At 38.2% G+C, this 72089-nt stretch overlaps 1 protein-coding gene across 1 annotated transcript; it reads left to right on the forward strand.

The window, feature by feature from the left end:
* Positions 1–47354: 47354 nt before the first annotated feature.
* On the forward strand, positions 47355–55097 carry LOC110685428 (protein kinase PINOID-like). Its single transcript, XM_021861957.1, has 3 exons — positions 47355–48419; positions 53941–54365; positions 54551–55097. The coding sequence occupies exons 1-3, from the start codon at positions 47914–47916 to the stop codon at positions 54946–54948; spliced, it is 1329 nt and encodes a 442-aa protein (XP_021717649.1). The 5' UTR covers positions 47355–47913; the 3' UTR covers positions 54949–55097.
* Positions 55098–72089: the final 16992 nt, after the last annotated feature.

Here is a 72089-nt window from a genome sequence, read left to right on the forward strand (position 1 = left end):
CATTAATATTGGAAGCAATTCAACAATAAATTGTTAGTCAAATCAAATATAAAATGACCTATCATGATACTAGAAATATTAAAATAAAATAAGTAATTAAATTAATTAACTACTCACATTCCGCAAGTTCCTTTAAATTGCTACATCATGAATAAACTGTTAGTAACTTCAATAAAAATATAAAGCAAATGAAAATTAAATTAAATAAATGTAGATTTGATTTGGTCCAAACCCTCAGTTATTTGTACCTTTCACACCTTGGTTTAAGGACGGAACCTCGGGTGTCGTATATACTCCTTAGAATGCTTAAGGGAAGAATGGTGTAATTAGGAATTTAGGTTTAAGTCTTAGAATATGAGAGAAAGAGAAGAGAATAATTTTTGGTGTAAACGAGAGGAAGAGAGAAGGATTTGATGCCCCGAACTGCAGAAAGGAGGGGGTATTTATAGGGAAAATTAGTAGAGGGAACACACGAAACCTTAAAAAGATAAAAACCCTAACAAATAACACCGCAACACGGTGGAGAACACCGTGACACGGTGCCAAGAACCGTCAGACAGTGGAAGGCACCGTCAGACGGGGCACACTCCCGTGACACGGTGGACAATAGTGCGACGCGGGAAATATTTTGTCTACGGGAAGTGAAAACGCGTGAAGGGTTTACGCGGAAAATACACGAGAAAATACAATGACACGGCGCACGTACCATCACACGGCAGTGTCCACCATGGAACGGTACAGTACACCGTGTCATGGTATGGGAAAACGCGGAAATTACACAGAAAAAGCACCGTGGCACGGTGAGAAATACCGTGTCACGGCAGCAAGTACCGTGTCACGGCAACAGGTACCGTGCCACGGTGGAATTTGACACAAAAAAGCCTCTAAAATAGCACCGTGACATGATGTACTGTACCATGTTACGGCACCAGGCACCGTCAAACATGGCACACTCCCGTGACACGGTGCTTTTGCACTGTGCGCGGTGATTCCAGTTTTTTACCCGTTTTTAAAATCATCATATATTTTTATCCATAACTTTGAATAAGACATATAATATTTCATTGAAAATCTTATCAAGTCTACTTTCCAACCCAATTGTAATCAGGTCAAAATGATTTGTAGATTTTAAGATATGGTTATTTTAGTGGAAGGGTGTCGGTTTTAGGCCAAGTTTTGTGTTTTGCTCATATCTTTTTTGTTATATCTTGGAATCGGGCTTATGATATATCATTGGAAAGATTATTTCAAGGCCTATCCAACCGATTAATAATTGGATCAAAATTTTATATCCATAAAATCAGTTTCTCTAAGTTTTGCGATGTAAACACGAAAAATGGATAACAAGTTACGGTTTAGGGAAATGACCTAGGAAATGGATTGGTTTATGAAATGTATTGGATAGAACATGGATTTAAGCACTCCAAAGATTAAATACTCAACTTACCAATAATGGTGTTGAAAGGTGTTCATCATTGGGTTTGGTTTTGGGGAGACATTTTAGGTGTCTACAGAAGCCCCCACTTTGACTGAGTTTGTAGAAACGTCAGTTTTGAAAACAATAGTCAAATTAGTAGATAGGGACGGAGAATGATTTAAGACGTTCTGCGATCCTAAATTACTCTGTATACGGCAGTACCTGCAGAAAAATGTTAGTTCCACATATAAAAGAGTAAAGGAATAGAATGCTTAACTGACACCAGTGTATCGGTGACAAATGAGTTTGGTAGCTTCATATGCTTGAAGGAATCCACCGAATGACGTTTTGTTGAAATACTTTCAATGCCTGAGGAAAGTCGACTGATGAGTTTGGTAGCTTTCTAAGCCTGAAGAAATCTGCCGGATGATACTTTCCATGCTTGAGAACAGTCGATATATGAATTTGGCGGTTTTCTATGCTTGAAGAAACCCACCGATAATACTTTTAATGCTTAAGGAAAGTCGACAGATGATTTTGGCAGCTTTTTATGCTTGAATAAATCCACAGGATAATACTTTCCATGCTTGAGGAAAATCAACAAATGATGAGATTGCAAGTCTCTGTGTATCGAGAACCTTGCGTCATGAAATGATGGTGGTTCGATTGTCCCCGAACGTGGGTTGTAGTTGGTTTGCTTGTCCCCAAAAGTGGGTTGTAGTTGGTTCGCTTGTCCCCGAACGTGGGCTGTAAATGGCTCGCTTGTCCCCGAATGTGGGCTGTAAATGGTTCGCTTGTCTTCAAACGTGGGCTATATAGATGGTCCGTTTGTCCCCGGACATGGGCTGTAAATGGTCTGTTTGTCCCTGGACGTGGGATATTGATGGTCTGCTTGTCCCCGGACGTGGGATGTAATTGAGACCTGCAAAATAAAATTTTCCAAAGGACTCGTATAGACTATGGTTGACTTGACCAACTGACTTGACCAAGTTTGACTTGACACAACATGACATGACATGAGTATGACTTGTGATTGTGTGCGTATAGTTTGAGTGTGTGTGCACAGACACAAGCAGCAAAAAACATTCCGTCATTTTTGTCATGAGATGAGTGGAGGGTACCGTCTTTCTCCCGAAAAAGAAAGACGTGAAAAAAAGTTTTATTTTCGAACTTCCCTCGATGAGAAAATTTTAAAAACGTTTATTAATTTCCCCAAAAGAAAGGTTATGAGAAAGAGAAAGAGTTTTGAACTTCTTCATTGAGCAAGACGAAATGAATTGCATGGATTAAATTGCTTGTCTTGAAAATAACTTATGCATGATGCATGTTCTTAGGCCAGGTGGCTAAGGAGAATTACATCATGTGACACGATAGATGAATGAACTTAGGTCATGGAGCTAAGCATCATATATGGTGTAAAGAAACGATCTTGAACGTCACTTAGGTCTTGAAGCTAAGCACGTATATAGATGAAGTGATTATTGCATAATGAACGTTGCTTAGGTCAAGGAGCTAAGAACGATATGCTTTGTATGATTACAATCATTGATATATAAATGTTGCTCAGCACATTATGCGATGCATGAAACAACGAACACTGCTCAGGTCAGGAAGCTAAGCAAGTATACAATGTTTCTTTTAATGAATGTTGTCTTGAAAAATGATGAAGAATGAACAGTGTTGAAAAAATATTTCATGATAAAGGTCTCTTAAAGGGAAGGATGGTTGACATGGATATGGATGTGTGTGTGAAGTGTGTGAATGTGATACTAAGGCTGGCTGCAAGGGTTATGGTGATGGAAATATATATGAGAAGAGCTAAAGATGATGACTCTTTAGGCTGAGTAGGCTAAATGATGTGGGTTCAAGCCCCCAAGTCTAGGTCTAAATAGATAGGGTCATAGGGGTAAGCGTTGAATATTCTTCAATTTGATAATGCATATGAATGTGGTCGCACCTTAATGTGAGGTTGCCTACGTATCCGTTAGGAATCATGCCGAACGTAGCTCTAACCGAACTTTGCAAAAGTGTATGTACACCTCAAAGAGGTCTTTCAAGGGTTGTAATATGGTTAAGTTTATGGTTTAAAGAAGAAAAAGGGTACAAGGCTCAAGACCTGAGGGAATCCCCAAGATGTGTAATTGTGAATTTGAAAATTTTAAATTTTGCAAGTTTATTTTTTATTTTTTATTTTTTTATTTTTTGCTTTTCGTTTTTTTTATTTTTTTATTTATTTTATTCTTTTGAATCAATGATTTGGTCCAAACCCTCAGTTATTTGTACCTTCCACACCTTGGTTTAAGGACGGAACCTCGTGTGTCGTATAAAAGAATGGTGTAATTAAGAATATAGGTTTAAGGCTTAGAATATGAGAGAAAGAGAAGAGAATAATTTTTGGTGTAAACGAGAGGAAGAGAGAAGGATTTGATGCCCCACACTGCCAAGAGGAGGGGGTATTTATGGGGAAAATGAGTAGAGGGAACATACGGCACCCTAAAAAGATAAAAACCCTAAAACATAACACCGCAACACGGCAGAGAACACTGTGACATGGTTCCAGGATCCGTCAGACGGGGAACACTCCCGTGACATGGTGGAAAACAGTGCGACGCGGGAAATATTTGACCTACAAAAAGTGAAAACGCGTGCAAGGTTTACGCGGAAATGACACGAGAAAATTTCGTGACACGCCACATGTATCGTGACACAGAAATGTCCACTGTGGCACGGTACAGTACCGTGTCACGGTATGGGAAAACGTGGAAATTACACGGAAATAGCACCGTGACACAGTGAGAAATACCGTGTCACGGCAGCAGGTACCGTGTCACGGAAACAGGTACCGTGCAACGGTGGAATTTGACACAAAAAAGCCTCTAAAATATCACCATGACACGAGGTATAATACCATGTCATGGCACCAGGCACCGTCAGACAAAGCACACTCCCGTGACACGGTGCTTTTGCACTGTGCGCGGTGATTCCAGTTTTTTACCCGTTTTTAAAATCATCATAACTTTTTAGCCGCAACTTGGAATAAGGCATATAATATTTCATAGGAAATCTTATCAAGTCTACTTTCCAACCCAATTGGAATCAGGTCAAAGTGATTTTTTAGATTTTAAGATATGGTTATTTTAGTGGAAGGGTGTCGATTTTGGGCTGAGTTTAGTGTTTTGCTCATATCTTTTTCGTTATAGCTTGGAATTGGGATTATTATATATGATTGGAAATATTATTTCAAGGCCTATCCAACCAAATAATAATTGGATCAAAATTATATATCCATAAAATCAGTTTCTCTAAGTTTTGCAATGTGGACACGAAAAGTGGATAACAAGTTACATGGTTTAGGGAAATGACCTAGGAAATGGATTGGTTTATGAAATGTATTGGATAGAAAATGGATTTAAGAACTCCAAAGATTAAATACTCAACTCGACCATTAATGATGGTGAAAGGTGTTCATCATCGGGTTTGGTTTTGGGGAGACATTTTAGGTGTCTACAATAACGTTGGTTTTGATTACCATAATTTTGGTTTTGATTTTGGCCACTATAACCTTGATTGTTATAGTTCCCTTGGTTCCTAAACCACCACCTTGGTTATAATTGTCAAAATTACCATGGTTTTGGTATTTCCTATTCCATTGACCCCTTTGGTTATCAAACTTTTGCACATTATTATTGTTTGACACAAAGTTCACATGTTCACTCTCATTATTATCAAAATCATCATTACTCTACGGAAAAGCATGAGGGAAATTACTAGAATCATGATCATATGAACCACACACATCACAAAACAAACAACCACTAGGCATTTACTATAATAAGGAGGGGGATGAGAGTTAGAAGGAGTACCTATCCCCTTAAATTGGGAGGGAAGACTTGGAGCTTGGGAAGAAGAACTCTCCAATTTGTCCTTGATTGCACTTATTTCCTTCCCTAAGTTTTCCATTTGTGAAGAGAGATTGTTAATTGCATTCAATTATCAACCGAGTACACCGAAGAACTACTCTTTCTAGTTCATTCTCTCTCACCATCTTGCCAATCTCTATAATACTTCACAACATCCTCAATGATGTCCACCACTTCTTCTTCCGTCCTATTCATGATGGGACCTCCGGCTCCTCCATCTAGGCATGACTTACCTTGGGGACTTAGGCCTCCATAGAAAATTTGAATAATTTGATAGGTTGGAATCCCGTGGTGAGGACACTCCCTTTGATACTCCTTATACCTCTCCCATGCTTCATAGAGGCTCTCACTTGGCTTTTGTTTGAAACCTTGAATCAAAGCTCTTGCCTCCGCCGTTTTCTTTTGTGGATAGAAACGAGTTTGAAATTACTTTGTAACCTTGTCCCATGTCGTTAGAGAATTTGGCTTAACCTCCTTGTCTAGCCATTCCAAAGCAAGCCTAATGAGAGAAAAGGGAAAGAGCTTGAGGCGAATGAATTCTTGGGAAACTCCGTTCACCTTGATAGTATTGCAGTACTTTTTAAACTCCTTGAGATGATTTAGTGGTCTCTCATGCTTGGCTCCACTAAATTGTCGCCTTTCTATCAAAGTGATCATAGCCAGCCTAATTTCAAAATCATTTGCCGGTGTTGTAGGTGGAGCAATTCCACTCTTAAATCTATATGCTCTGGGAATCCCCAATTCTTTCAATGCCACTCTTGGATTCTCTCCCATTCTTGATTGTTCCTCTTGTTGCGGTTCTTCTTCACTTGAAATGCTAGAGCTAAAAGACCGCCTAGCAACCCTTAGCTTTGTAATAGCCCTCTTGATCTCCGGATCAAATGGCACAAGTGAATGACCACGTGCTCTATGCATACAACTGAAAGGAAATGATTAGTAGCACGGCTACAAGTATAGCCTTGAAGAGGAAAATCTTTTTGTTGTTTTTTTATGATGAAATAGACTCAACAACTATAACAAATCACCAATGTCATTCCCCAGCAACGGCGCCATTTTGACAAGGGTTGGAACTAGGTCGTCATCTAATTCTCCTTAAGTCAAACTAAATTTGTAAACGCTTAACAAACCTTATACGAGTATAGGGCAAGCTAAGGGTCGAACCCAAAGGAATGAATCAAAACCATGTTATAGTCAAACGTTAAGCTAGTTCAAAGAATTGTCAAATGTTGAGCATGGTAACTAGGATAACAAAAATCAAGAATTCAATCAAATTGCTAAACACTAGGGATATAGGTTCCACATGCAAGCTTAACAATCGTGCTAGTTGATAGATCACCCGATTGACTCAAACGTTGCTAAGGACAAACATAAATCGCAATCAAAGGAATTTAAGGGTTATCTCCAATAAACCAAACTAGGGTTCACTACGAATGATTAACAAGGAGAATCGCAATCAAATACAATCAATTAGAGCAATTCCCAAATCAATTGTTTGTTTCATTGGAATTTGCAATGCAATCTAGATTAATCTTATAGGTTGATCGCTCCTAGTCTAATTAATCACATGCACAAATATGTCAACAAATTTAATTGCAACAATCAATCAATCAAGGATCATCAACTAACAATAATCATCAATCAAGCATGCTTCCCCTTCTCCCTAGCAACTAATCTACTCACTAATCATAGTGAAATCTAAAACTAGAACAAATTTAATCTCAAACATATTCATCTCAAGCTAAATAAAAAGGAAATACAATTAATCAACAAATTCTCAAAACTAAATCAAAATGAAATCCAAACATTCAAGCATAAAAGTAAATTGTAATTGAAGTAAATTCAAAGGAAAGAAATCTTACTAACTTTGATTGATATGAATAAGATTCACAAATTTGATTGAAGAAACAATGTTAAATTACAATTCGAATCCAAATATTACAATCTCTACTTTCTCTCTAAATTCTCTCAAGTTTTCTCTCAAAAACTAAGCAAATGAAATAAAATCTAAAAGTTTGCCCTCAAAAGGATTTAGTATATATATGCAAAGAACAAAAGCTGATCGGCAGCGCTTTCTCTTCGAAGACCCCGTGGGCGCGCAGTAATGGGTATGGAACCCATAACTACCTCCGCGGGAAGTCTGGGCAAAACCCGCGCCCGCGGGTACTGTAGCCTGCGCCTGCAGCACAGCGCGCGCTAAAATGCCCTGTTCCTAAAGAAGCAGGGGGTCGCGGTCTATCTGATCCGGAGCGCCCTCTCCAACATCTCCGCGCCCGCGGGTAGGGCGCAGAGAGTTCCTTCCAAAAATCCTCTAAATGTGCACCAAAACCCACGCCCGCGGCTCTGAGAAAAAGAGGAGAGCCCTCTTCGAGCCCTCTCCATGAGACTTGAAGCTCCTTTGCTTGGCTTTTTTTGCTCCTCTTGAATCTTTTGCAAAGCTTAGTCTTTAGGCACCTACAAGAGAAACCAAGGAGAGAAAATAGAAGAGAAAAGGATTAATATAAAAGGAAATTACGAAGAAATGCCCATAAAAGAAAGTAAAACACGAGAGAAGAAGAAATAGAGAAACTAGAGGAGAAATAATCAAAATGGTAAAAGAAAAGCATGAAAAGCATATAGAAAATATCCTAAAACACTACCTTATGAGTGTCATAAATGACACTCATCATCTGGATGTGCTGTGCTAGAACCCAAGGGGCCACCAGTACCAGCAGAAGACGAAGCAGCTTGAGCAGGAGCCTTCTCACATTTCTCTCTTCTTCAGGGCCTCGGCTTCCTTCTCCTCAGCTTCTCTCTTCTTCTGCGCCTCGGCCTCCTTCTCCTTTGCAGCAGCTTCAGCCGCCATCTTGGCCAGCTTGACATTCCAGCAAATAAGAAATTCGCTCTCAGCTGGATGGGCGTTATCCAAGTAGTAGCTATCCTCATTCCAAGCCCATTCTTCAGCTTGGTCCCAGTTTATCTCAGGATTAAGGTGAATAACAAGGCGCCGAGACACATTATAACCAGTGTTATAGCCCACTTCATACTCATCCTGAGTGTAAATCTTGCCCTTCAGCTCTTCCTCAGCTTCAGCCAGCCGCTTCTTAGTACCATCTAGCTGGAGCTAAACCCTGGCAGCCTCATCCGTCAGATATTTCAATTGGTTACGGACAAGGATTGTTGCAGACTAAGCCTGAGAAAGTTCCGTCTCTTTCCCTTTTAGATTGTCACACAATTCTTGCAGTCTTTTCTCTTTAGTCTCAGCAGCAAGATGAGCCTTAGAGAGCTGGTTGTCTCTATCTTCAACAGCCTTGTTCAGTCGGGATGTATCATCCTCTAGCGCCTTGATTCTCTGGTTAAGCTCTGCTTCTCGGCTGGCCATCTGAGAGTCCACTTCGGCTTTAACATTCCGCTCAATATAAAAGGGTCAGGGACCCTATTTGCAACTTCTAGATCCCCAACAGAAGCTCCATAAGTCCAAAACTTTATCCTTTCCAACTCTGATTTGTTAGCAGGGTCCCTAAAGTAGACTAGGGCACTGGGGCGCCACTCATCTAGCACGCACCGAGCCTACGAGGGTAGAGGCATCGTTGGAGCAGTGCCGAACCCCATCTCAGAGGAGTGGAAGGTCTTAAAGGAGCCAGCCGGTGAAGAGGAGGGCATGTAAGTCTTGCATTGTTCAGCTGCCCTTTGCTCTTCGGCAGCATCCCGAAGCTCCTTTCCAGTAAAAATACGTGGAGCCTCGGGTAGGACCTCCACGTCAAGATCATCTTCCTTCACCCCCTCAGCTGTAGACCCTAGCTTGTCAGCCTCAAGCTGAATTTCTGCTGAGAAAGAGGTCGTTGTGTGCCGAGGGGAAAGCACAGTGTCTGGAACCCCCTGAGCTTCAGCAGTTTGCTCAGGGGTCTGCTAGGTAACCTCCTACTCCCCATGAACCTCAGTCTGGGGAGGAGTCTTCTCAATGTCGCCACCTTTGGCGAGAGGAGTCTTTGGAGGAGCATCAGCCCCCTTAGGATCTGGGATTGTATCATCCTTGTTCCGAGGCCTCTTCGGGATTGGCACTTCCCATAATCTCCCAAGGTTGATCATAGTTATCTTTTTGTTCGGCATCAGTCCTTCTTCGTCTGAAGGGACCTCCTCTTCAAGACAAACCTCCTCCTGTTCAGGCTGATCCTCCCCTTTAGGGTAATTTCTCTCCTCTTCCTCCTTGTCCTACTTCAAAAGAGGATAGGGGGGCAAGACAGAGAACCAAAAATTAAAAAAAAAGTAAAAGAATAAAACTGCTGAGTCAAAAAGCTTACCGTGGTCTCCAGCAACCTTGCGTCTTCAGAGTCCTCTCTCGGCTCCTCTGCAGCAGCTGCAAAAGTCCCCTCTCCGCCGTCAAAGGCCTTAGCTACCCAAGACACCTCAGCGGCGATAACAGTAGCTTCAGCTTCTTCAGGGGTTAAGCGAAAGAGCGTGTCCTCTTTTTGCCACCAAGGCTTCTGCTTCAGATACTCAAAAGCCTGGGTAATAACAAAATTCTTCAAGTGAATGTGTAGAGGTTGATCCTTGGAATCGGTGATGGGGGGCTTAATGTTGGTCACAATCCTCCCAGCATTTATCCCGAGCCGCCGGTAGTTCATGATGACGTTCCCTCGTGATAAACTGAGAAAAAGAAAATTAAAGCATAAGTGCAAAGCAAAAAACACACTGAAGTGCTGAAATGAATTTCAAAGGCAACTAAAAGGGTCATCGGCCCTAGCTGAAGGTAATTACTGCCTTTATATTTTCGGCTAAGGCCGACAACAACGAGCATGATCTCTTGAAAGACGTAGTGAGAGTCTGGCAGCCGGGTCTCTGGCACGAACTTCATTCGGCCAGTCCCCCTGGGATTCTCCACTTTCTAGAAATAATTATGCTTCCTGTCATCCTCACCACCAGCTGCCTCAGACCTTAGGTTTTGCATCCTTGGGTTAGGCCATGACAAGTAACGGGGCACGCTGAAAACATTCGGATGCTCAGGGTCCGAAGGGGCCCTAACCCACATCCACTGGCCTCGCCAGTCCTTATCCGAACTATTGTTTGGCCACATTGTTAGGTACCCAGGCAATCTCTCAATTCTCCACCATCCAGGACCGTGCTCACCAAACCTACTCTGGATGTTCGGCACCAGTCGATGTAGCTTCTTAAAACAACGGATGCTCGGATGCAGACGATAGAACAGACACACCCAGAGATAGGTCATCATCCTTCGGATGCTGACAGGCGTCAGCTGGCATAAGGAGATGTTATAATTGCTCAGCACCTCCACAACGAAGGGGTACAGTAGGAACCGAAGCCCATACTGCAATCACTACAAGAAAAAATCTCTTTTCGTAGCGATTATTTCGTAGCGATTGTACATTCGCTACAATATCCAAGTATGTTTGTGAAATAATTAAGGATGTCGTATCATTTTTACAATCGCCATGGTTTTCTCATACAAAATCGATACGGAAAACATAACAATACATATGCACACTATTTTTACACATTTATATAATTTTGAGAAATCGTATCATTTACAATCGCCACTAAATCCTAAAAATCGATACGAAAAGCCTTTTCAACACTAGATATATAAATATTGTTTGACAAAGAATACATAAAATATGTCATAGCTTATTGGTGAAACATTTAATATAAGAGTTTGAAGTTGCATGTTCGAATCTTGTAAAGATCATACACATGTTTTTTTTTTTGAAGAAAATGAGTTAAACATTTATAACGATTGTAATCGCTACAATAATCACCACAATAGGATGTAGTTTTTCGTATCGATTATTGAGGCCAACCTCAGCGATATTGAAAACCACTACTAAAGGCTAAGGCAACGGGGGATATTGTATCGAATGGCCATTCGTTGGGAAAGCTTTTTGTTGCAATTACAATCGATACTAAAGGTTAAAATAATCGCTACGAAAAGGTTATTTTCTTGTAGTGAATTGTCGAGTGTACACCCCCACATAGCTTGGGGGTGGACGATGGATCCTGTCAGTTTGGGCAGGCATTTGGCATCAGTACCTATCATCCTCCAGGATACCATAGAAGATCTCGAGTTGTTCGGCAAAGCAATAAGCTTCGTCGTTCTTCGTTCACCAAGGGTATGGGGGGTACTCCATCAGACCCCAATTATCCTCGTGACTCCCCCATTTAGCAACCATATGGGGTAAGTCCCTCCTTTTTGTCAATCAAAACCCGACATGTCATCCCTCCAAATTGGGTCTAGGGGGCAATTTGTTTAGGTCCAATTTAGTATCAATTGGGCTTGATCCATAAATGATTCAATTACAAGCCCAAGGTCAAAGGTTTAACTCTCCAATCCATGCCAAGTCAAAATCAAGTCAAGGTCCGGTCAACATGGCGAACCCATTTGGCTTTAGGCCCAATCCTCCTATTAAGTAAAGGTATAAAAGCCATCAATTACACCTTCTTACACTCACTCGCATAAGCCTCAAGAAATTAATTTTCTTGCATAGCTTTCTCTCTCTACACATTGTATTGACTTCGGCATCGGAGGGGCCTTCCTCGACACGACCCCCGAGGCCAGTTTACGTGTGTTTGTTGTGCCGAAAATCCTCTGCCTAACATCATTTGGACTGAGCCCAGTCTTCAGCCACCTCAGAAGGACCTTGCCGAAAGTCCCATTGTTTTCACCCGAAACAAGAAGAAATATTGAAATTTTACCTTCATAGTTGGGAGTAGTCAGATCTGCAAATGGATGTCAATAATTTTGATTTCTTTTCAATTGTTTTTGATAAAGAGATAGGATGATGGAGCATTATCATTGATTGAATTTTTTTTCACCATAAAAAAAAGGAGATAAAGATGGTGAAATTGCTTTGGGGAAGATGAAGAGGGGATTATTCATTTTGTATGAGAAAAGCAATGGGCCGAGTATTGTGGTTTTTTCCCCTAAATTATTGATAAACTTAATAGTTAGTACATTGATAACTATTTAAAATGTTTATCCAAAATCTTAAATTACATAAATAAATAAATAAAAAATACTATCAACATGAATTTGTAAATCTTAAAAAACTGATTGTAGTAGTGAATTACAATAATACACTAATATAAGAATAAAGAGATTCTCTTGATAAATTAAATACTTTTAGTGGGATTAATAATTTCTTCAATTTTATATACGTATATGTCAATGGGCTTATTGGTCATAATACATAAGTAAATACCTATAAGCTAATGTTTACCAAATAGTTTTATATAATAAGCTAATACAATCAGTTAGTCAAATCAGTTAATATAATCAGATAGTCAAAATAAGCTAATATAATACAATTAGGTTTAGCCTTCAGCTTTTCACAAAACAAGGACATTATCTAATAGTTTTATGCTTGTGCAATACTCGGGTTGTTTATTGTATATTAAAATAAAAAATTTTATTTAAAATATAGGATTATTTGTAATTGCTACAATAATATTGTAGCCATTGTAGTATTTTAATTTGAACCTTTGAAATTTAGTATTAAATCTTGACCATCCATAGAGTTGACTAAATAATTAATACTGTAGAATGATATATTTGTATACAAAAATAAAAAATTGTTATAAAATTAAAGAGAAATAGGAGAAATTATGGAGAGAATAGATCAGTCTATTTTATTCCATAGAGTGGGGATATATATATATATATACATACAATATAACTAGGGTTTGCTTAGATAACAATAAACCCTAGTTCTAGAACGTTCCGAAATGATAAAGGAGAATAACGGATATCCATACAATATTTCATAACACTCCCCCTTGTATGTCCATTATCGAAGAGTGTGCCTCGTTAAAACCTTATTAGGAAAAACCCTATGGGATAAAAACCTAATGAAGGAAAAAGAGTACAACATTCTTCAGAATACGCTCGAGATGTTGTCTCGTTAAAAACCTTACCGGGAAAACCTAATGTGGGACAAAACCATGGTCAAGGGAAAAAGATTGCAGCGCGTATTTTCTCCCCCTGATGAATACATAGCTTGAGATCTTCTAGTGTCGCAGCAATGAATCCAATATGTTAGATATCTTCTCATATGTAGTATAATATCACTCGTTGATCTTCGATACTCCTAAACTGAAATTGCATCTTCAAGTCTTCACATAAACATGTGAAGTGTCTTCATTTCACCATACATGTGTTTATCTCTAATATCATTATTTCAAATATATGTTTAATAAATTATTCAAAGGATAAACTTATACGGTTATGACTTCTTCTGGAAGTCGTTGATAATAAATATTGATGATCATTATTTGATCAAACATTCATTAATACGAGTAACAATTTGATGACAAAACTTAATATTATTAATATCATTCTTCTCATATAAATTATAATATAACACACGTAATTATATACGCTAATCATGGTTCCTCTAGACCATAAGAGAACATTGTCACGCATAATTGATCCATTGATATTCTTTAGACGTTTCATAATTGACATGATAGCTCTCTTGCAAATACAAATAGTAAATCTCATTAACTCTCATATGCTCAAACTTCAGGTTGAGACGTTAATAATGTTGTCACGTACATAGATTTTCAAGAGTTTGATATTAATTGCAAATTCAAGATATAAACTTTGTAGGGCTAGATATTACAATAGGTCGTATATAAGTTCTTTAGGAACTCTTCTTAATTCATAATGTGCAATTAAATCTGTGTCATCAATAATTTCATCACAATTATAAGCCCATTAGAATATTAATCTCTTTCTAATTTTTCATCAAAGTTGTAAACATACCTTACTATACTTTGAATGAACATTTACATACACCACAGCTATTGTATAAAATTAATGCATGCAATATGAGATATAGAAAATATGATAACATATTAACAAATATACAATGAATAATGCATCTAACAACTTCCTATATATGCAATAAATATCCATTAACTTATGACTCACGCATGCACATGAAAATAAGACTCAAAATGATGCAAGACACTGTACAGTGTGGATTTAAAAATCCATATTTCATTGGACTTCTGGTCTATAATAAATTTTTTATCATTATGTCGACAATAAAATGGACATATATTTCAGATCCCTTATTCACTAGTCCATTCTATCATGTATATGCATATTATTCATTGGTTCCATTGTGTACCGGTATCATAAATTCCTATAACGTATATTTCGCATGTTATTTTACTATGATATCTGATTGCATTTCTCATTGGTACCATCATAACTTTTCTTACATAATAGGCCATCTTTAATAATAATTCAGATATCTATACCACATATTAAGGGTATTTCTCACACTATGGTATTAATATACTATTATTATACTTTAAAATATCAACTGCACTATCTTGCCGTGTATCGCATATTTATATTGTTGGAACCGATCATGCAAACTACACTTCAGGTGCAGTGATTTAAAGTAAATTGGCAAGAACTATTTAATGTATTCACATAATATCATTATCACCATAATCAAAATATACCTTTGTATTCCTTTAAATGGGTCATAACGGTATACAAATCGAATCATAGATGTGCAACATATGTTGATACAAAAGTTGGCATGTAACTTTACAAAGTATCATTAGAGGGATCAACTATTTATAGTATTATAATTTTGCCTACTTACTTCAATTCTTCCTCCTAATTTGGTAAAATATCTCAAATGTTGGGGCAATTCTTCACCAACTTAGAATATAATTTCATGTGCATCAAATTTTTTCTTGTAGGATAATCATATATATTCAACAAACAAAGTTCTATCTCTTCTGGAGAATAATGGAATTTTGTTCTCTTCTAGAGATCAATATTAATAAGGGTGATAAAGTGTACAGTTGTTAATTTCTTATTCTACTCCTTATGTGCTGACATATAATAGACCCAATCAAGAGAATTGTTATACAAATATAAACTTTCTTGTAATTTCACTAGGTGGTGATCTTCGGGATCACTAGAAACATTGATAGTAATACTAGTTACATAAAATTTTCACATAATAACTTGTACGTAGTGAGCTTCTGGTCACCTAATATTTGTCAACATATAAATTATTCTATTGAACTTTTGGTTACCAATTATTCAGAAAAACCAATATATTATCTCCTGAACTTTTCTTTTTACACAAATTATTAAAAATCACAATCTAAATATAGCTCAATCTCAATGTTATGTCTTGACATTCAATTTATTTCATATATTTAACATGAGAGAGCATCAGCACATTATTTCTTTCATATCAAATGAAACTTCAGGTTTTCATAACGGGAATTTATTAAACCCCGGATGGCCTAATTTTTAATTATCACATCCAATAATCACTTTTCCTTTAGTAAGTATTTATATTATGGTCAGTTTTATAATACTGGTGATCACCTTATTAAATATTTTTTATGCATGGTCATGATATAAATACACCAATGTGTTTCTTTCTACAACTGGAAAGACAATTAGCTAATACTCATACTTCGTTAGAGCATTGATTGTAATATTGATACATGCTAATTTTTGTTGGACAACATTTTATACTCTTCTGGAGTACTTTATATAATCATAACCCTCTTTAATGTAATAGAAATGATATCTTTAGGAGATCCATAAAAAATGTTTCACTTACTCATATTTGTAATTGTCAATTATTGCTCATTTCCTCTTCTAAGGATTCTTATCGTTGTAACCCTTTGGATTACCACACTTTAGGTGTGCTAGTCTCAATAGCAACTGATCTTGTCCTTCTAGGACATTAGTTTATATATACATTTATAGCTAGTATATAGGTAATGACATTTATTCATATCCATCTTCAGGATGGTATCATTCTAAATATTTGATTATTATGTGGCCACCTCTATTAAGAAATAAATTATAGATATTTAGGCTAGTGTATGTACCAAACTGACCATCAACATATTTAATTATTCATGTGCAAGGATTACATAAAAGCAATGGAATAAACACTGTCTCCCCCTAATCCTTGCATATGGAGTATACAAATAGTCCAACAATCTTTATATCTCTTGGTCCTTTTAAGCCATAAATTCTTTAGCAATACATGTATCAAATTAAACAAAAAAAAATTATTCTTTTCCTCTTGCCCAATTATATGAATCTTTATATTGAAAATTCTCAAAATTAAAGTATGGGCATAATGAATACAGTTTTTTTTTCAACTACGAAACTCATAATGTCATGCTAAATTTCTTTAACTTAATCACTATTTATTTTTCAAATAGATATTTTTCATATATAATCAAGAAACTATAATGCAAACATACTTGTTATCCTATTAATTCCACAAATTCCTATTCACTTTTGGGAGTGAGTAAATCAAGTAATATATGAATCATCAATTCTCACCTTGAGTTTGGTTTTCATATAGAATATTACACAAAATCTTTTGTATATTCTCTTTATGACATTGTGCTTATAAAACCACATTAGTATTGGGAATGGTAGATAATTTCAGCAACATACTTTACAAATTAATAGTAATTTAAAGGCATATAAGTATCTTCATGTTATTTTGGAGAGTTTTTGACCCTTCATAATTTAAAGAGTTTCAGAACCATATTAAGAAAATTGCCTTCCTAATTATGATTCTTTCTTTTATTTTAATAAAATAGTACTATTTGGTACTTTGCTACACAACATGACTGGTTCACTATGTTCTACCAAAGACAGTATTAACATGATACAATAATCACTTGATTTAATCAAGATAGTTTAGACTCCTAAAGTTAAATATGTAACACAATTAATATCTACATTTACGTACTCCACGACTAATACAAGTTTATTTCTATTGTACTAGAAAACTAGCATATATGCTTTAAATAAGGAGGAAGTTTTTAAGGTAATTATTAAACCTATAAAAGAGAATAATAATGGATACTCTGTTAGGCTTTTAACATTTTGCAACTTCTTCGGCGCATGCAAGGTACCAAATCGTGTTCTTCATGCATATAAGAAGTTTAGACAAACTATTTAATCATTTATTTTGATAAAAGCAAGAATCAGTAACACTATGGGCTTGTTCAAATACGTTGAAATTCAGTTCAGTTCAGTTCAGTTCAGTTCAGCTCAATTGAGCTCAGTTCATCTCAGTTCAGTTTATGTCTAATGATATTGCTAATGATATAAAGCCAAATTTCATTCTTTTAAGCTCTTATTACAACGACGATAATAATAATAATAATAATAATAATAATAATAATAATAATAATAATAATAATAATATTGATACAATTCATTGTTCAAATGGTTCTATTTTTTTTATACACATTTCTACTGTTAAACTCACTGAGAAAATTAGAGTACTACACAACTTAAACTAATTTTCATAATCGGTTAGTTCTTCGTCTTCTTCTTGTCCACCAAGCTCCTCAATTCATTGTTCAAATGGCTCAGTTTCATTTCGTTTCAGCTTTTTTCATTTATTTATTTTTTAAAAAAAAAATTGTTAAAATGGGTTAGATACATGTAATAAAGAGAGTGCAATTGTGACTTTTAAGAAAGGAAGTTTACAGAAACATTAATAATGAAAATTTAAGTTGAACAAATCAACCAATTGACTTCAAACAAGACTACTATTTTCAATATGGTGTATTAAAACAATAAAGAGAGTGTTGGCTCTATTAAGTTTCGGTCCAACCATTTTTTTTAAAAAAAAAAATTTAAACAACAAAGTGTTTTGTGTTCTTTTGTCATAATACTATTTTATTTTTAAATTATATAGTAAATGTGTTTAAAATGTTTTGGGGTTTCATGTTTATAATATATTTTCCATAAATATTATAATTATAAAGTATATATTTTTCATAAATATTTTTATATGTACATATGTATATACACATATGTATAGTAGTAAATAATCAAAGATCACTAATCCGTAGTTAAAAATCACTAATTACTCAGTTATGTTCAGCTCAGCTCAGCTAGCTCAGTCCAGTTCAGCTCAGCTCGGTTTAGTTCAGTTCAGCTGATTTCAGTCAATGAGAACATGCCCTATATACCACAACTTCAACAAGTGGTGCATATCATATTATCATATATACTTTACATTATGGAAAACATGTACATGTATAATAAATCAGAAAATAGTTCAATCTTTTCATAAAAGGTGATGATTTCATGATAAATTTCATACTAATTATTTTAGTAAATACAAAACATTTACCTTTGATGATGATAGGTTTTCCTTATCTCTTAATGGGATAGGAATGATTTCCAAATTGTTAAAAATTATCGTATCATAGCCAATAAAGAAAATAATAATAAATTATTATTTAATCACAATATAATTAGGTAGTATCATAAACTATAACACTGAACATAAAGATTAGCATAGATAGTTAATTTGATCCTAATCCCTCCGTCCCGATTGATAGTCACTTTTGAAGAAAAATTACGGGAATTAAGGAGAATTAAAGAAAGTACATTGAAAAAGTAAATTTACATTGGGTATGCAAAAAAGTATAGAGAGAAAGTAATTAAAGTACATGGGAAAGTGAAATTTACATGAGAAAGTTAAATTTGCACAAATATTTTTGCAAATGTTAGAGAATTTTGGTAAAAAAATAATATTAATGTTACTTGAAATAAGCAAATGTAACTAACATTTTGAGTCACCAAAATGGCAAAAGTGACTATCAATCGAGTACGGAGGGAGTATTATTTATTAACAAAACGATAAAATAACGTAACTGATTTACCGACTTGATAAGCCGGTAGGATTTTGATAAATAAGTCCAACTGATGATCAACAAATATTTCAAAAGCTGTAATGGAATTTGCCGATCATGCTATAAAATTCTATACTAATTCAAAGACACAGTAACCCAAAAAAAAAAGGAATATTGACCAATACAATACAATGCAATACAATTATGCAAATAAAAAAAATTGTGCACATGTGAATAGGATAATCACAAATTCATTATGAAATTGCTCTAATAATCATTCTTAAACAAAATAAAGCGGAAAAAGAATAAATTGCAATAGAAGTAGTATACGTTAATTTAAGTGATATTATCAAATCGATGGAAATAAAATCAAAATTATTCATATTCGCTTGTACATAGAATTATTTGCATAAAGCAATCTGAAGTATATCCGTACCTTTTATTGAGATCTAAATTAAACGATTAGTTGCCTTATCGGCCAAGGTTAATGCTTAATCGACTAAGATTAATTTCCTGGTTATTAGAGTAGATTAACCTAATTCAATTGGGTAGAGCTTTGGTGTTGATAATGTGTTATAAGATTAAAGCAAAAGGGGAGAAATTAGGGAGAGAATAGATCAGTCTATTTTATTCCATAGAGTGGGGATATATATATATACAATATAACTAAGGTTTGTTTTGATAACAATAAACCCTAGTTCTAGAACATTCCGAAATGATAAGAAGGATAATGGATATCCATATAATATTTCATAACAAAAATCAATTCTATTTGAAAAAAAAAATTAGAAATAATAACTGATTGATTACTTCAAAAAAATCCTTAAAGTTTAATTCTAAAACCTTAATTCCATTTATTTTCGTTTGATTCTGAATTTCAACTTCCGTAAGATATATAAGATGTATTTCATATAATATTGGTGTCAGGGTGATATTAGTTTTTTTTTTTTTAAGAGAAAGATGATACTAAATATTTGTTCGTGGAGGACAAAAAAGTATATATATTCCTATCTAGATGATAATACAATGGTAACTATGTTAATGTTCTGCGGTACAAAGTATAATCAATGGAGATTGAGAGTCGCTTGGTAGAGAAAGCCATAAACCGTTTGTATTTGGCAAAACAGGTTAATATCTTTCAACCAAAAAAAAAAAACAGTTATTTTATTTTTTATTCAAAATTTTATCATCAATCAATTAAATGAATAAGATTTATTTTTAAAATTTTAATGGTTGAGATTGAAAATAGTTATTATGGCTACATATTTATTGTAGCCACTAAATAGTCTTCCTTATTTATTTATTTTTTTTTTTATTTTTTTATTTTTTTTAGGGAATGAATAGTCTTCCTTATTATAGACATATATTTGAATACATATTTATTGTAGCCATTGATTAGTCTTCCTTAAATTATACATACATTTGAATATTCTACTCATAGACAGTAACAATTTTATTGTAGATATTTATTGTAGATATTGAATAATCTTCCTTAAAATATATACTCCCTTCGTGTTTTTTTAAATGTTACTCCCTCCGTCCTAAATTACATTCCTATTTGGAAATTTACACGGGAATTAAGGAGGAAAGAATAAGACAAATAACAATAATTAGATAATGCAATGGGAAGTACAAAGATAGATTAGTTATTACTCATGACATGTCATCAATCCTTTGCAAAAAAAAAGGACCAATCACATGCTCCTAATTGAAAATTTTTAACCAATCATATTCATTGTAATTTGGCACAAGGATTATGAGTGAGATTAGGTAAGGATGAGTAAGAAAACATTAAATATAAAACAGAAAAGGATAGTTGATTTACTAAAAAAACTTACCAAAAATAGAAAGGAGGAATATAATTTTGGAATACCAAAAATAGAAAGGAGGAATGTAATTTAGGGACGGAGGGAGTACACTTTTCATTTTCGGCCGTATTTTTTTAGGTGTTACACTTCCTTTTTTGGCAAAGAGCTACATTAAATATTATATCTCTCTCCTTTCATGGTCCCCACCCAAACCCACTATTACTTTTTTATTATATCTTTTCACTCACATTTATTACTTTTCAATAAAATATTAAACTCATTATCTTTCTTTTATAATTTTTTAATAGTCCAACTACCTCACTTACCTCTTATTTTATTTAAATCAATTAAATTGCCTAAATCTATGTGTCGGTCAAACTATAACACTTAAGAAAACATGGGGGAGTATAATATATATATATATATATATATATATATATATATATATATATATATATGTATATATATATATATATATATATATATATATATATGTATATATATATATATATATATATAAAGCTAAACTTTTAGCCAGGCGACGAGACAGCGACACTTGGCGTTTCAACTTTTCGCCAAGTGTCGCGCCACGTAGGATAGAGTTATATAGAATTCTAGGATAAAAAATTAGTTTATAATTCTATTTTCAATCAAATTTCGATAGAATTTTAGGATAAAATTATTAATTTAGAGTTATATTTTCGATAAAGTACCAATATTTCATACGTACAAATTGAATTATTATTTTATTCAAAAAATAATTAGATTATAACTCTCATAAATTATCATATAAATTTATTTTTTTTTGTATCATAATATTTTTCAGAGAGAAGGAATTAGTTCAAAATGCACAACATCCATTATTTATAATATATTCTAATCAATTTAAATAATATATACTTCACAATCTAATATAATTTTATTACTGTGTGTAGACCAGTCATGTGTCAATCGGATCTGGTCACAAGTCATTTCAAACAGGGTCATTATTTAATTTCAGGTTACGGGTTAAGAAATATTTTTCACCAATATTATTATTATTAATCATTACATGTCTACTACATAGTTTAAGTTGTCACAAAAACACATGAATTCCTAACTAATTTTGTATAAACGATATATATTTAAAATTTGACGTATAGATTAAAAAATTTATCTTAAAATTCAATAAATAACCAGGGCATCGCACGGGCACAAAACTAGTATATATATATTTTGAAGCAAAGCCGGGAAATAATATTAATGATCAAAGTCCGCCAAAGTTTGAAAGCTTTGAGGGAATACACTCATACATATACGTTCATTAGCATTACCCGGATCCCATCTAGCAGCATAGTGAGCCACTGTATTTCCCGCCCTTCTAATATGATTACAAGCAAAATAAGAAAAGGAGCTTGACATTTTTTTAATATCATCATATAGGAGATAGATGGTAGCAGCACCCTCCTGCTTGGTTTTTATTGCTCTGACAACATTAATGGCATCCCCTTCTAAAACCACCCTCTCATATCCCATTCGTCTTGCGAGTTCAACACCAAATCGAGCAGTTGCAGCTTCAGCTAGCTCAACAGGCCATATACACCTCGTGTTTTTTACAGCAACCAGAAGCAAAGCACCCTGGTCATCATGTATCACAGCCCCAAGTCTCACCTCGCCATTTGTAGGGACATGAGCGTCGAAGTTCACCTTCACACACCCACTACTAGGAGCACTCCAATTTGCAGACAAAGAGACAGTAGTCGCAGCAACACACCCACCAACCTTTGCATTATAGATGCCATACTCTTCACACATACGCACATATCCTGCTGCCAAACTAACATTGTTCAGAGTATTAGCATTCTCAAAAATCACCTTATTGCTACACGCCCAAGCCGCCCACGCTAAGCAAGAGAAAATAAGAAGCTATTTTTTATCAAATTTACCAGCCACCCACGAAAGCAGCTCTCTAAAAGAATTCTTCGGCGCATCATTTATCAAATTTCTGAAATCACTATGCTGTCAGATGGAAGAAGCGTGCCTGCAGTTAAAAATGGAGTATATAACCGTCTCCCTGTCATCCCCACACACAGGACAAGTATGTGAATTGCGGATATGCCTCGAGTACAGCACATTCATGACTCCTAGTGAGTTCTTGCACGCCCTCCACAAGAAATGGCATAATTTTGGTGGGCCATTCAAACCCCATACTACCTTCCATACATCATTTCCATCCAAGCCATAGTATAAGTTCCAAGCATTTGTACACCCCAACCTTCTTAGCCAATAAGCAGAGCGTATAGTGAATAATCCATTAGAAGTAGGCCACCAAAACCTCCTATCACATACGGCTGCACTAGGGAGTGGAATGTTCAAGATTTTACTGCAATCCTCCACACCAAAATTCGCTTCAACCACCCCAATATCCCAAGACATGGCAGCAAAATCAATTAGATCACTTACTAGCAAATTAGGATCCGAAGTTGCCAACGGTGTAGGAACAAAGTGAGCACCATCTCCAGGCAGCCATGCATCTTCCCATACTTTGATCGAGCTACCATTGCCTACCCTCCATTTAAGACCCTCAAGAAGCAAAGACTTTTCTCCCCAAATCCCTCTCCAAGAATAGCTCGGGTCAAAACCTCTAGCAGCCCCACAAAAATCAGAATTTTTGTAGTACCTAGCTTTCAAAATCTGCTGCAGCAGAGTGTTACCCCCATTACAGAGACGCCACCCTTGTTTCGCAAGCAAAGCTTGATTAAAGCATTTCAATTCTCGAAACCCCATGCCACCCATGGATTTCGGTAGACAAAGAAGTTCCCATCGGTGCCAATGGATTTTCCTTTCCGAACCTCTAGAACCCCACCAAAATCGAGCTAAAATTGCTTGAATTTCATCAATTAACCCTTCCGGGATTTTAAAAATACTCATCATATATGTGGGAATCGATTGCGCAACGGCTTTGATGAGTACCTCTTTCCCCGGGCGGGATAGCAATTTTTCCTTCCACCCCGTTAATTTCTTCCATATGCGCTCCTTTCGACAAGTAAAAACAGCTTTTTTGACCTCCCAATCAAAGTTGGGAGGCCTAAATATTTCTCATGCCTATTCACCTCCCGAACCCCAAGAGTTTCAATAATCTCCCTTCTTCTCTCCGAATCAACACATTTGCTAAATGTCACCTCGATTTTGCTTAAATTGACTTTCTAACTGGAAGCTCTTTCATAAGTACTGATTAAATCAGCAATTTTAGAGCATTCTTGCAACCGCGCTCTAGCAAATAAGATGCTATCGTCCGCAAAGAAAAGGTGTGAAATCCTTGGAGCACCTCTACAGAATCGTACCCCGTGAATTAGTTTCTCATTTGCCGCCTTAGAGATTAGGCTTGAAAAAGCCTCTGCACGGAAACAAATATGGTGAAATAGGATCACCCTGTCGGAGTCCACGAGAAGGTATCAACGAGCCCAAAATTTCACCATTATACTTAAAGGAGAATGAGACACTTGTTAAGCATTTCATGAGTTTTTCCACCCATGCTACTCTGAAACCCATTTGTAACATTACTTTCTCTATGAAGACCCACTCAACTCTATCGTAAGCCTTACTCATATTGAGTTTAAGAGCCACATTGCCATCTCTACCTTCCCCACCCCTCTTCATTGAATGAAAATTTTCAAAAGCAATGAGGGCATTATCAGTGATCAACCTTTTCGGAACAAAAGCACTCTGATTTTCCGAAATAATAGAATTCAAAAAAGGTTTTATTTTATTTGCAAGAGTCTTGGAGATTATCTTATAAAACACATTGCATAAACTAATAGGCCTAAACTCAGTCATACGTTGAGGGGAGTCACATTACGGAATTAAAACAATGCAAGTACGGTTTACCTCCGAGAGATCAATTTCCCCACACCACCAGCTCTTCACGAAATGAATCACATCATTACCCAAAATTCCCCAAAATTTCAGAAAGAAAATGGCACGCATACCATCCGACCCCGGTGCTTTATTTGGGTGCATTTGAAAAAGTGCTTCCTTTATCTCCTCTCCCGTGGGTTCTTTATCAAGACAATCACTCATTTCCTCCGAGACACTCGTATTAATCCCCTCCAAGGCTCTGTCAAAATCATCTGGGGAACTAGTAGCAAAAAGATCACCCAAATACCGAGCTATAATCAAATCCATCTCCACCTTCGAGCTTTTCCACTCATCATACTCATTGTAGAGCCCTTTAATTTTATTCTTTGCTTTCCTTTGGCTAGCCTTATGATGGAAATACTTGGTATTTTTATCCCCATCCCTAAGTTCATTTGCTCTTGCCCTAGAATGCCAATACGACTCCTCAATTCTTCGAAGTTCATCAAGTTCCTGAGCAATGTCATTACACCTTTTCAACCTTGCTGCATTTAAGTGTTTCCCCTGAATCTCTTTTAGGCGAATTTCAGCATCTTTTATCTTCTTTTTTAACGCACCAAAGGTGTTGGCAGACCACGAGGTCAAACCTTCAGCCAACCTTGCAATCCTCGTATGCATAGTGTAAGCGTCATTCGAAGTGCGCCTACGTTAAAAGCATGTGGTGAATATGCTTGGCACTCATAGGAAGTGGGAATTGACATTACGATTAAGGACAACGATTAGGGACAAATAAAGTAGGGAGCCGCCAACAAGTTTTTAAGGAACTTGTAAACCGTTCACGGATCATAAAAGGCAACCACGAATAAGGGACAATGATAGGCAACTACGATTGACCCGTGAAGGTTACACCCCATTCATAATCCATGAGATTGCTAACTCCATATGGTTCGGAACCATGAAAGGAGGATCGGGGATGATGGTACGAAGTGAGTCATGGAGTCACATTCGCCCGTATTGGCCTCTACTCGATTCTTATATTGAAAAGCATTCCTGTGATCTCAAAGGCATACAAACAATAATTCAATTCGCTCCAAACTATTATTAACTAAATTGGTTTAAGATTAATGCACACATAATTCTAAAATTTGGTGATCACTTCAATTAATAATAAGATTAAAAGGAACCTAAACCGGTTGTCCAAATTATCTTATTAGGCGTGATTTTCAATTACATATTCCCTTAAACATGCAATATGGTGATCAATAAAAATAATAGAATCAACATTAATATCAATTTAATCACAATCCCAACAACATAAAATTGTTAGAAAAAATAATAATAATAATAAAAGAGCATGATCCTTACTTTGAATCTGTTTGCTTGCAACTACAAAATAATAAACGAGTTAGTAACTTCAAGGAAATAATAAAACAATAACTAAATTAAATTAAATAAAATAAGGTTGATTTTGGGGCCAAACCCTCAAACGATTCTACCTTTCACGCCTTGGCTTAAGGACAGAACCTCGAGTAAAATATGGACTCCTTCGAGTGCTTGAAGAAGGAATTTTGAAGTGCAAAGGGTAGGCTAATGTTTAGATCAATAGCATAGAAGAGAGAAAATAAGAATAATAAAATTCTGGTTGCCCCGTACATCAGAAATGAGGGGGTATTTATAGGGAAAATGTGCTAAGGGAGCACATGGAACCCTAAAATAATAAAAACCCTAAAAAAGTATCTCGTGACACGGTCAGATTGTACCGTGATACGGTCAGACTGTACCGTCAGACGGTACACTTCCCGTGACACGGTACAGCTTTGGAGTGACGCGGAAAATTTTCAGAATACGGAATGAAAAACGCGTTAAGGGTTTACGCGGAAAAGACACGGAACGTCCCGTGTCACGGCAGACCTCCCGTGTCACGGGAAGTCCCACCGTCAGACGGGAAGGGTTCCCGTGACACGGTCAGACTGTACCGTGACATGGTCACTTCCAGTCCATTTTTCCGTCTAAATTCATTTTTAACCCTAATTTCTTTCGGCTTTTTAAGTTCCGATTGATAATTTCGGGCTTTTTTCTGACTTTTATTATTCGAGCTAAAATAAGAAATTATAAAATAAAAATAAATAAAATTTTTAGGCCAAAAATTAATAATAAAATAAAAAGGTTTGGGCTTAAAATTAATTAATAAGCTTGGGCTAAAATTAAAACTATGCTTTTACTAAACATCAAGACTAATACATGGACCTTTCAAAAGTATGAATTTAGTAAAATACGATTTTTTAAGCACTCTCGGGATTAAATATTAAACCCGACCAATAGTGGCGGTGAAAGGTTATTTATCATTGGGTTTGGTTTTGGGGAGACATTTTTAGGTGTCTACAGAAGCCCCCACTTTGACTGAGTTTGCAGAAACTTCAGTTTCGAAAATGATAGTCAAAGTAGCCGATAGGGACGGAGAATGATTTAAGACGTTCTGCGATCCTAAATCATTCTGTATACGCCGATACCTGCAGAAAAATGTTAATTCCACAGATAAAAGAGTAACGGGATAGAATACGTATTTGGCACCAGTGTGTCGGTGACAAACGAATTTGGCAGCTTCCTAAGCTTGAAGGAATCCACCCGATGAAGTTTGTTGAAATGCTTTCCATGCTTGAGGAAAGCCGACTGAAGAGTTTGGTAGCTTTCTAAGCCTGAAGAAAGCTACCGGATAATACTTTCCATGCCTGAGGAAAGTCGATGAACGAATTTGGTGTCATTCTATGCTTGAAGAATTTCACCAATAATGCTTTCCATGCTTGAGGAAAGCCGACAAAAGAATTTGGCGGTTTTCTATACTTGAAGAAAAATCCACCGATAATGCTTTCCAAGCTTGAGGATAGCCGACTTGGCGGTTTTCTATACTTGAAGAAAAATCCACCGATAACGCTTTCCAAGCTTGAGGAAAGCCGACTTGGCGGTTTTCTATACTTGAAGAAAAATCCACCGATAACGCTTTCCAAGCCTGAGGAAAGCCGACTTGGCGGTTTTCTATACTTGAAGAAAAATCCACCGATAACGCTTTCCAAGCCTGAGGAAAGTCGACTGATGAATATGGTGTCATTCTATGGTTGAAGAATTCCACCGATAATGCCTGCCATGCTTGAGGAAAGCCGACTTGGCGGTTTTCTATACTTGAAGAAAAATCCACCGGATAAGACTTTCCATGCTTGAGGAAAGTCGAAAGATGATGAGATTGCAAGTCTCTGTGTATCGAGAACCTTGCGTCATGTAATGATGGTGGTCCGTTTGTCCCCGGACGTGGGCTATAGATGGTCCGCTTGTCCCCGGACATGGGCTGTAGATAAGACGTGCAAAAATAAATTTGCCAATGGACTCGTATATACTGTGATTGACTTGACCACTAACTTGACCAAGTTTGACTTGATGTGACATGACATGTGTATGACTTGTGAGTGTGTGTGTGTGTGTGTGTGTGTCTATGTGTGTGTGCAGACTCAAGCAAACGAAGATGCAAAAGCAAAAAAATTTCGTCATTTTTTGTCATGAGTGGAGGGTACCGACTTTCTCCCGAAAAAGAAAGATGTGAAAACTGAACTTTTATTTTCGAACTTCCTTCGATGAAAACATGGAAAAAGTTTTTGAACTTCCCCAAAATAAAATAAGGAAAGAAGTTTTGAACCTCCTCCTTGAGCAAGACGAAATGAATCGTATGGATTGAATTGCTTGTCCTGAAAATAATGTATGCATGAGGCATGTTCTTAGGCCAGGAGGCTAAGGACAATTACATCATGTGACACGATAGATGAATGAACTTATGTCATGGAGCTAAGCATCATATATGGAGTAAAGAAGCAATTTTGAACGTCACTTAGGTCTGGAAGCTAAGCACGTATAGTGATAATTGCGTTGCTTAGGCCAAGGAGCTAAGCACGATATGCTTTGTGTTTCGGGGTTTTCTGATGTCCTGCGGGAGAGTTACAATTCCGAGACTGGAACCGGACGCCTGTACCTGCAAAACAAACGGACGCTCCGGATGATTGGAGATCCGCCTCCAACGGTCAAGTTAGTACTTGATTAAGGAGTAATTAATGCGGAAATTAAAGTGATTGGGTCTCTCTAGGTGAGAGTGTTTAATGTGTGTAATCTGCGTTTTTTTAGCGTGTAATCTCCCTTAATGAGGATTAAGGGAGGTATTTATAACCTCGGGAAACGTGTCAATCTAGGTTTAGGTTAACCTTGGGCTGATTGGGCTTCCCTCGGAAGTTGGGCCTAGGTGACCGGTTATCCCAGGTGTCATGGGAAGGACACGTGTCGTGTCGTAATTGGTCCATGGTGGACGGATCATTGCTTGACACGTGGCAGGCTCCTATTGGCCCATGTGACGGACACATGGCGGAACCTGATTGGTCCACTTGTCAGATGGTGATTGGTGGGGAAAAATCCCCTAATCATTTGCCCCTCACAGGTGGCACGTGACTGGTCACGTGTTACCTGTGACAGGTATCGCCCTGTAACAGGCGACGGCCTGCTACAGGTGTCACTCGGCGAGAGGCCGAGAGATTCTCCCGCCAAAATTTTGAATTCTGGAAGTGACCCTTCGCCTTCTCACTTCGCCTATATAAACGAGTGTTGACTTCGGTCATTTTCACACTTGAAAACTTTGTGAGAGAACATTCGGACCCCTGAACTTGCTCTGACATTTTGGACCCTTTCTGCCTACCGCCTGCTCTGACAAGCCGACTGCAAAGGATATTCAGAACTTCATCAATCGTCACTCGTTCAGGTAACCGTCGGTTCTCTTACTCTTAATTTTCTTTTTACTTTATTCTTTTTTGAAATGGCACCACGGAAGCACACGACACGACCTAGGTTAGTGATCAGCCGGTCACCGGGGACGGCTGAATCTAGGACTAGGACTGCCGCCTGCCCTTTTCTGGACCCATCTTTGCCCATTATACAAAGTAAGACTGTATCTGTGTCTATGCAGAGCATGATGGCCAGAACAAAAAAGACTGCCAGGATCTCAAACTCAGACGGCTCCTCCCACAGGGTGCCGATTAGTGAAACATCTGACCAGGCGCCAGATGTGGAAGTGAAACAAAGCGGCTTGAAAGCCGACAGTTCTGAGGGAGGAGTCAAAGTGACCCCTTCCCATTTTACAGTTGACAATTCTACATTCTCTCCTGCTCCTTTTAAAGGAGAGGAGGCGGGCCCCTCCAGGAGAGGGGAGGAGTCGTCCTCTTCGGACTCGTCAGAGGACGATTCCGAGTCTAGCTCTTCTGGCCATGCTTCTCTGGACACAGAAGAGAAAAACAGTCGCCTGCAAGAGGCGAGGCTTTCTCACGCAGTTGAGAAGGGGGACGATTGGGCGGAGCCATCCGCCTCTCACCGAGAGCAAAATACCCCCTACTACTGCACGGTACCTCGGGGCCGGATCACAGCCATGCAAGAGAAAGTGGAGAGCTTTATCGCAAACCACACAATGGGCCCCGGCTTTTTAGTGTTTGTGCCGGATCCAGAAGACACAGTCGTCTGGCCGGCTGGTACCAGTTATGATAGCGCTTGCTTTGGCTGCTACGAGGCGGCCATCAAGGCTGGGCTGCGCTTCCCACTACATCCAGCTGTTCAGCGGATCTTGGATGGGTATGAGTTGGGGTTATGGAAGTTAGCCCCGAACTCCTAGGTCAACGTACTCGGCTATGTGGCCGGGTGCGAACTGCACGGGGTGGAGCCGAGCTTCGAGGCTTTCGCCCACATGAACTATCTCAGCCGGGACCCCTAAGGCAGGCGGTACCGGCTAGTATCAATTGACGAGCCACAGGGGCTACCTCATGACGAGAGGTAAAGCAAACAAATGGAAGGACTAGCGGAGCACCTTCCTCATCATTGAGAGTTCAGACACAGAGCTGAACAAGCGCTTCAACAGGTGGAATAGGAATCCGCCCCTTCTTGCAGGCGGCCGCAGCATGCCGCCTGTTCCCCCCAAGGCTAAGAAAGAGATCCTAGACAAAGGACTCTTCAAAGTAGAGTCGAAGGTGAACTCTACTTCAGGGGTACGAGAGCAAGTACCCCTGCACTGCGTCCCGAGCTTCAAATGGCTCTACGACGAGTACTTTTTGGCCGCCTGTGGCCTCAACAGTCGGTGCTCAAGAGGTAGCCGGCCTATCGAATACTCTGTTGTTCCGTGCATTTCTTGTTATGACTTTTATTAACTTTGCTATTTGTTTGTGCAGCGGACGCCATGAGCAAAATTACCGCCTCCAAGACTGCGGCGGCCATGTTGCGGGCCTCCATCATGCAACAGTCTTCAACCGACTCCCCCAACAAGGGGGCACCCTTGGTGGGCTTCGAACCTTTCACCCTCTTTTTGGAGTTGTGTTTATGCATATACTAACTCTTTTCTTCTTTTTTAGACGGGCGCTCCAAGAGCTTCTTCTTCCCAACAGCCGGACCCCAAGGACCGGAGGACGACTGTTGCGAGCTCTCCTGATTCTGCCAGGAAACATGTGTCGGCACCCTTGACCTAGACGGGATTGCAGGGGTCCTTGCTGAGGTATACTTAGCATATTTTTGAGTATTTGAATTCCAGGACGCCTGTTTTCTTTTTTTTTTGGAAACTGACGCCTGTTCCTCTTTTTACTTAGGCCCTGCTCCGAGTGAACGGTCTTCGCAAGCCGCTTGACCGGAAGAACAAAGAGGTAAAGGCTGCGAAAGCTATGGCCGCCTCTGACTGTGATAAGGCAATGTTTTAAATTGCCCAAAATGAAGTTCTGACCATTGATATTCTTTATTATCAGGCGCAGGCTACCGCCGCTATCCGGGCTCAGTTAGAGGCGGCCCAGAAGAGGAATAGCGAGCTGGAGGCGACCATCAACAACCTCAAGGCCGAGCTGAGACCTCTTCGCCAAAAGATGTCCTCATACGAAACCTTGGAGAAATCCTTGGCGAGCGTAAAGGTACGCCTGGTGACCCAGGAGAAGAGTCTTACTCAAGAGCTCTCGGGAAAAGCCGAGCAAGAAAAGAAAGAGATGGTCCGGGAGATGATGGAAGACTCTGCTCAAATCCAGCGCATGACTTGGGGCCGCCTCTTCCCCAATGCCGACTTTGCCTCATGGGAAAAAACGTACCGCCAGTGTTCTGATAGATATAATCAGGAGATCCTGGCGGCTGCTGAGGAAGAGGCGTTGGCGGCTGCTGAGGGAGAGGCGTTGGAGGAGGAGGAGCAGCCGGTAGTGGCGCTTGTGCCGCTTGGGGGTAATGCATCAAAGAAGGATGCAGCTGAAGCCGAGTCCAGCAAGAAGAGTGCTGACCAGGCGGCATCTGCTAATATTGAAGATCTGCCCCCTTCTTAAGCTTTATGTCTTCTTGTCACGGCCTGCGTGCCGTTTGTTTGTATTTACCCGGCCAGGGGGCCGGGGCTCTGAATATTTTGCCGGTCTTTAATGACCGGCTTCTTTTTAATGAATTTTTTTGTTTTGCTTCAAATTTGTTTAAGTATTGAATATTCTGATATCCAATTGTACACTATACCGACTGTTTTACATGGCCGATAGTTGCAGACAGGTACGGATAGTTAGTCAAGCCGCCTATGCCCCTGGACGACTGGTTGTCAGTTTCCAGGCTAGACAATCAGTCGGCCATTTATCCAATCGGTATTCGAACCATGTTAAAGACTGGATCCTCTTTAGGCAGGCGGTCCTGTAAATTGTAAAATTAACCAAGTAGGAAAGTGGTTTGACCAAGTAAACATGATTGTTACCTAGTCGCCAAGTAACTTTGTAGTAGAGGTATCAAGCGGTTGGTACCGGTTGTTCCCCTTTATTCGCCAATGTTTGTTGGCTTTTAACTCATAATTTGTTAACCTAGCAGGAGTAGTGGTTGAGAGCCCCTGTTTGCTAAAAACAGGCGGACGACTCATTCCTTTTAGGCTCCACATTAAGTTTGAGGGAGTGACTATAAGTTAACATAGGAGTTACTTAGTCTCCGTCCCACTCTAGATTGAGTAGTGGAGGTACCAGGCGGCGGAGGCCGGCTAGACCCCTTGATTCGCCAATGTTTGTTGGCTATTAACTCAATAGGTACCCCCTGCATTTATCCCAAGTAATACAGGCGGTCATCTGACTCAGATGTCAACTGCTACCACTGGTTTGGTTAGTGATAGAGTTATCCTTGTCTCAAAAACGGCTACGCGGTTGCCCTTGGGGACAGTCGTATAGGTGCCGTGTAATTAGTTTATAGAGCAATGTTCCACCCAAAAGGGAGCTGCTCTCTGCGACGAATTTCATCCGGAGGGATGCCGCTGGACGCCTGCTATGATGTTGGGACAGGTCGTATTAGTTTTGAAGATTGGATCAGTTGGCTTGGCGCCTGGTCTGATCATTCGGCCTGTGGCCTTGGTTAGTTCTTGGTGAACGTAGGTGCTAAGTAAAAGGAGGGTAGCCGCCTGTTTAGGCACAGGGTCGGCCAGGCCCTGATCATTTTTAGTTAAGTATAAGGGGGGTGGCTGTGTGTTTGGAACCAGTCGGCCCTCTTCTATGGAGAGTAGCCGACTATATGTCCAGACGACATGCCCCTATGGTGATAGAGTAAAATATTAAATGGAGAGTAGCCGACTGTAAAGGTACAGGCGACATGCCCCTCTGAAGATAGAGTAAAATACTCAATGGAGAGTAGCCGACTGTAAAGGTACAGACGGCATGCCCCTCTGAAGATAGAGTAAATTACTCAATGGAGAGTAGCCGACTGTAAAGGTACAGACGGCATGCCCCTCTGAAGATAGAGTAAAATACTCAATGGAGAGTAGCCGACTGTAAAGGTACAGACGGCATGCCCCTCTGAAGATAGAGTAAAATACTCAATGGAGAGTAGCCGACTGTAAATGTATAGGCGGCTTGCCCCTCTTAAGTAAGAATAAAAATTAAACATGGAGAGTAGCCGACTGTTTGTTAGTAGGCGTGCCCCTCTTAGTACAAAATTGAATATTAAGTATGCAAACTTTTATTAAGTAGCCCTTGACTATTTACATCATTCAAAAGAAATATTTCTTAAGATTATCTACATTCCAAGTTCGAGGCAACGGTTGTCCGTCTGGTGTTCCCAGACGATAGGTACCGTCCCTGACCTCTTCACAGATTCGGTAGGGTCCTTCCCAGTTGGGAGTTAGTTTGCCAGACTCATTAGCCCTACCAACTGCTTCCATTTTTCTAAGTACAAAGTCCCCCACTTTGAGTGGACGTCTGTGTACTTTTTTGTTGTATGATCTAGTCATTCTCAGGCGGTAAATTTCATGGCGCAAGACAGCATTGCCCCTCCTTTCAGGAAGTGAGTCTAATGCCAGGCGCATGGCTTCCTAGTTTGCCTCTTCGTCATATAGCATTACTCGAAGAGTCGGCTCGTAGTGTTCTATTGGAAGAACAGCTTCCGCACCATAAGTTAGGAGGAATGGAGTTTCTCCAGTCGCCCCTTTTTCAGTCGTCCTAATGGCCCAGAGAACATGTGGTAATTCATCCGCCCATAGGCCGCCTGCTCGTTCAATCTTTTTCTTGCGACCGTCTGAGATGATTTTATTAAAGGCTTCTACCTGGCCGTTTGCTTGTGGACGGCCGACAGATGCAAAGTAGTGTGCAATTCCTTGGTCACCCAACTAGCTTTTGAGAACAGGCGTCTCAAATTGGGGACCATTATCAAAAACCATAGACATGGGAACCCCGAACCGAGTGATGACATTTTTCCAAATGAATGAAATTACATCCTTCGTCTTGATTCCCTTTACAGCCTCCGTCTCTACCCATTTAGTGAAGTAGTCGACGTCAACAAGTATGTACCTCCTTCCGCCTGTAGCAAGCGTATATGGACCCAGAATATCCATGCCCCACTTAGCAAACGGTAGTGGGCTATGAATGGTAGTGAGGTCAGTAGCCGGACGGTGAATTAGTTTGCCAAACCTTTGGCAATTGTCACATTTTTTCACCATCTCCATCGCATCTGCTTCTAAAGTAGGCCAAAAGTAGCCCTGCCGCCTTGCCCGTTGAGCAAGCGTCCTACCGCCTATATGGGAAGCACAGTAACCAGAGTGAAGATCGTCCAGTATCTCTCGCCCCTTTTCTGGAGTAACACACTTTAAGAAGGGTTGAAGGTGCCCCCTTTTGTGAAGTTCTCCCTTTATTATTTCAAAACTGTTTGCTCGTTTTTTCAGTGCTTCCGCCTGTTGATGATCATCCGGCAGGGTACCATTTGTCAGATATACCCTGATTGGATCCATCCAGGTTGAGCTTCTGTCTAAGATTCCAATAGGTTCTTCCTCAATGCTTCTCCTCTCCATTACTTTCCAAAAAACCGTTCGAGGAATATCACAGGAGGCGGATGATGCTAATTTTGAAAGTGCATCCGCCTGGTTGTTTTCTGATCTCGGCACTTGGGTCAGATGGAAATCCTCAAGGGAGCCGACTGCTTGTCGGACCGCCTGTAAATACTTGATCATGGCCGGATGGGTTGCTTCGTATTCGCCATTGTACTGACTCACTATCAATTGTGAATCGGAACATGCGTCTATTTTTCTTGCCCCTGCCGCCTTGCACATGCGGATTCCGGCTAGTAAAGCTTCATATTCTGCCTCATTGTTTGAGGCCTGAAAACTGAAGCGTAGAGCATACTCGTACCTGTCGCCCTCTGGCGACTGACATATGACGCCTGCTCCACAACCATTTGAAGTAGAGATTCCGTCCACATATACCTTCTAGACTTGGTCTGGAACTTGAGAGTCAGGAGGACGAGTCATCTCAACAATAAAGTCAGCAAAGGCTTGCCCCTTCACTGCTTTTCTAGGCTCGAAAGTAACTTCGAGGCTCTGTATTTCTATGGCCCATTTGATCATTCGGCCTGACGACTCCATGATGGTCAGTGGCCGCTTGATAGGTTGGTCTGTATACACGACGACTGCATGTGCCAAAAAGTAGGGCTTCAATATTTTAACAGCCATGAAGAGTGCAAGACCAAATTTCTCAACTAAGGGATACCTCAACTAGGCATTTTTCAGTACATGACTGACAAAGTAGACCGGGAGCTAACAGTCGTCTCTTTCAGTAAGGAGAACAGCGCTTAACGCATGATCAGAGACGGCCAGGTACATGTAGAGTACTTCTTTGGGCAAAGGGCTGACCAGCCTTGGCAAGGAATGCAAGTGAACTTTCAATTTCTGGAAGGCCGCCTCAGCATCCGGCCCCCATTCAAACCTTGCCTTTTTCTTAATTGCCTGGAAAAAGTATAGGCATTTGTCGCCTGATCGGCTTAGAAATCTTCCCAAGGCCGGCAGACAACCTGTTAACTTCTGAACCTCTCGGATGGTACGAGTCGACTGCATGTCAATGACCGCCTGCACCTTCTCAGGGTTCGCCTCTATTCCTCTCTTATTAATAAGGAATCCGAGAAATTTCCCAGACTCAACTCCAAAGACACATTTCTTGGGATTGAGCATGACATGGTGCCGCCTGAGTGTGGCGAAAGTTTCTCGGAGGTCCGACAGATGAACTTTCTGAAGTTTAGATTTGACAATCATATCATCAATATATTCCTCGACATTTCTCCCAATTTGATCACAGAACACAGTGTTTATCATTCGCTGGAAAGTGGTCGGGGCATTCTTAAGACCAAACGACATGACCGTGTAACAGTATAACCCCTGATCAGTGACGAAGGCCGTCTTCTCCTGATCTTTCTTCCATAAAGGAATTTAATGGAAACCAGAGTAGGCGTCCATAAAGCTCATCAAAGCATGGCCGGCTGTTGAGTCGACCAGGTTATCAATTTTAGGCAGAGGGTAACTGTCTTTGGGGTACGCCTTGTTTAAGTCTGTGTAGTCTACACACATTCGCCAGGTGCCATTCGGCTTTTTAACAAGCACCACATTTGCAACCCAGTCTGGGAAGTAACATTGCCGAATGAACCCTGCGTCAAGTAATTTTTTAACTTCGGCGGCTGCCGCCTGACTTCTTTCTTCGCCATGGTTCCGCTTCTTCTGCCATACCGGCTTCTGCCATACTCGACCCAGTGGCCATAACCGTGGGCTTGACATCCGAGAGATAGCACTCTCGGGCCATCCTCTGATCTCCCCTTAGGGACCCGACTGTTCCATTATCCCTCTCAAACTTGAGCAACATAAGAGATGGGATTATAACAGCCTTGGAATTATTCAGGGTTGGTCGTCCCAGAATCATGTTGTAGGCCGAGAGTTCTTCTACTACCAGGAGCCGGACTACCATGTGTCGTCCTTCCCCTTTTTCGCCCAGGCGGATGGGTAAATCCACTCGTCCCACTGGGTGGACGACTCCTCCTCCAAACCCTACTAAAGGGTGGGATGCCGGATGTATGCAATCAGTCTGATATTTTAGTTTTGACAGACATTTGCTACTGATGAGATCTGAGGAGCTTCCGGTATCTATGAGGATTCGGCCAACTCTCTGGTTGGCCACTTTACATTCAATAACGATAGGGTCGTCATGCGGCCCTCTTACCCCTCCTAGATCTTCTTCAGTGATGACAATCTCAGGAAATGAACATTTGGAGGGCCGTTCTTGGTGAACGGAATTTACATCTAACCGTCTGATATTGTCTTTGTTGCCCCTAATAGTGGGGCCGCCTCCTGAGAAGCCGCCTGCAATGGTGTAGACGACTGCATCATCTGTATCGGAACTGTCGGCCTGTTGATTCTTTTTGGCCGACTGCTTTTTTGAGGAAGTGTTCCCCGTAGATTTCTTGACATAAGTGTCAAGATCACCTTGCTCAGCCAGGCGGTCCACATACCGCATGAGACTGATGCAGTCATTGGTTGTTTGCAGAACCCTTCATGGGGACCGGCTTCTCAATTGAGATCCGTCCCTTGATTTCCTTTAGGATAAATTGGCTATCCTTGTTAAACACATACTTTGGGGAGTATGGTTTAGAGGAATCAGCCGCCCAGACCTCTTTTCTCTTCTCGTCTTTGTTTGACGACTGTTTCTGTCGTCCTTCTCTTTTGTCGGACCTTTTCCCGTCTGACTGTTTTACCGTACTACACAGGTCAGTCGCCTGTATATGGGCTTCCGCTTCAATCAAGGCCTCTTGAAGAGTCGCCACCCTCTTTCGGACCAAATCAAATTTGAAGGTCGACCCGTCTTTGAGACCTCTGAAAAAGTCAGTATAGGCTACTTCATCCGGTAACCCCTGAATCTGTATTCTCATCAGGTTAAACCGCCTGATGTAAGAACGAAGCCCCTCCTTCTCGCCCTGTTGAATTGTTCCTAAATCAAGGGTCGTCTTCTTCGCAGGGATGTTCATGGCGAAGTTGGAGGTGAATAAGTAAGCAAGCGTCTTGAAGTTATTTACACAACTAGTCGGCAGGTTGCCGAACCATTGTTGTGTGATTCCTTTGAGAGTCGCTGGGAAACACTTGCACCAAGTGGGATCATCCAACCCTTGAAGGTACATCAGGTTGGTGAATGCCATGAGATGGTCTTCTGGGTTAGTAGTGCCGTCATAGGCGCCTACTAATACATTTTTCACTTTGGCCGGCTGAGTGGCCTCAGTAATTTCCTTGGAGAAGGCCGACGGCTGTTCACCAAGTCTAAGTACCATAGCTGCCAGTCCATAGGTTGGACATTTTTTGCTGCATGTCCACCAAACGGAGGTGGCTGTAAAAAATACTGTTGCGGTACAAACGGTAAGTTTGGTACCGCCTGGTCGCTATGAAAGTCGTACTGACGGGAGGTGCCGCCTGACTGACCCTCATGATACGACTGAGTATGCCTCATTGAGGTATTTCGCAGACTGTCTTGGAAGTTTGAAGTAGAGGCCGACTCTGACAATCGGTCACTCTTCTTCTGCTCTAGCAGTAGCCGAGCGTCTGTGTATGTTTTCCTCGACCCGTCCGCCTGAATATGACGAACAGGTTTCCTATTTCCTGGAGTAGGAAAACGGTATTTTGTGAAATCAAGGGCAGGTGGCTTCTTGTTGATCAACTCTTGAATTTCTCCCTTGAAGTCCCTCATGAAGGTCATGAGTTCGTTCCTTGTGATGGGAGCAGACCCATCAGTCGGCTGCTGCCGAACAGGTGGTGCGCCTGCTCGCTCACTTCCAGTTTGAAGATGTTCTCGTTCCCTCCTTTCGGTATGACGGGTACGTCGGGCCCTTAGGGTCCCGTCTAAAGCTGTGTGAGGTTCAACTTCAAATTCATTCTCAGTATCGTGGTCCGACTGAACTTGAGGGTCGTCTAGGGGACGCCTCTCTTCAGGAGTCGGTACAGAAGTGGATGTCATCTCAGAAGTACTCTCCCCACAGACGGCGCCAAATGTTTCGGGGTTTTCTGATGTCCTGCGGGAGAGTTATAATTCCGAGACTGGAACCGGACGCCTGTACCTGCAAAACAAACGGACGCTCCGGATGATTGGAGATCCGCCTCCGACGGTCAATTTAGTACTTGATTAAGGAGTAATTAATGCGGAAATTAAAGTGATTGGGTCTCTCTAGGTGAGAGTGTTTAATGTGTGTAATCTGCGTTTTTTTTAGCGTGTAATCTCCCTTAATGAGGATTAAGGGAGGTATTTATAACCTCGGGAAACGTGTCAATCTAGGTTTAGGTTAACCTTGGGCTGATTGGGCTTCCCTCGGAAGTTGGGCCTAGGTGACCGGTTATCCCAGGTGTCATGGGAACGACACGTGTCGTGTCGTAATTGGTCCATGGTGGACGGATCATTGCTTGACACGTGGCAGGCTCCTATTGGCCCATGTGACGGACACATGGCAGAACCTGATTGGTCCACTTTTCAGATGGTGATTGGTGGGGAAAAATCCCCTAATCACTTTGTATGATTAAAAATCATTGATATATAAATGTTTCTTAGCACATTATGCGAAACAATGAACATTGCTCAGGTCAGGAAGCTAAGCAAGTATACAATGTTTCTTCTATTGAATGTTGTCTTTAAATATGATGAAACATGCACAGTGTTGAAATAAAATTTCATGATAAAGGGCTCTTAAAGGGAAGGATGATTGATATGGATATGGATGTGTGAGTGAAGTGTGTGAATGTGATACTAAGGCTGGCTGCAAGGGTTATGGAGATGGAAAGAGATGTGAGAAGAGTTAAAGATGATGACTCTTCAGGCTGGGTAAGCTAATGTGATTTGGGTTCAAGTCCCCAAGTCTAGCTCTAAATGGGTAGGGATAAGTATTGGATATTCTTTGACTCGATCATGTATAGATATGAATGTGAATGTGGTTGCACCTCAATGTGAGGTTGCCTACGTATCCGTTAGGAATCAGGCCGAACGTAGCTCTAACCGAACTTTGCACAAGTGTATGTACACCTCAAAGAGGTCTTTCAAGGGTTGTAATGTGGTTAAGTTGATGGTTTAAGGAAGAAAGGGATAAAAGGCTCAAGACCCGAGAGAATCCCCAAGATGTGTAATTTTGAATTTGAAAATTTTGAATTTTGTAAGTTTATTTTCAATATATATGTTTTTCTTCTTTTTTTTTCATTCTTGTGAATCAATGTAGGCAATCTCAGATCATGTGGTCCATCACTCACTTGGCGTTCATGTTTCTCAGGCACGGTACCAAGCACTCGATGAGAGACGCAATTTGAGACGTGTTCATATCAAAGACATTGGAACACTTGCCTTTAGACATTGTTTTATTGTTGCTTTGCTGGTTTTTTATTTTTACTTGCTTTTTGAATGTTATACAATTACACATCCTCAAATCTTAGGGTTGAGTGAATGTGGGTTGAAGAAATGAAGGCCAAACATTAGACGAGGCTCAAAGTGGTTGATGAAGAATTGGATATGTGATTGAGTGGTTAATGGGGAATGACAGGGTTGCAAAGGTGCCTCAAATCATTGGTGTACCTTGTGTTTAGTTCGGCAATTTTTATTTTTTATTTTTATTTTTTATTTTATTTTTTTATTTTTTTATTTTTTTTTTTGCTATTCACATGATCGAATGTAAGAAAGAGATGCTCATTTATGAAGAAGGTAAGAAATGTGACACATAGACACATGGATAACGGGAACCTATGCTAGACTTATTGGGGGAGAGGGTTGAAACAAAAGAATAAAAAAAAGCATGAAATCTTGCACGAAGGATCAATGTGCCTTGTATTCATTACTTCTTGCCGCCTGGAGGGACAAGAAGTTTATTTGTATCCATCACGTCTTGAATGACGTCCTTCAAATTCCAACATTGCTCCGTAGTGTGGCCCCTTCCTCGATGGTACTTGCAATGGGAATTGGGATTGCATTTGGCGCTCCTTTCTTCAGGTTTTGGCTCTGGAAATGGCCCAATAGGTGTGATCAGGCCTTAACTGTAAAGGCGATCAAAGGCCGCATCATAAGTCATTCCTAAAGGAGTGTAAGTTCTTTTCTTCTTGGGAAATGGAGTATTAAGAGCTAACACTTCATTGAGATCAACTTGGCTTATATTGTTGGTAGTATTTTCGTGCTTAGAAGACGAAGAAGAAGGATGGTCGTTCGTCTTGTTTTTCCAAGTGTTATTATTGTTACTACCAGCAGTCTTTATTAGCTCATCCTCGATATTGATGCCGATGTCGTATACAGCTCCGAAAGTGTTCAGTGGAAGAAATTTGAGATGTTCCCTATATTTATGAGTCAGATTTTGAATAAAGAGGCAAACCATCTCTCTTTCATTGGGGGGATCTACCAAGAGTGAAGCTGTTTCCCTCCACCTGTTCAGGTGAGCGGTGAAGCCTTCATTCTCTTTCTGTTTGAGAATGGAGAGTTCACGTTCAGAAGTTTTAGTTTGAATGTTACACTTGTAACGATTCATGAAACTTTCGGAGACATCTTGCCAAGTCGTAGTACGCTTGGCATCTAGGGAATAGAACCATTGTTGGCAAGCATGTTCTAAGGAGAGAGGGAACACCGTAGGGAAGAGTGTTACGTCCAATCCCTTAAGAGCCATTGTTGCAGAGAACGCCTTCAAATGGAATATTGGATTGTCAGTAGGCTTGAACTTTGGAATATCAGCAGTGGAGAACTTTTCAGGGAGTATGTCCTTCACATTCAAAGGAGTGGGAGGCCATTCCACATAAGTGAAAGCCTCAGAAATCTTACTCATTTGTTCCTTTAGTTTGTCAAGGGTGGAAACAGTGACCTTGTTTTGTTCCATGGTAGTGACCCTAGTGGTAAGGGTTTGCATCATGGAAGACAGTGCCTCAATGGATTTGTTGATGTTCTCAATGTCTTCTTTAGTGGCCATTGAAAGGTGATGAGTAACGGAGATGACAAAGTTCTCTTTGAACGCCTATTAGATCTGAGAGATTGTTGCGGTAGTGGCTCGAACCGTATTGATCTATCTCTGTTCCTTGAACAAGTACTGTGAAATAAAATAATTCACTTAATTGTTTGACTCATTACTCAAGATAGGAAAGAAAGGAAAAAAAAATAGACATTTGAAAACAGGTGAGAAAACTCCACTCATTTTTTATTATGACAAAAAAAGGGTGCATGAACCTAATATACGATCATAAACGACCTGGTGCACGACTCGAGTCGGAATATAAAGAAAGTGTGTGGACTATACTTGACTCGTGAGTGACTAAGTGATGTTATAAGACTCGTGGTATGATCGTATGGCTAGACATGTGAACAATGACTGACGCGAGGACCAAATTAACACGAAAGACTTGACTAACGCTTTTTTTTTGTCACGGTGGAAATTTGCCATGACACGGTAGGGTTTCCCGTGGCGCGGCAGCCATTCCCGTGCCACGGTAGATGCTGACGTGGCACAGATTATTTTTTTTCCCCTTGACACGGGAACTTCTCCCGTCAGACGGGATAAAATCCCGTGTCACGGGAATATTTTTTTTTTTTTTTTACAGGGGGTGACGTGGCATGAGACATTTCTCCCGTCAAACGAGATACTATCCCGTGTCACGGGAACATTTGACAGGGGGTGACGTGGCACGGGAACTTTTCCCGTCAGACGAGATAAATTCCCGTGTCACAGGAGTTTCTTTGTCATATTTTCTCCGCTCAGGCCGACCGTGTCACGGTGAACAGTACCGTGACACGGTAGGGTATCCCGTGTCGCGGCAATTCCCCTATTTTGAAAAACTATAATTTTGAAAATCTACTTCTCTATTTTTAAAGGGAGGATACCATCCGACAACACAAAAACAAGACTTCCCTAAAATACGGTCAAAAAAGTGGTGTACGACTTTAAGCAAAAAAGTGTGTGAACACGACATGTTAGTGATTAAGTGAGATTATGGACGCGTGTTTTGACCGTAACACTAGACACGACACAAAACTGGACACAGCATTCGCACAAAAATCAAAAAAAGGACTGACAAGACACTTTTCTGGGCACCGTGTCACGATACAGACTGTCGTGACACGGTGCAGTCTGCCGTCAGACGGTAGACAGCCCCGTGTCACGGTACTGTTCACCGTAGCGCGGCAGAACATGCCGTGACACGGTGCGCAGTTCCTGGTCAGTTTTGTGATTTTTCCAAATTTTAACCGATTTTAGATCCGTACTAATTACCATGTGAGAATAAGAACCCTCGGTCATGGGTTAAACAAAAAGACCAAACACATGAGGGTTAGAACCAAACAACCACATAGAATTTAGGCACGATGATGTAAAAACAGTTCGCAACCTAGAGTCAAGATCTATGTTCAACTATTGGTCAAGCTTTGGGTGTCAGAAGGGTACCATGGTTAAGAGTTTGGACGCGTTAGCAAGGCAGCCTCCCTTGAGGGTGTATGCCAACGGGCGGCTCCGCGAGTTCGTGATGAAATCGAACTCGACTCCATGGTTTGGGTGGATTTAATAACTCGGATAAACCCTTATTGCCATGAGGGTTTTTGGGTCGATAGAGCTTAAATCCCCTGGGGCTAAGACGCATGTAGAACACATACGTTTGTTCAGAAAAATCGAAGGAAGTTGACTGTGAGAAAAGAAAATAAGCCACCGGACTGATTTTAGGTCTGCCGTGACACGGCAGACTCTGCCGTGACACGGCAGTCAGAAAATCTGACTGGTGCCCTGTTTGCTTTTGCGCGCAACCAAGTTATCCAATTTTTCCTACGGGACAGACCTGAATGCGACGTTAAAACGTCGATGCAGATGCAAAAATACAAAATTAATCACAGGAATATTTTTTCAAGAATCTTTCAAGTCTCATCCACTCATCTTAATTAAATACAGATCACTCAAATCGATAAATAATTAAGAATCCTCCCCAGTGGAGTCGCCAAATTATAGGCGTCATTCGAAGTGCGCCTACGTTAAAAGCATGTGGTGAATATGCTTGGCACTCATAGGAAGTGGGAATTGACATTACGATTAGGGACAACGATTAGGGACAAATAAAGTAGGGAGCCACCAACAAGTATTTAAGGAACTTGTAAACCGTTCACGGATCATAAAAGGCAACCACGAATAAGGGACAATGATAGGCAACTACGATTGACCCGTGAAGGTTACACCCCATTCATAATCCATGAGATTACTAACTCCATATGGTTCGGAACCACGAAAGGAGGATCGGGGATGATGGTACGAAGTGAGTCATGGAGTCACATTCGCCCGTATTGGCCTCTACTCGATTCTTATATTGAAAAGCATTCTTGTGATCTCAAAGGCATACAAACAATAATTCAATTCGCTCCAAACTATTTTTAACTAAATTGGTTTAAGATTAATGCACACATAATTCTAAAATTTGGTGATCACTTCAATTAATAATAAGATTAAAAGGAACCTAAACCGGTTGTCCAAATTATCTTATTAGGCGTGATTTTCAATTACATATTCCCTTAAACATGCAATATGGTGATCAATAAAAATAATAGAATCAACATTAATACCAATTTAATCACAATCCCAACAACATAAAATTGTTAGAAAACATAATAATGATAATAAAAGAGCATGATCCTTACTTTGAATCTGTTTGCTTGCAACTACAAAATAATAAACGAGTTAGTAACTTCAAGGAAATAATAAAACAATAACTAAATTAAATTAAATAAAATAAGGTTGATTTTGGGGCCAAACCCTCAAACGATTCTACCTTTCACGCCTTGGCTAATGTTTAGATTAATAGCATAGAAGAGAGAAAATAAGAATAATAAAATTCTGCTTGCCCCGTACATCAGAAATGAGGGGGTCAGACTGTACCGTGACGCGGTCACTTCCAGTACATTTTTCCGTCTAAATTCATTTTTAACCTAATTTCTTTCGGCTTTTTAAGTTCCGATTGATAATTTCGGGCTTTTTTCTGACTTTTATTATTCGGGCTAAAATAAGAAAATAATAAAATAAAAATAAATAAAATGTTTGGGCCAAAAATAAATAATAAAATAAAAAGGTTTGGGCTTAAAATTAATTAATAAGCTTGGGCTAAAATTAAAACTATGCTTTTACCAAACATCAAGACTAATCCATGGACCTTTCAAAAGTTTGAATTTTGTAAAATACGATTTTTTAAGCACTCTCGGGATTAAATATTAAACCCGACCAATAGTGGCGGTGAAAGGTTATTTATCATCGGGTTTGGTTTTGGGGAGACATTTTTAGGTGTCTACTCATAGGCTCACTCCCATTGACACACCATGCATCCGAAACCACCTGTTTACATTCCTCCCGAGACAACCGCAAAGCTTCAAAGCGAAAGATTTTCTCATGCTTCTTGTTCAGTTCTTCCTCCCCAAATTTCAGTAAAATTGGAGCATGATCGGAGTAACATAAGGGAAAATGTAACACCTCCGAATATGGAAACATAGCACACCACCCACCATTAGCAACATATTGATCAAGACGCTCTCGCACCAAGGTTTCCATCGAAACACCTCTCTGCCAAGTATGAATATTGCCTTCAAATCCAAGATCACGACACACACTGTCATCCAAGGCCTCACGGAAAGCATCTATTGTCGTTCCCCCGAACCGTCCCACCTTCCTTCTCATGCATCCCAAGAATTTCATTAAAGTCCCCAAACATCAATTGAGGTAGAGTGGATGAAGCACTTAGGCTTCTCAAGAGATCCCAAGTAAGATGTTTATTAGAAACCTCCGGCCACCCATAAATTCCCACCGCTCTCCAAATTGGTACATTATGCCTATCAATCACCTCACCATCAATGTGATGAGCTGAAAACAACCGTACATTTACAGCCATATCTCTCCACCACAACCCCAAACCACTATAACACCCCTCACTACTAATACATAACCCATTAGAAAAACCGCATCTATTTCTAATAAGTTCAAGTCTTTGTGAATCAATTTTTGTTTCCATTAAGAAAACAATGTTTGTCCGATCCCTCCAACATAAATCTTGGAGGGCATTCACACGCAATGGGTTGCCAAGCCCATTGCAGTTCCATACTAAAGTTTTCATTGTTGTTTGCGGGGTTGGGTCAAGCCAACCTCCGCTACTTTATCATCATGAGCACACACCTTTGTCACATTATCAACCTTCATAATAGTAGTATTCGACCCCTCCTCCCATATACCAGCCCCACTCCCTTGCTGACTCCCCTCATACATCCTCCCCCCATTCCCATCACTCGGAACAACCATTACCTCTTCACTCACACCCTCACTAAGCATATTATTTCCCTGCTCTAGTGTCGTAATCTGCCCCCCTTATTATGATCCCCATCGATCTCCACACTAGTCTCGATACTACCCCCTTTTATCTCCTTTTCCTTGTGAATATGCTTAGTGACAAAAGTAAGCTTCTTCGCCGCCTTTAAGAGAAATAGCTCCTCTGTATCATTCTTTTTTCCCCTCATTGGTGATGCTTTCAACCATGTTCCCCATCCTTGCCCCCTGTTTTGCATATCCTCCGGTATATTAATGCAATCCTTCTTGCTATGCCCCATGACACCACACATAAAGCAGAAGAACGGAAGGCGTTCATATTTCAATCCTATCTTCACAACACCCTCCCTGTTTCTCACATTCTGGATTCTGCGAAGGGGCTTACTCACATCAAGCATCACCCTCACACGCCTGTTTTTCCCAATCCCCAAATCATCATCCTCGACTTCAATAACCTCGCCAATTTTCTCAGCAATTGCTGTAACATGTGCATTAGACCGGTAATTAAAAGGCAAGTTCTCTAATAAAACCCAGAAGGGAGAATGGGTAAGATTCACATCAGTTGGTTGTTCATCGGCCGAGATGGTGTTCAAGATCAATAGGCTTTGTTCAAAGCACCATGGTCGCCCTAACATCACCTTCTCCATATCCTTCCAATGAAAGAATTGGAACACGAACCGATTCGTTCCTAATCCTCTACTAATCACTTTCCCCTTCATCACCCAAGATTGTAACATTGTGCGTTTGAAAGCCACCAAATTAACCCCTCTATCAGTCAATAATTTTCCAACTAAAATCAATGAAACCCTAGCATCCTGTTCGCTAGAATTCACTGCACCAAGTTCGACAATCTCGCTTTCCTCCTCTTCCATGTTTAGGTTAGAGTATTTTTCGATTAGTTCATCAGCCATAGTGGCCGAAGATCACCACTAGCAACGGTGGTAGATCGCCCTTTCTCACAAGGTAGTTCGCCCTTTCTTTGGAGGGAGTAAGATATATATATATATATATATATATATATATATATATATATATATATATATATATATATATATATATATATATATATATATATATATATATTTATTTATTTATTTGAATTTTCTACTCATAGTCACAATTTTTTCCCTACAATATTTGTGTGAAAGGAGGTCAGCCGCGTAGGTTGAATTCTCAAGTTCTCAACCGATAATATCAAGGTTCTACAATTACAACAGCTTTTGCCAAATCACAGTCCCGTCGTACCATTCCTACACCAAACAGAAACTCCCACCTTATTTTAAATTGGTAAAAAAATAAAATCAAAAAAATAATGTACTTGTAGTAATTAAATGGTATTGGTACCTTAAGCATCATTTATAAAAACCTGTATAATAGTCAAACCAAAAATCTCTTTTATCTTTACCATCACATCCTCTCATCTTACATTCTTACGTACACATAGCATAAATACTCTCAACCACCCTTTTTCATTCACTAATATTACAACTCTATTAAAAATATATATAAAAATCTATATCTACATTTTTGCACCCTTCTTCAACACACTTTCTCAACCCCAAATTCACAAATTAAACACAAAAAATTCATAAATACTCAAAAACCCATCATTATTACCTAAACACATGTTCTCCCTAACTAATAGATTTCAATTAAGATGAACTATTTCTCAGACGATTTCGAATCAAAGAGCAATAGTAGTTCCTACTCAATGACAGGTAGTGAGTTTATCCACACATCACCTGAAAATTTTTCCCTTTTAAAACCACATCGTTCATCCGATTCTGCCTTCGAAGCCATCATCTCGGCTTCTACGGCAGCCAACAACCGTCCTTTAACCTTTAACGACTTCAAACTCATTCGCAAAGTCGGTGCTGGGGATATAAGCACTGTATACTTGTGCCAACTTCGGTCCGATAAATCGTGCCAATATGCAATGAAGGTGGTGGATCGAGAGATGCTCGCAATCAAGAATAAAACACAAAGAGCGGAAATGGAAAAGAAAATACTCAAGTTGCTTGATCATCCATTTTTGCCTACGTTATACGCTCAGTTTGACGCTTCTCATTTTTCTTGCATTGTTATGGAGTATTGCTCTGGTGGTGACTTGCACTCGCTCCGTCATAGCCTCCCTTACCACCGTTTTCCTCTCTCTTCCGCAAGGTACGGAATACATAATAATTTTTAGCATCATTTTTATATTTGGGAACTTTTTTATATCCATCTATCTTTTATCTGTTATTCCGTTCCGTATTTATTGTTTAAACATACAATCAATATCCGAAAATATATATACCCTCGAATAGTGATTGACCGGTGTGATTTCACTTTTTTTTTTTTTTGACGAGTTGTGATTTCACTTAATTCTACAATAATACGGTGTAATGAAGAAAAAAAGTCAGTGCAAATTTTTTTTTTTTAAAGTTTTATTAAGATATTTTTGAGGTGAATTTGTAATTTTAAAAATTTGTGGAATGTATGGATTAAATAATTACTCGTAATTAATAATAATGATGTTTTTTTCTATAAAGCTGCAAAATTCAGGATTATTTTATTGGTAGAAATTTCTGAAATTATAAATCCACAGAGATATTGCAATTACTGTCTGATGATGAGATGACGATGAATTTCATTTTTAAATTATTATTTTTTTGTTTTTTAATTTAATTTTTTCTTGGGACCAGAACTGTTGTTTGTATATGGAGACAAGAGTATTCAGATGTTTTTCATCTGTTGATGCTATGTCTGCTGTTTTGGCAATATTCTGATTTCAAAAAATAATTTTAAGTTTTTTTTTTTCTTTGTTTATATGAAAATAAATTATCTTAGGATTATAAATGAAAGATTTTACTCCGATTTGGAGTCTGCCACTAGCCAGATGATATTATATGGAAACAAGTAGTTCCTTGTGAATTTTCTTCTTTGGTTTAGTTCTTAAGTCAATTTTCTTCAATATGTGTTGATTTTCTTCCTCTTTTATGTTATGTTTGACTGTCATTTTTCTGTTTCTGTCATCAAATATGGGTTTGGACGGCAGAGTGTAAGTTTACTTATTTTCCATGATGAAGGAGATTTTACCTCAAAACCATATAGCAATGAGGAATAAAAGGGAAGTGTAGTTGTAAAGAATTTCCACATTGAAAGAATTTAAGAGTTACCACCACAATATAAGGCTAAGGGAGTAAGGGGTTACTGTCCTGATTGTCCTATGGTTTTGAGGTGAAACTTCCTTAATATTGTAAAGTGGTGGACTTACACTCTCTAGTAACTGGTGCTGCTTAAATGCGTAATTGATGATATGGTATCAGAGTCAGGCCCACAATCTCACGATTGGGCCTTAATGGCTAAAGTATATTGGGCCAAAAATTATGGACAACTTATTCCTGTATATATATAAAAAAAAGAACAAAAGAAAAAGAAATGAAATATTTATTGAAATTTAATTGAACTTTTTTTTTTGTTGTAAATTAACCTTAGCTTAGGTATATGTTGCTCTAAATAACCTTATTCTGGAGTACAAATTATTGAATTTAGTTTACTTAAACTTATTATTTTTCTGTCAAAAAAAAATTATTTTATCTTAAAAGTAAGTTAAAATAAGATGAACATTGCTACATATTTAATTTAAATATAATGTAATGGTATTATGAATGTATTAACTTTAGTAACTTTAAAATTATTACCTTATTAAGATTTTAAATGTTTACTCTTGACTTAACTCCCTCCAGAGTCCAGACCACTCTCTTCTACATACTGTTAGAAAAAGTACTACAAATAAGTACTACTACTATGTCACTTTTACATTTTGTTATCTCCTTTCGTCTATAAATGCATAGCAACCTTGGTAATGCTAAAGTGGTATACTAGTATAAAAGAGTTAAGGCTCTTAGTCTCGTTCATTTCATTTTATTTTTGTTGAATTTAAATTATTTTTATTGAAACAAAATTATATTTGCCGAATTTAAATTATTTTTACTGAACTTAAATTAATTTTACTGAACTATAATTATTTTTGCTGAACTAAAATTAGTTTTACTGATTTATTATAATTCTTCTTTAAGAATACTGAATTTTACTGAACACAAATTAATGTTACTAAACTGAACTTATTTTTATTGAACTGAAATTATTTTTACTGAATATTTTTTTTAAAGTGAAGTAAACATAGCCTTATTTTATGATTGGAGGGTAAAATCTACCATCAGCATAGTTTGTTTAAAGTGTTATTCATTCCGTTCGTTCCTAAAAGAAGATTACTCTGTATATATGTTTGGTAGTTAACAAAGTTAATAAAAAGAATTAATGCTTAAATATCAAATATGTCAATGATTAAAACATTAAATTAATTTTAAAAACAGTAACATTTGTATTGAGAATATGTAAATATTTTTGTAGTTTACAAAATTTGTAAATAGGAATAGCAACACTAAAAGAATGCAAATATTTTAATAAATAGATGTGGTTGCATGATAAATTATTTTGGAAAAAATTTAAGAGTAACCATTAAAAGATAATGTAAAAAATAACAAATGTAACCCTCATAGAACAGAAAAGGTAACAGAGAATGGAATAAATAAATGACTTTTTAAATTAGGATCTTGCTAACGAATGCCGTCGGGACGTTGGATAAGCATTTAAAATATTGACTAAAATGGTATTAATTTGGGAAAGCATGACAAAATCACTCGTCGATCGGTGTAATTAATGTTTATTTTAAATCTTTCTACTTTTAACTAGCTTAATCAACGCCTCCGGAGCCAGGGCGTTGGATAAACATTTAAAATATTAACTAAAATTGTACTCCCTCTATCCCTTATTGATAGTCATTTTTGTCATTTTTGGTGACTCAAAATATTAGTCACATTTGTTTTTTTCAAGTACCATTAATATTATTTTTTTACCAAAATTCTCTAACATTTCCAAAAATATTTGTGCAAATTTAACGTTACCATGTAAATTTTACTTTTTCATGTACTTTAATTACTTTTTCTCTCTACTTTTTTGCATATCTAATGTAAATTTACTTTTTCAATGTACTTTCTTTAATTTTCTTAATTCCCGTGATTTTTTTTTCAAAAGTGACTATCAATCGGGGACGGAGGGAGTATTAATTTTGGAAAGCATAACAAAATCAATCATCAATCGGTGTAATTAATGTTCATTTTAAATCTTTCTACTTTTAGCTATCTTATCCAATGCCCCTGAGGGCGTTTGTTAGTTTTTGCCTTTAAATTATACGGAATAGATGTTTAGAAATTTTGTTTGTTGATGTTGTAAAATCAAGTGTTAATTAAATGAGTTTTGTTTTTTTCTCTAAAAATTTAATGAACTACTATATTTTTTTATCAATAGCAATAAATAAGCCAGAGTAATTAATAACGTCGACATTCCTCAAAGCTTGTTTTTATTAAGAATTGTCCTACCACCTTTCTTCGTCCCCTCTTAGCAAACAAAACGCGCAAATGATTGACATCCAAAAAATACTAAAACTTTGTTGCTATTCTCCACCCTTTATTTTTCACACTTTTGTTATGAAATGAAAAATCAAGTCATAATTATTAGTCAAAACTCAAAACCTATATAGTAGTGACGTTGTTGGGCATCTAAGTACCCATGTTTAATTATATTTTTCAAGCAAATTGGTTGGAAAACAAATGTTAATTTACACAATTTTTTATTTCAATCAGCTTAGATATCTAATTATTTGCTTTACAATATATATATATATATATATAATTTGATTTATGTGGTTCAATTTTGGCCACTTTAGGGCTTTTGGGGCTATGGAACCCTAACTTCTCACTTCTCAAAGGTCTAATATGCTAATAGGTTGAATTGACCCATGTGAAATTCAAACCCCATAAAGAAGTATATACGTGCCAAATAAAATACTCCCTTCATTACATATTACTCAAAATAAAGGGGTATAATTTGTAAGACATAAAATATTACTTTATTACGAATAATATGTAATGGAGGGAGTATATATTAGCTGACAAATGGTGACAGTTTATATATGTGAAAAACTGAAAACTTATTTCAAAGTATGTAACTATCTACGCATGTACTACCTCCATTACATATTAATTGCAAATTTGAGGTATTATTTGTGAGACATAAAATATTTCGAATTTGTAATTATTATGTAACGAAGGTAGTATGTATTGTATGTAACTATTTTTTTTAATAGCATTTCATTAATTAAAAGTCATACGCCATGTACAATAGAGATTCAACGTTAACAAAGACACAAAATATTAAATCAAATAAAATTTTCCTTCATAAAAACAACGATAGTCGAGTAGATCTTGCACTGAAGAACATCTTATGCTTATATCGCTGGAAAATACAGCCTTGTTAGAAAAACAATCTAATGATCATTTGTAGTCGTAGAGTTGTTTTTCCTTCTGATTCATCTGTCTGTATTCGAAAATTTGATAATTTTTTCACCAACGAAATAATTTCACGACAATTCATTAGATCTTATGTTATGGATTCAAAACTAAGAAACTTCTCCCTCAAGATAAATTTTGTCTTTCGAAAGAGGTCGAAAAATCCTTGTCTTTTGAAGGAAATCAAAAACCCTTTCTTGATCTTTCGAGGGAGAAAAATTCCTTGCAAAGGAGAAAGCATTACTATAAAATCTAAAAAAAATGTAAAGAAATAAGAATTGAGACTTTTTACCGTTAAAAATCGATGGAAGCCAATATTCAAGAATGGAGGGTAAGGTTTTTGCGAGAGGTTGGAATGAGTTTGAGAGTTTTTGTTTCTTATTATATCTTATTGTATGTAACTATGCATGTATATGTATAATACGATAGCCAATAAACTTCTTAAAACTTAGCATTATGAAAATTCAATTGTTAAAAAAAATACAAAGGTATAGTAGAGTAGACTAGTAGTGAAAGTGTTCGGAAATTGATTTTGGCTCACCATCATGTGAGGGCACATTTTTCTATGATCTTTTCTCATAGGGGTGTACCAAAATCAGTGCTTTTCTTACATAGGGGTGTACCAAAATCAGTGTTTTTCTCACATAGGGGTGTACCAAAATCAATTAAGGATGTGTCATTTGTCCCATTGAAATTCTAAATATAATTGATTTTCATCGAAACCACATGTATAATACAATACTCAGACTAGTCAATCTTTAAGATATTGTCGTTTTAAATTGAGATATTAACTTTAATCAAACACCACAAAGTAATAAAATAGACTGTATAATGTACTACGATATATATCCTGGGCCTGTTCTTTTCAAATTAATATCAATTCAATTTATTTCACTTCAGCTCCAATCAGTTCAGTTCAATTCAGTTTCTAATTTCCTTCTCTCATAAACAATTCATTTCACCTCTATTCAATTTAGTTGAGTTCTAATCAATTCAGTTAAGTTAAGTTGTTCTCAGTAAACTGGAACATACCCTTTGTTAACACTGAGTTGTTGTTATTTTTATTTTTATTTTATTTTATTATTATTATTACTCGTAACTAATGTTTCAATTTTTTATTTATTATTATTATTATTTTTTTTTTTTACTATAGACAATAGTTCCTTCTTGTGCAAGTTTATTGCATTGTTGCAAAGTTTTATTTACTCGGTGGAGTTTAAATTTTAAAATATAAACTCGGTGCAAACTCACTGAATTAGTTTGTTACATATATATATATATATATGGTTCAGGTTCTACGCAGCAGAAGTATTGGTAGCGTTGGAATATCTCCACATGCTTGGAATCATTTACAGAGACTTAAAACCCGAGAACGTTTTAGTCAGATCAGACGGTCACATCATGCTCTCTGATTTCGACCTCTCTCTATGCTCTGATTCCATCCCAGCTGTCCAATCCCCTCATTTTTCATCCCCATCCCATCATCCTACGGCTCACACTTCTCCACCCAACACTTCCCCCCAAAAAAACTCATGCACTTCAAGTTCAACTAACAACACCACTCCGTTATTTTCATGCATTCCTTATAACCGGCTGTTCCGGTCAAAGAAAATCCAAACCTTAAGCGGTAACCGACTCTTCGTAGCGGAGCCGGTTAACGCTAGGTCTTGCTCCTTCGTTGGGACCCATGAGTACATCGCTCCGGAAGTCGCTTCTGGTAATATTAGAATCGATTTGGTTATATTTGTTAATATTTTTTCTTTTTACAGAAATATTGTATCTTTGTCAATTTATCTTGTTAGGAATTTTAGTCGATTCTATTTTATATGGTGTATTTATATGTGATTGATATCAATACAAAAGACTACGCCGTAATCTCCGCATTTTTCTCCACTTTTACAGGTAATTCCCACGGAAACGCCGTTGATTGGTGGGCGTTTGGAGTTTTTCTGTACGAGATGATTTATGGACGGACCCCATTTGCTGAACCGTCAAACGCAGCCACGCTGCGTAACATACTGAAAAAGCCCTTGGTATTTCCAACACAATCTCCTACTTCCATGTCAGAGTCTCACGCACGTGACCTCATATCCGAGTTGTTGAAAAAAGATCTGACGAGTCGACTCGGATCGAGTCGTGGAGCGGCTGACGTCAAGACCCACCCGTTTTTCAAAGAATTGAATTTCGCGCTTGTGAGGTCGTTGACACCGCCAGCAGTCCCGGGGTTACGACAACAATGCCCGCCAGGTGCGACGTCGTTTAAGGGTAGAAAGGAATCAACGACGTTTGATTATTTTTGATGGAAAGGCTTTTTTAATGGTTGAGATTAACTCCACGTGGCTTGTCGGTCCCATTATATGTGGGGACAGTGACAGTCTGGTGGGGACAGTTGTATATTCGAGCTGTCTAATTTAATGAAGGAGAGAGAAAAAGATTTTTTTCCGAGAAATACATCATGTCTCACGTAGGTGGGTAAAATTAAATTAAAGTAGTTTATGATAATGTGGTAGGATAGGTTGAGGAAGGAATGTAGCTGCATACGTGCATGGCTGAAGCTAGGGCTGGAAAAAGCTGATCCGACCCAAACCCAACCCGAATTAAATGGGTTTTGAGGGAAATTTTCAACCCATTTATGTAATTAGGTCAACCCGAACCCGACCCGAAGTTAGACAGGTCGGGTTCAGGTTGGAAATCCCAACCTGAAACCAACCCGTCTAAACCCATTTAATTAATTGGGTCAGTTTCAGGTCGGGTCAACCGAAACCCAACCCGCCTAAACTTGTTTCCTAACCTATTTTTTCATCCTAATTTTTAAATATGGGCCAAGCCCAAACTATCTATTGAAACAAAATGAAAAAACCCTAAAAAAATTTCTTACCTCACGCCGTTTTCACTCCTCTTTCATTTTCATTCACTCTTTACTCATTCTCTCTCTCTCTCTCCTCTCTCTTGTTTTCAACTCTTTTCCATTGAAACTATTGATTGAAGCTCGTTAAATCTTCATCTGAACATTATCTTTACTTAATTTTGTTGTGTTTTTATACGTTTTTTTTCTTCAATTTATGTAATTTACATGTTATTATGTGTTTTGTTTCTTCAATTTCTTCAATTTACGTATTTTAATCTGATCGAAGTTTGTTTATTTATGAGTTTATTTTATGCTATTTTTTCATCACTTTGATTATGCGATTTTATTTGATTTTTTATCATCTATTTATGCGTTTTAATTTTATTTTTTCATGAGTTTATGAGAATATTTCAGCTTGTTTATGAGTTGATTTTTTCATCATGAGTTGAAAACTTGGTAGGCATGAATGTTGTTGGCTAATTATTGCATTTTTTGTGATTTATTTCTCTCTGCATTTGGCTTAATTATTTATTTAATTATTCTTAATGAACATATAGCTGACAAGCCTATTCCTCCTGAACCCATTGAACTTGCGAATCCGAATTAGATGATGAAGATACTAAACTATGGAGAATGCAGCATCACTTGTTTTGCTTTTATTGCTTAATTATTTATTTGATAATACCCAGCCAATTAAACATATTTAATTTTATTGTTGTATGATTGTATGAACTATATAACAACACTTATTATGGAATTATGTTTGCTTTGAATTTGTATTTTATGTTAGTTGAATGATATAGTTATATTTTAAAAAAATACAGGGTAAACAAATTACAAGGTTATTTAAATAAAAAATAAATAAATTAATTAAAAAACAGGTTTAGACGGGTCGGGTTCAGGTCAACCCGTTTAAAACCAGGTCGGGTTCAGGTTGACTTTTTTGACCTGTTTAAGTAAACAGGTCGGGTTCGGGTTGGGGGGTCCTGACCTGTTTATCTAAACAGGTCGACCTGAACCCGACCCGACCTGTTTCCCAGCCCTAGATGAAGCCATGCAGGAGCTACTTTTATTTTATTTTTTAAAAAATTATTAAAAATAATCTCTACTTTACGCTTAAAATATTTTCAACTATGGATTATTTTTATGAAAATTGAAAACTAATAATCATACTTTTGTGTTTTCTGTTCAAAATAACCACACTTTTAAAAATATGAAAACAATCTCACATTTAACTCCTATATTCTTAAAACATGCTTTTTGACGTACCTCCAGTTAAACAGGTGATTTTTTTAAAATTCTCTTCTTCAATCTTAAGTCTCTATTCTTCAAGCTTCTTCCATGGCCACCACCCCACAACCTTCATCCCTAGCCATCACCACACAACCTTCTATCATAGCCACCACCGCACAACTTTAATTACCACCTTGAAACCCCCCAATCCCTGAATCCAACCACCCCTTAACCAAAAACCCACTAACCCCTAAATCCTGCCACCCCTTACCCGAAAAGCGACCACCACAACTGCACCTAAACCCAACCACTTGCGAACCCCTTAAACCCAACCACCCACAAAACCCCTAAATTACCCACAAAACCCACCCCATTGAGCATCACCAACCCCAATATTAAACCCAAACCCAGAATAAAATTCAAAAGTAGAAAACAAAACTCAAACCTTGAAATCCCTAAAATGAAATCTTAAGCCCAAAACACTGACAAAAACCCAAACCTTAAAAGATCCGATGAAACCTTGATGGTGGAGGAGTCGATGACAAGGGATGAGCTGAAGAGGGTTATGGTGGGTAGGGAGGTCGGGATTGAGGTTGCAATGCAGGGAAATCGAGAAAGGGAAAGAGGTGGTGAGGTGGTGTCTGATGCGATGGTGGGGAGTTGTGAAGGTAAGATTATTATTATTTTTTAATTTAAAAAATTAAAATTGTACCAATCAAAAGGTGACACATGCAAGTCACCTTCTAAACAAGTTACTCCCTCTGTGTTTTAATAAGTGTTACAATTACCAAATTCGGTCATGTTTTAATAAGTGTTATACTTTTTTTTGGCAAAAAAACTACATTTTAATATTATATCTCTCTGCTTTCATGGTCCCCACCCAAACCCAATATTACTTTTTTATTATTTCCTTCCTCTCACATTCATTACTTTTCAATAAAATATTAACTCCACTATCTTTCTTTTACAATTTTTTAATATTCCAACTACCCCACTTAGCACTTATTTTATTTAGGTTAATTAAATTGTCTAAAACTATGTGCGGTCAAAATGTTAACACTTATTAAAACACGGAAGTGACAAAGGAAATAAACACGTCGTCAAATTGTCTATCCCTTAATGAAATACAATTTATAAAACCTAAACAAACCCAATACAAGTATAATGTAAGCAAAGGGTCGAACCACAAGGAGAAGTTAAACACCGTAATCACTACTAATCACTTAAGCTATCTCAGAACAAAGAGTGGGATCATCTAATAGATTAAACTAAGAGAAAATTTAATTTAAGACAATATAAAGAAAACACCAAGGGGAATGGGTAGATGTAAGCTTCACTTTAACATGAAATAGCATAGAAACAAATCGATAGTGAACTAAACTTGCATGAATATCGATATAGAAAAGTCCAATCTAGTCAACTTTCGGAGTTAATTGGCTTCTCCTAATTGGATTCTCCTAACATAGCCTCTATGCTTCCACATTAGAACCATATATTGAGAGGTAAAATCAAGTAACAATCGATAGAAGTGAACTTAGCTAAATTAACTTCCGTTTCATGTAGCAAAGATTCGCCTTTAATCAAATAAGAATGTGCACTTTGCAAGAAGATCAAAGAACAATCAAGCATGTAAAGGCTTTAATCACAATCAACTTAAGTCCCATCACTGTAAGCATGAACAAACTCCAACTACATCATCTCCATACCCTTGGCTAAGCAACTACTCACTATCCATGGCAATCATCAATTCAATCATGATATTAATAAGCAAAAGCATGATTAATGAGTAATTAACTGAACAAAAGCAATTTGATACAAAATCAAAAAGAAAAGTAAAGAAAAAAGAGTAAGGAAATGTTCATTCATTGAATTTGAAGTTTTACAAAGAGGTTGATTAAGCTTCTTCTTCAAATTTCAAGCTCAACAATGGAGTAATCCACACTTTCTCTCTCTAAAATGCCAAAACTAATGGTGTTTCTCTCTCTAGATTAAGCTAAAAATCAGAAGATTAGAATTAAGCTAATACCATTACCTTCTCCAAAAGAGAGTACGGACTATATATATGTGCTCCTAAAAAGAAAGAAACTTGAGCAACAAGGCGGAGAAAAATCAGAAACCCAGCGGTGCGTGCCCGCACACGAATTCCGCGCGCCCGCGCAAGTGTAATGTGCGCCCTCTCTGAATCTTGCGCGCCCGCAACATTGTGGCTACGGAGAAAAGAACCCCTTGAATGCACGCCCGCACAGAAGGTTGCACGCCCGCACAGAGATCGCGCAAACTTTCTGCTTTGGTTGTGTTTCTTAAGCTTGGCTGCGGATTCTGACAGGATTGCGCGCCTGCACGATAAGTGTTGTGCGCCCGCGCAGGTGGCCGCGCAGCAGTCGCACAGAATAACCTGCTTGACTCCTTGAATTCCTCCTTATGGACGCCTTCTCACCATTATGTGCGCCCGCGCACTATCAATGCGCAGCCTCTCCAGCTCGCGCGCGACAATTGAGTACTTGGTTCAAAGTTTCCTTCTTTCAGCACCATGGTTACTACAAAACAAAAACAAGAAAGCCAAACTAGAAAATACCCAAAGGAGGTAAAAATAGGAAAAAGACAGACAAAAGAAAAGAGAACTAAAGATAATTAAAAGGGGTACAAACAAGCTACAAGTATGGGTAAAACTTGTTAGAATGAACTATTAATCGTGGCATAAGTACCACTCATCAACTTCCCCCACACTTGCTTCTCGCTTGTCCTCAAGCGAAGAAGGCTAGACAATACAAATTAACAAAGAATAACCGACTTTTCTTTTAGAGAAAGCAACAAGCCATTTAAACCTCACGGTCGCCAATGAGGACGAGTTGTGATCTTGTGTGGGTTTCCAAAGAGCTTTCCAACAACTCTTACAAAATCGTGTCCAAGACAAAAAAAAAGGAGAAGACAAGAATAAGGATCATCAAGCACATGAAAATCATAATCAAATCAAGCTTTTATAGGCAACAAGCATAAGTGGATACCAAACTTTCTTAATAGTGAAAGTAAACACGCATGGGGATGCCAATGGTTGATTGAAGGATAAATCATGCTAAGTGTAGAAAACTCTAACATGCACCACTCCCCTTGCATTCCATACATTCTTACCACGTTCCCTCATCTGGATTCAAATCCACCCTTGGAGGTAGCGTCTCACGACTCCACGAAGGAGCCGGAATAAAGGTAAAATAATACAAAATAGGGAAACCCGACATCTTACTGTAGACACCCATTTGTGTCTCCCCAAAACCAAACCCGATGATGAGTACCTTTCACGTCGAATCATAATCGAATGAAGTGAAAGTGTGGAAAGTCTAGTGTTGCGGATAGTTTTAATTTCTTTTCTCTTCTCTCTGTTTTTGAAAACTTATTTTAAGAAAATAGCCAATCCAGTTTGGTTGGTCCATGATATGGGTCCAATAATAACTTAGTTGGGTGGGGCTTGACAAGAGCTTTCCAACGATATATTATAAGCCCAATTCCGATGAATATTGAGGAAGTTATGGCGAATTTACCAAACTGGGCCCGGTTTGAGCCTTATATGCGGCCCAATGATCTAGGGGAGAGCCTAATATGATTTATCATTCCTAATGCAATTAGGAATGGTTTTAGTATTCTAGATTCTTCTAAAAGGTTCTTTTCATTCCTAATTCAATTAGCATTGATAAATTGACTTTTGTTGACTTTTTCAGAGTTTTAATTAAAATCAAAGAACGTTTTTTTGAGGAAGATATGATTTTATCCTCCTGTACGGAAATTTCTATCTGATTTTATTACTGAATCAGCACCAAACGCCAACTGTAGCGACTGGCGCTAGCATTGGCGCCTGGCGCTAATGTTGGCGTCAGGCGCCAATAGCCGGCGTTGGCGCTAATCAGATTTTATGTGAGCCAGAACTCTGTTTTGATATTTTATCTTTTTGGCTGATTTTCTTTATAAATAACGTCGGAAAAACTCCTTTTTCATTCATCAACAATCATCAATACTCATCAATTCTTATTCTCATCTACAATCACCAATTTTCTCTTTCATTGACAAACTCTCATCAAGATTCTCTTGATTATTCTCTCTCTCTCTTTTTCTAAACTAACCTTTTACATTCAAAATTCCGCATTCATTAGATCTAGATACACCTATCCATATTCGAAGTTGTCGTCGCCCTAGACGTGAAAGGTTTAATTTATGAGGGTTTTGTCCCAAATCTCTCTTTCAATTATTTAATTTAATTGTTTTGCTTATTATTTTCCTTGAAGTTACTAACGTGTGTATTTTGTTATTAGAAAGAGGTACGAGGCATCAAAGTAAGTACTTTAATGGTTTAATTGGTATTATGATATAGGAATCATGTTTAGGTTGTTATTATGATATTCCTAGTATCATGTCTAGGGTAACTTTAATACTAAGTATGTTCGTTATGATGCCTTTTATGTTCTTCTTAATATTTATGATTGTTAGTATCATGTTAGGGTTAAAGATTTGATTTTTATTTTTAGTGACATGCTAGGGTTTGTTATTAATCTTGTTAGTATCATGCCTAGGATCTTGCTATTATTACGCTTTAACATAATTCATGATTATTTTTATAATTGTTTTGATAATGATTATTTTTATGATTGTTATAATTATGATGATTATATATTATGTTGCTTGATTAAATTTATTGTTATTGCTTGATCATGCCTTTTATTGTTTAAAGGGAATTTAGTACTTGTAATCACGCTTAATAAGATATTTAATAATCTTGTTTAGGGTTAATTTGATTATAATTCAAGTGATCGCCAATAATAGATTTATTTGTGCATTAATATTCAACCAACATAGATAAACATGTTTAGGGTTAATCCTAATGATTGCATGTTAGTCAGAAAGCGCACATGAATATGATCAGAATAAAGTAGAGGCCTATTATTAGGGCAGGTTCAATCTCTTTTAGGTTGGATTTGTACCTTCATCCCCGAACCCTATTTGGTTCAAGAACTTATGGATTTGACGATCTCTTGGATCGTTAAGGGGTGTAACCTTCACCTCGTGAACGATTTACAAGTTCCTTAAATAAACTTGTTGGCGACTCTTTTTCTCTATCTTCTTTCCCTTTGGACGCCACCGTACTTTAGTGTATGATCACAGTGGGGTTCAAGCTAGGGGATTAACGCTTGAAATATTCCCCACACTTTTTTGGCGACTCCAGTGGGGAGGATTTCTATTTTAATTCCTGAATTTGTTTCCGCAATGATTTAGAATGAGTGGATGAGACTCAAAACGTTATAAGTATTTATGTGCGTAATTTTGATTAACATTATTGTCATATGCATAAAAAAGATCTCATTGGAAAGACCATCCGTAATGAGTTAAAAACATAGGGTTTTAGACGTAGGAAATTTGAGAAATATCTTTCACAACTAGGACCGAAATAACACTGCGCGAAATTGGAAAATTTTATCGAGCACAGAAAGCTACTGAGGCATGTAGGAATTAGCGTCAGCGAACAGAAGCTGGCGCCAGACATTTAACTGTAGTGCCAGACGACAGCTCTGTCGCCAGGCGCTACAACTAAAACCTGGCGCTAAATTCTTCCAATACCGAGCCATAAATATGCGTTCTAATTTTGACCAGTTTTTCGTATTGTTTGCTTGATCCTACTTCCTGATTGAGTTTTTCTCACTTTTCTGAAACCCATATGTGTTCTACATATGGACCTAATCCTTTGGGAATTCATGCTCCATCTACCTGATTATACGCTCTGAGCAACAAAGGGTACATCCGAGAATGTTGAATTCACCAAACCATGGAAGCGAGTTTTTCTAAAACTCGCGGTGTCCCATCCACTCGCGCCAACCCTTCACGGTTAGGCTTCCGCGCGGTGCATCCGGGCAATTAACCATGGACCCTCTATTGACCAAACCATATCCCGAACTTTAGAGAACTAGAGCCATGATTAGGTTGCAAACTCATTGCATCATATTGTGCATACTTGACTAATTGTGCATTATTTGTTGTGCATATATTTTATGTTTCTCTTAACCGTAACTTGTGTTGAGATTAAATAAATTAATGACTTAAAGAAATTTGCCTAATTAATTAATTTATTAATTAATTTGAGTAAATAAAGTCTAATATTTTAATCAAAATTAACCTAGTACGACTTTAGGCATACCCCTGTTGATTAATAACGCTGAAAACAATTTCAGATTGAAGTTCCAGCATTGGCGCCAAAATCTGAACTGTAGCGCCACTCTGTGGAGTGTGGCGCCTGGCGACAGCTCTGTCGTCTGGCGCTACACTACACAGTGCGACGCCAATCCTGTCGTTTTGACAAAAGTTCGGATTATAAATTGAGTCATCACCTAGTCTCTAATTAACCAGTTTACTAATTAATTCGGTTAAGTTTCGCTGTCAATAACACCTTGTCGAGTCATTAATTGAGTTTAGGCACTAAGTCCCATGGTCATGACACGAGTCTTAACATGTCACCTACACTCACTAGTCTTAGCACACAGTTCGAGTATATGTCACCATGACCATGTCTTAGGTTCATGCATGAGTTGGTTTTTTCCGTCATTTAAGTTGGGGGTACACTCTATTCCTAGTTCTTCATATCCTTCCATCTACATCATTTTTCTTCACATGCTATTCTAATCTTTCTTCACTTCCTCTATCCCTTGCATGTTTAATAAAGTTTGAGTCAAATAATTAACAATGAATATCCCCAAATTCCTTTTCCACAGTACTTGGTCGAGGAGAGAAGGGCGATTAATCAAGGACAACCTCTTTATTCAAGTCTCACTTTTTGATAAACCAATACGTCAAAAGAGGAAGGCTAAAAAAGATAATGGCAAGTCAAGAAGAGGTCAATGAACTTAGGAATCAATTGAATGACGTGACTTTAGTGTTAAAGGCTTTAACCCTCAAAATTGATGACCCTGTGAAGCAACAACAAATGAACCTCATGCAAGAAAGCTTGAGCAAGCTATCCTAGTGACTATAAATTTCAGGGCATTAGTTCACAAGGGGTCTCGCTGGCCAAGGAACTTCTTCCGCATAAGTTCAACGCCACTGACATCCCAAAATTCAAGATAACAAATAACCCTTACTTTCATCTAAGAGCTTTTGAAACTATAATGAGCATTAAGGGTATCGATAAGAAAGTGTTCCGCTCTATATTTTCTCTATCTCTTGAGACCGTTTGTCAATAATGGTTTTTTTCCCTTGATAAAGAGAAAACCTCTTCTTGGGAGTCGATAACAAACTCTTTCATAGATAGATATAAGTGTAACATCCAAGACAAAACAGACCACAGACAACTTGAGATGTTAAAGCAAAAAGAAAACGAAGGGTTCACTTCTTTCTTCAACAAATGGAGGGAAACTTCCGCTAATATGGCCAAAGCTCCTACCGAAAAAGAATCTGTGAGGATGTTTATCAAGAATCTCCAAGGGAAGTATTCAAGGAACTTAAAGTACCAACACAACTTGAATACTTTCAAGGCTGTCTATAATATAGGCATTGACATTGAAAATGACCTTCTGAAAGATAATAGTGCGAGAGCAAAGAAGAACGTCCATCCTTCTTCTTCCTCTCCCATTAATGAGGTACATGCCACGAACGCCTCTAAATCGCAAATCCAAAGGTCAAAAAGAGTGTTCACCCCACTTGGCATGAGTTATGAATCGGCTTTCGAGAAGCTACACCACAAAGGACTAGTCATGCCCATAGGGCCTATCAAAGATCCAGTTCCAGAAGCCAGGCCACCCAAGTGGGATCCTAATAAGTACTGCAAATATCACCAAGGAAAGGGTCATGACACTGAGGAGTGTTGGAAACTCAAAGAAGCTATTCAAGATCTGATCGATAACAATGAAACTTTCGAGATTCTAGCCATCGAAGACGATCAAACACCCTTCGATCCATCACTTCTTATCACACCTGTAGGAGAGCCCATGATCGAGACAGCTTATATAACCTCTCTCGATGAAGTGGCCATGATTGAGGAGGATGAAAGTCTTTTCTTAGATAATACCAGGGAAGACTCGTCAAGTCTAAAAGAGGACGTCCGAAAACTGCAAGATGTCGTTTCCATGCTCTTGAATGTGGTAAAAGGATTAGAAAATCGGGTAATGGCCATCGAACAAAATCCTCGCCAAGGGTTTAATGAAGAACTGGTTGGAATAAATGGCTTACTCACCTAAAACTACGCTTATGAAATAAGGCTCATATTAAAAATAATAACTTTATAATTAGAGTTTAGGAAATTATGTACAATTTTCTTATTAAAAATCCACTTGAAAGTTGAATATGTTTATAGGAAAAATAATAATTTAATAATCTTAATATCATAAGAAAATATTTATAAGTGTATAAGATCCGAAATAAGACATAGTTAAGCTTAATAATTATAATTAATAATGATTAAATTGGTTTATAAATTAGGGGTATTACAGTCTACTCCCCTTAAAAGAAAATTCGATCTCGAAACTCTTGACTGACAAATTTGTATAACGACTTAAATTAATTCAAATTAACTCATGCACAACCTAAAATTGGCGAATAAACAACTTAAAATTACATAATGGCAAAAAGCGCGAAACTCTATCGCATTCTACCCCCCCCCCCCTAAAAGGAGTTACGCCCCCGTAACTCAAATTCCAACCTCAGGAAACAACTCAAGGTACCTCTTCCTCATGTCGTCTTCCGCTTTCCAAGTAGCTTCTTCCGTCTTATGGTTTTACCATAATACCTTGACTATCTTAACATCTTTGTTTCTTATGCTCCTCACCTTGCTATCTAAAATCTTTATAGGCCTTTCCTCGTAGGTCAAGTTTTCATCCATTTCAATGGTTTCGGGTTGTAAGACGTGTGAAATATCCGGTATATACTTCCAAATTTGGCTTACATGGAATACATTGTGGACTCTTTCTAACTCATTAGGCAATTCCAACTTGTAAGCTACCCTTCCTATCTTTTGAATGATTTTATATGGTGTAGACACCCATTTGTGTCTCCCCAAAACCAAGCCCAATGATGAGTACCTTTCGCGTCGAATCATAATCGAATGAAGTGAAAGTGTGGAAAGTCTAGTGTTGCGGATAGTTTTAATTTCTTTTCTCTTCTCTCTGTTTTTGAAAACTTATTTTAAGAAAACAGCCAATCCATTTTGGTTGGTCCATGATATGGGTCCAATAGTAGTGCAGTTGGATGGAGCTTGACAAGAGCTTTCCAACGATATATTATAAGTCCAATTCCGATAAATATTAAGGAAGTTATGGCCAATTTACTAAACTGGCCCCGGTTTGATCCTTATATGCGGCCCAATGATCTAGGGGAGGGCCTAATATAGATTTATCATTCCTAATGCAATTAGGAATGGTTTTAGTCTTCTAGATTCTTCTAGAAGGTTTTTTTCGTTCCTAATTCAATTAGCATTGATAAATTAACTTTTATTGACTTTTCAGAGTTTTAATTAAAATCAAACATCATTTTTGAGGGAAATACGATTTTATCCTCCTGTACGGCAAATTTTATATGATTTTAGGAAAACGCGTAAATTTCCAGGTCAGCGCCAAACGCTAGCTGTAGCGCCTGGCGCCAGGGTTAGCGTCTGGAGCCAATGGCCAGCGTTGGCGCCAACCTTGTTTCACGTGCGCCAGACTCTGTTTTGATAATTTTATCTTTTTAGCTGATTTTCTCTTTAAATAACGTCGTAAAAACTCCGTTTTGATTCATCTACAACCAGTTTTCATTCTCATTCTCTTCTAATCCTTTGCCAACTCTCATCAATCTTCTTTTTATTTTATCTCTCTCTCTTTTTCTAAACTCGCTTTTTACATAAAAAATTCCGCATTCGCAAGATCTAGAAACACCTAGCCATATTCGAAGTTGCCTTCACCCTAGACGTGAAAGGTTTAATTTATGAGGGTTTGGTCCCAAATCTCTATTTCTATTATTTAATTTAATTGTTTTGTTTATTATTTTCCTTGAAGTTACTAACGTGTGTATTTTGTTATTAGAAAGAGGTACGAGGCATCAAAGTAAGTGCTTTAATGGTTGTTATTGATATTATGATATAAAAATCATGTTTAGGATTTTTTTTATTCCTAGTATCATGTTAGGATGCTTTTCTTAGTATGATATTTAGGGTGATTTGCTTATATCAATTATGATTCCTGTGATGCTTCCTATTATCTTCCTAATATCATGTTAGTATCATGTTAGGGTTAAAGATTTGATTTTTATTGTTTAGTGACATGCTAGGATTTGTTATTAATCTTGTTAGTAACATGCCTAGGATCTTGCTATGCTTTAACATGATTATTATTATTATTATGATTATACTTTATGATTTATGATTATAATTGTTATAATGATGATTATTTTTAATTATGATTGTTATGATTATAATAATTATTATTGATTATTTATTATATTGCTTGATATATTGTTATTGCTTGATCACACCTTTCATGCATGTTTAAAGGGAATTTGGTACTTGTAATCACGCTTAATAAGATAAGTAATAATCTTGTTTAGGCTAAATGTGATTATAATTCAAGTGATCGCCAATAATATATTTATTTGTGCATTAATGTTCAACCAACATAGATAAACAGGTTTAAGGTTAATCCTACTGATTGCATGTTAGTCAGAAAGCGCACATGAATACGATCAGAATAAAGTAGAGGCCTATTATGAGGGCAGGTTCAATCTCTTTTAGGTTGGATTTGTACCTTCATCCCCGAACCCTATTTGGTTCAAGACATTATGGAGTTGACGATCTCTTGGATCGTTAAGGGGTGTAACCTTCACCTCGTGAACTGTTTACAAGTTCCTAAAAAAACTTGTTGGCGACTCTTTTGCTCTATCTTCTTTCCCTTTGGACCCCACCGTACTTTAGTGTATGATCACAGTGGGGTTCAAGCTAGTGATTAACGCTTGAAATATTCCCTACAGTTTTTTGGCGAATCCACTAAGGAGGATTTCTATTTTAATTCCTGAAATTTTTTCCGCAATGATTTAGAATGAGTGGATGAGACTCGAAACGTTCCAAGTATTTCATGTGCGTAATTTTGATTAACATTATTGTCATATGCATAAAAAATATCTCATTGGAAAGACCATCCGTAATGAGTTAGAAACATAGGATTTTACACGTAGGAAATTTGAGAAATATCTTTCACAACTAGGACCGAAATAACACTGCGCGAAACTGGAAAATTTAATCGAGCACAGAAAGCTGTTGAGGCATGTAGGAATTAGCGTCAGGGGCCAGAGCATTGGCGCCAGAATTTTAGCCGTAGCACTAGACGACAGAATTGGCGCCAGGCGCTACAACTAAAACCTGGCGCCAGTCTCTGTTTGCTGGCGCCAAATTCTTCCAATACCGAGCCAGAAATATGCGTTCTAATTTTGACCAATTTTTTCGTATTGTTTGCTCGATCCTACTTCCTGATTGAATTTTTCTCACTTTTCTGAAACCCATATGTGTTCTACATATGGACATCACCCTCTGGGAATTCATTCTCCATCTACCTGATTGAACGCTCTAAGCAACAAAGGGTACATCCGAGATTGTTGAATTCACCAAACCATGGGAGCGAGTCTTTCTAAAACTCACGGTGTCCCATCCACTCGCGCCAACCCTTCACGGTTAGGATTTCGCGCGGTGCATCTGAACAATTAACCATGGACCCTCTTTGACTAAACCATATCCCGAACTTTAGTGAACTAGAGCCATGGTTAGGTTGCAAACTCATTGCATCATAGTGTACCTACTAGCCTTATTGCGCATTATTTGTCGTGCATATACTCTATGTTTTGTTAACCGTTTTTTTGACTTGTGTTTAGATTTAATAAATTAATGACTTAAAGAACTTTTCCTAATTTATTAATTAATTAATTAATTTGAGTCAATAAAGTCTAATATTTTAATCAGAATTGACCTAGTACGACTTTAGACATACCTCTGTTGATGAATAACACCGAAAACAGCCCTAGATTGAAGCTACAGCATTGGCGCCAAAGTTTGGACTGTAGCGCCACTCTGTGGAGTATGGCGCCTGGCGACATCCCTGTCGTATGGCGCTACGCTACACAATGCGACGCCAGTCCTGCCGTTTTGCCGACAGTTCGGATTATTGGTCGAGTCATCACCTAGTGTCTAATTAATCAGTTTGCTAATTAATTCAGTTAATTTTCGTTGTCAATAGTACTTGGTTGAGTCATTAATCGAGTTTAGGGCACTAAGTCCCATGGTCTTACACAAGAGTCCAAACATGTCACTTACACTCAACGCACACACCAATACACACACTTTGACCATGTCTAAGGGAGTCTTGCATGCGCGTTTTTTCTGTCATTTTTTAGGGGGGTAAGTCGGATATTAATCCTCCATTTTTAAAACAAAAAAAAAACTATAAACTATACTTAGTTCCCTAAAAATATGTACATTATTTTTGGCAAAAATATGCACCCAATTTTTTTTTTATTATTTTATCTTTTCCTCTAAAAAACCGTAAAGTCAACTCGATTTGAGTCAAGTAATTAAAACGCAAAATGGTTTAAATTACAGCGCGTGGCCAAGAAAGGAAGGACGGTTAATCAAAGACAACCTCTTCATACAAGTCCAACTTTTCGACAAACCCATAGCTAGTAAGAGGAAAGCTAAGACCATAATGGAAACACAAGATGAAGTCAATGAGCATAGGAACCAACTGGTTACCATGACTGAAACACTGAAGCTCCTCACACTTAAGGTCGATGATCCCGTAAAACAACAACAGATGGACCTCATGCAAGAGAGTCTAAGCAAGCTATCTAGAAACTACAAGTTTCATGGGCATACTTCACAAGGGGTCTCGGTGGACAAAGATCTTCTTCCGCAGAAGTTTAATGCCAACGACATCCCAAAATTCAGAGCAACCGACAACCCTTATTTTCATTTAAGAGCCTTCGAGACAATAATGAGTATTAAGGGTATCGATAAGAAGGTTTTCCCCTCTCCGTTCTCACTATCTCTCGAGACCGTTTGCCAACAATGGTTCTTTTCTCTCGAGAAAGAAAAGACCTCTACCTAGGAGTCCATAGAAAACGATTTCGTTGATAGATACAAGTGCAACATTCAAGTTGAGAATGACCATAGGGAACTTGAAATCCTTAAGCAGAAAGAGAATGAAGGCTTCACCTCTTTCTTTAACAAATGGAGGGAAACCTCAGCTAAGATGATTGAGGTGCCAAGTGAAAAAGAGTCTGTGAGGTTGTTCATCAAGAAACTTCAAGAAAAATATTCCAAGCATCTCAAGTATCAAAATAATCTCCATACCTTCAAGGCCGTCTATGACATTGGGATCAATATTGAAGATGACTTGGCTAAGTTAAAAGCTGCCAACAATAACTCCAACAGTGGCTGGAAAGGAAAGAAGAACGAAAATCCTTCTTCTTCCAAAACCACCCACTCAAACAACGTTAGCACTTTTAATTTAGGAGAAGTCCTTGCTATGAACAATCAAGGAGAAAAGAAACCATTTAGGAGGAACTTTACTCCTATTGGCATGAGTTATGACACCGCATTTGATCGATTAAATGCAAAAGGTCTAATAACTCCTATTGGACCATTTGGGGACCCACCAGTCGAAAAGAGGTCGGCTAATTGGAACCCCAATGCACACTGTAAGTATCACCAAGGTAGGGGCCATCTCACCGAAAACTGTTGGAAGCTTAAGGAAGCCATCCAAGATTTAATCGATAACAACAAGTTGCCATTGCCCCCTGTCAGTAAGAAGCCAAGCATTGATAATGCACCTCTTGCTCATGCCTTGGCTATCTATGATGAGGAAAACGAGGTTGACCCCTCGTCTCTCATTAAACCGGTCAAAGAAATCCATGCCATTGAAGAAGACGAGAAGACATTCTTCGACGCCATGGATAGCCTTCCAGAAACGGCAAGTAAAGAAGATATACAATTGCTCACACTGTCTATGATGGAAGTATCGCATTTACTACGTGAAGCTCTCAAAACTATAAAAGAACCCCAAAAGAAATATGACGAGGTTCCACTTCCGAAAGATGAACCCAAGAGAGAATTCACACCCATGAGAACGATCTATGAGGCAAAGCGTTTTCCTTTACAAGTCACTGGAAAACCAAAGAAGAGTGATAAAATTTACACTCCAATTGGGATCCCATATGCACAAATGTTCGAAATGCTCTCCGAGAGTGGTGAGATCAAACCTCTCGAACCAAGACCATTCAAATCATTGAAAATGACAGATGTGTATTACTGTCAGTATCATCAATCAGGGGGCACACTATCGAAAACTGTTTCAAATTCAAGGATTTGGTTCAGAAAATGATTGATGAAAAGAAACTAGTCCAAGTTCTACAAGAAGACGATGCAACCATTAATGGAGTTTGGGACAGTGATGAAGAAGATGTCTATCTAAAAGACATTGTAGGATCTCCACCTTCTGTGTCGTACGCCATAGATGACTTTTGGGCTGAAGAAGACTCATCAATAGACGTCCTCAGAAGATCCGGGAGAATGCAACCTCCCGATTCAACACAACCTATGCCGACCACACAACAAGTTCCCATACCTATCATTGAAGACAATGATATTGTTAAGCAGTTTAAAAAGACAAAAGTTGAGATGAACGTATGGAAACTTTTGGCGACATCTCAAGAACATAGGTTGGCTGTAATGAATGCCTTGGAAAAAATAGGGATAGATTCTGACACTACTCCTGAGGGGTTAGCCAGCTTCCTCACAAGTGATCTTCCTAGTCCAACTAATTTGATCACCTTTTTTGACAAGGATTTACCTCCATAAGGTGACAAACAATACAAGGCATTAAACCTCACAGTTGTTTGCAAGAGAATGAATGTTCCTATGACTCTTGTAGACAATGGATCGGCCATCAATGTCTGTCCACTTAGAACTGCGAGGATGCTAGGCATAAGGAATGAAGATTTAACTCCGTCTACACAAGGAATAAGGGCCTACGACAACACTCGACGTCAAGCTCTTGGTAAAATTACTCTAAACGTAACAGCAGGAGCAATAGAACATGATGCTACTTTCCAAGTTGTAGACATTAAAGCTTCGTTCAATTTACTGTTGGGGCGCCCTTGGCTTCATGACCTAAAGGCCGTCCCCTCATCACTCCACCAACAAGTAAAAGCTATAGTTGGGGGAATTCCTATCACCATCGATGCTTCGCATATGAGGATCAAGTCTATAGAAAATCCAATCATTATCGTGGAGCATGACGAGGATGATGAAGACTTACGGGGCTTGAACGAAGAAGTCTCCTTAATCAAGGAGGATGAAAGGACCCCTCTTTGCCATGA

Source organism: Chenopodium quinoa, unplaced genomic scaffold, assembly GCF_001683475.1.
Source record: "Chenopodium quinoa cultivar QQ74 unplaced genomic scaffold, ASM168347v1, whole genome shotgun sequence".
Taxonomy (NCBI): domain Eukaryota; kingdom Viridiplantae; phylum Streptophyta; class Magnoliopsida; order Caryophyllales; family Amaranthaceae; genus Chenopodium; species Chenopodium quinoa.

What these genes read in the sequence shown, in the direction of transcription:
- LOC110685428 (XM_021861957.1), top strand. Translation starts at nt 47,914, where the DNA reads ATGAACTATTTCTCAGACGATTTCGAATCAAAGAGCAATAGTAGTTCC. An exon ending in TTTCCTCTCTCTTCCGCAAG is followed by an intron (nt 48,420 to 53,940) that starts GTACGGAATACA and finishes TATATGGTTCAG; the next exon opens with GTTCTACGCAGCAGAAGTAT. An exon ending in CGCTCCGGAAGTCGCTTCTG is followed by an intron (nt 54,366 to 54,550) that starts GTAATATTAGAA and finishes CCACTTTTACAG; the next exon opens with GTAATTCCCACGGAAACGCC.